The sequence below is a fragment of the Cajanus cajan genome, chromosome 4 (assembly GCF_000230855.2).
Source record: "Cajanus cajan strain Asha chromosome 4, NIPB_CcT2T_4, whole genome shotgun sequence".
Lineage (NCBI taxonomy): Eukaryota > Viridiplantae > Streptophyta > Magnoliopsida > Fabales > Fabaceae > Cajanus > Cajanus cajan.
Window position 1 is genome coordinate 51881934 of NC_138520.1, and position 72089 is coordinate 51954022.

Genomic DNA, 72089 nt, shown 5'->3' on the forward strand with positions numbered 1-72089 from the left:
CAAGTGTGAACACATCTAGGTGGGCGGCTCTTTGGACTTAATTTACTCCAACCGGTTTTGAAATTGATAATTTGATTTAGTTAGGTTCATCCAATGTGAATGGAACCTAGCTAAATCAAATCTATGAAAAATTAGGAGTAAAATGAGTCAAATATGAAAATTTTAGCCTAGGACCACCTTTGGCTAAATTTCTAGAAACACTCTCTAGCTTACTAGTGACACTCTCTAGTTTGCTAATGCCACTCCTACTAGAAAAACTAAGAAAAGAATGTATTTCTAGGTTAGGTTAAATGGAGTCAAAGTGTCCAAGTAACCTACCCTAGAAACAATATACAATAGCTACTAAAAAGGAAATAAAGTGCCTCACAAATACAAAGGCAAAAATACACCTATACAAGTATCTACTATATACAAGGTACAAGAAAACAACTATACAAGTATGTACAATGGAAACTTAAGAGACTAATAAGAGGAACTATAATCAATGCTCATGATGAGCAAAGGTCTTTGAGCACCTCCTCTTTAGAAGTCTCCTCTAGCTTCCTAACCATGGACCTAATTAAAGACCCAATGGTCTTCATGGGTGAGCCTTCTTGGATCATCCTTCACCTTTCTTGGTCTTACCTCTTCCAAATGGATCCTTGGGGATTAGATTTCCATCATGTAATGCGTCAAATTTGTTGTAACAAGTTATATGAACCAAACTTAGACTGATAAAACTTAAACACATAGTGTAATTGGTATAGAAAGCTATATGAACTAAAGACACTTGAAAAATGTTAGAGGTCTACCAATCACATTAAATCCTATAATTCTTGATGTTATCTCTGTTATGAGCTAATAGGCCATACACGTGTCCATTATTCATAAATGTTCCAAAGACCATACTAGGATCTCATACAAACGGCTCTATTTGACACTCTTAAGTGATTTCATCAAATGTATGCCACAAATCATACATCGCCTATGAAGGATATGAAAATCATTAAAAGTTCTATAAACTGTCAAGTTTTCTTGTAATCACATAAAGCTAAACTATAAAATTTATCTTCTCATTCATACAATTCCAACATTTTCTCACATCACAAGAATAAACTAAAATTAATAAAAATTGGTTGAAATCAATTTAATATTAGTAGAACTAAAAAGTAACTTATTCTCACCCATATGAAGTTATGAACCTTGTTCATGAGATCTCTAATTACAAAGGTTCAATTACTATCCGTTGTTTGTTTTTAAGTGGCTTAATAAAATTTTGTTCTCCTCCATGTTTAATATAGCACTATCTTTCCTAGGAGTTTAAGTCAGAGGATAGGCAGAATCCCTCATTGAATGCACATATCCAATAAATTTTAATCTTAAGTTATTACTTTACAACATTATTTTCAATTTTATATTCCTAATGGAATATTTTCTAAGAAAATTTTCAACCACTCAACCTCATAGTCAACCATCTCAAAAAAAAATTCTAACCCAACAATTTGGTTGATCTCAAATAATTGCACTATGTACAACCAATTGTAATGACACAACTACGGGTGGATTTTGTGTCATTTTAATCAAAGATCCAAATATAATTATCATTGTATTTATAATACAGTAGAAAATCCACCACATTGAATACCATTTGTGGTATCCTTATAACATCTCATGTTATGTAAAACTTTTGAAATATGGAGAACTTTACATTGACTCAAATAAAAATAATTTGGAAATTTTCTAATATTTCGCACACTCCCTAACATTTCATCTCATAAATGACAAATGCTTTCAAAATTCAAACTTAGAAAACTTACATCTCCAAGAGACAGTAGAGGTATTGTCTCACATTAAGAACTAAAATTTACTCCATCAAGAAGTCAACAAAAGTATACAACTTGTAGATACTATTATCAATCCTCCTTTTATCTATGTCTAATAAGTCTCACTTTTCTTTTTCCACTTATTTTCATTCCAAAAATCATTTTCTCTAGAAAAATTGTACCAAATTCCTACACCATAGTAAGATACATTTTATAATATAACATCAACTTTTAAACTCATATTCCTTACATCACATCATATTTCAACTTAAAAAGTTCACCAAAATTGTAAGTCTAGTTCAATATAATAGAACTATGTATAAGAAATGAATTTAAATCTCACTAGCCATCCACTTTATTTAAAAGCCTAATAGTGTGTTTGGATGAGAAATTTTACAAATTCAAGGAATTTTAAATTTTTGGTATTTGAATTACTTTGATTTCAATTTCTACCATTCTTAAAATATTTTGTTTGGATAAGTCAATTCAAATTTCTCAAATTTAAATTGTTGGATTGGATATGATAATTTGATTCCACCATGGTAAAATTAATTTTAAAAATATATTTATATGTTGAGATTTTTAAATTAAATTTTATAAAAATAAATATTAGCTAATTTTTAAATATTTAATAATTTTAAAAATTAATATTAGATAATATTTAATAATTTTAAAAATATTTTTGAATATTCAATAATTAAAAATATGAAGATATAAGAGATAAGATAAAATATATAAGTAAAATAAGAAAAAAATGAAAAATTTCAAATTCTTACTTTTTTGGGAGAATTTGAAATTGTACTTATACTATCCGCATCGAGCACCGAGCTTGAGCTCGGTATCCAAGCACCGCACCGCACGACATCGGATAGGCGCTACATCAGCCAAAGCAAGGGCCCACTGTCTATTGGGTCGCGGCCAATCTCAGGCCCAAACTAACCTTCTCTTCACCCAAGAGAAAAATCCTAATTTACATCAAGGTACGTGCACTATATATATATGAGATGCCTACACTATTAAATACTAACTTTAGCATCGAAGTCTCTTTTGCAGGTACCCACCCCATCTCGGAGCAGCTGACGTACCAAGCAAAGGAGGTTCACCAATCTTGCCTAGCAGATCATCCCCTCAACCGATCTCAGGTAAGAACATTTGGCACCCACCGTGGGGTCGATCAAGAATTCTCTTATTGGCCACGCTTATGATTTTCACCCGAAGCCATAGTAGAAGAGCAACAGGCGAAGCAGAACAACAAGCATCCAGCATGGAAGGAGAAGCGACCCTACGAAGGCTGATCGAGCAGGTTGAATAGATGCAGTAGTGGCACACCCCCGATTTGGAGAACATGTGCACTCAGCATGAGGCCAATCTGGAGGCGTTACGAGCGGAGAAAGAGCACATTCGGGCTCAACTCCATCAACACCCCTCACACGCACCTCCTCAACCAAGCAATCACCACGAGGAGGAACACCAATTGGTCTCTCCACCACTGACAGCACCCAAAATAACCACCCACTGGTCGGCGACACATCAGTCGCATGCACTGACGCAAAGATCAGATCATGAAGTTAGCAACGCACCGACCTTGGCTCAGTCACAACGGGCCAATGTCTACCGCCACCCCTTCGTGGACGGCATCATGGAGACACCTCTCCCCTTTGGATGAAAGCCCCTGAACATCGACAGATATGACGGCTGCACCGATCTTGATGAGCACATCAACCTCTACATCACCCAACTGAACCTTTACACTAACGATGATGCCATCCTGTGTCGGGTCTTCCTGACCTCACTAAAAGGATCGGCACTCGCCTGGTATACCCAACTGCCGCTAGGGTTGATCAACAACTTTGACACCTTGGTCAAGTGATTTACGACATAGTATGCAACGAGCCGACCCCACCACGTGACCTCGGCTACCTTAGCCAACCTCCAGCAAGGCGACGACGAGCCGCTGCACAAATTCATGGAGCGATTCGCCAATATCGCCATCAAGATCCGCAACCTGGACCCTGAGGTCTCCCTACATGCCATGCTCATGGCACTCAAGCCGGGTCCCTTTATCGACAGTCTTTGTGGTGACCTCCCCGGACATGGACGAGCTCCGTGCCCGAGCCGCCGGATACATCCAGATGGAGGAGCACACGGCGTTCTGTGACCAAGTCCGTGGAAAGCCACAAGGAAAGCAAGACCACAGTCACAAAGATAAGATGAGAGTCTTCAACGACAGCCAATTCAAAAAGCCTCGGCAGAACAAAGTTAGGAAGTACCACTTCTACACCCCCTTGAATGCGCCCCGAGTCCACATACTAGAAGAGGCCAATAATACTGACCTAATTACCCTGCCACCACCTAGGCACAACCCCAATAGTGGTGAAAAATCCAAGTATTGCCGATACCATAGAAATTATGGTCACACAACTGAGGAATACCGAACACTCAGGGACCGCATTAAGGAACTCGTCCAAGGGGGGCACCTCAGACAATACGTCCAACAATCACAATCTCATAGGTGGGGCTACCATGGACACAGCTGCGAACGAGGACGAGGTCGGGGCTCCAACTCCCGGATAGACTAACCCTCCAAATCCCAGCAAAACATCAGCGAGGCAGTATAGGTCGAGGTAAGTCATGACACAGGTACGACTCCCTTACGCGGAGTCATCAATACAATTGTAGGTGGCTTCGCAAGGGGTGGCTCAAGTAGCTCAGCACGCAAGAGACACTTACGAAGCATCAACAACATCCATGCGAACACCTCGGCTCCGCAATGCAACACACTGCCCATCACCTTCACGGATGATGACTATGTCAGTATCTGCCCAAATCAGGACGACCCCATGGTCATTGCGGTGGAGGTAGCTAACTGGGAGGTTCACAAGACACTAATTGACCAAGGAAGCTTAGTAGACATCTTGTACTAGCCAACATTTTTAAGGTTAGACATCCCCCATTCTCTCATCTAACCTCACACAGAATCCCTAGTCGAATTTATAGATGAATGAGTCCACACTCGGGGATACATAGAGCTGCTAACAACCTTTGGGACCCCTCCCAACTCAAAAAGAACCATAGTCAAATACCTCCTCGTCGATGCCAACACATCTTACAACATCATCATAGGCAGACCAACGTTAAACCAACTTGGAGCTGTGGTGTCCACCCCGCATCTAACGATGAAATTCCTAGGAGGTAACAGTCAGATAATCTCGGTCAAGGCAAACCAAAGAACAACTCAGCAATGCTATGCTGAAAGCTTAAAAGCATCGTCACCAGTAGAGGAGCAACGCCGAGGTGACTCTCCCACTGTAGCTCACATAACTCAGGCCGACATCACTGACCTGGATCCGAGATCGGAGTCCCACGACAACTGACCAAGCCCAATTGACGAGCTAGCCGATCTTTAAATTGGTAAACTCCCCGGCTAGTGCACGAAGATAAGTCAGCAGCTAAGTCCAGAGTTGCGACAACAACTCATAGCTGAGATCTCCAAGAATGCTGATCTTTTTGCATGGTCAAGCGTCGACATGCCAGGTATAGACCCTAGCCTCATTTGTCACAAATTAGCAATTTACAAAGAAGTCAAACCAGTGGCTCAAAGAAAATGAAAAGTCGGAGGAGAAAGAAGAGAGGCCATTATAACCGAGACACAAAAGTTGATGAGAGCAGGTTTCATCCGAGAAGTCAGATACACCACGTGGCTGGCCAATGTGGTGCTTGTCAAAAAAAGCTCGGGGAAGTGGCGCATGTGCATCGACTATACCGACCTCAATAAAGCCTTCCCTAAGGACGCATATCTCCTTCCGAGCATTGACAGGTTGGTCGACAGAGCCCCCAGCCATGCCCTCCTCAAATTCCTGGACGCATATTCGAGCTACAATCAAATCATGATGTACCTGCCAGACGAGGAGAACACAACCTTCATCATAGATCAAGCCAACTTTTACTACCGCGTGATGTTATTCGGCCTAAAAAACGCGAGAGCTACTTATCAGAGGTTGATGGACAAGATTTTCCACCAGCAGATCGGGAGGAACATGGAAGTCTATGTAGACGACATGGTCGTGAAAACCACATCGGTTGAAGCCCACACTGCTGACCTGGCCGAAGTGTTCAACCAGATATGAAAACACAACATGCGCCTAAACCCTGAAAAGTGCATCTTTGGGGTCCAGGGAGGTAAGTTCCTCGGCTTCATGATCACTCATAGGGGTATTGAGGCCAACCTAGAAAAGTGTAGGGCCATCATACAAATGCATACCCCCAAAATGTCAAAGACGTCCAACGATTGGCAGGCAGGTTAGTCTCTCTCTCTCATTTCATACCCAGGTTGGCAGAGAAAGCAGGACCTATCTTCAATCTGCTGCGGAAACCTAAGCACTTCGAGTGGACCGACCAATGTGAAGAAGCCTTCAAAAGCTTCAAAAGCTTCCTCGCCACCCCCGCCAATCCTGCAAAGGTCGAACCATCATGCCGACCTCCTCATTTACTTGGCTGTGGTAGAGGACACAATCAGTGCAGTAATAGTACAAGAGCACCACAGGGAGAAAATTCCCATGTACTTCATCAGTTGAGTCCTCCAAGACACAGAAAAGCGGTACCAAATAATTGAAAAACTAGCGTTGGCATTCATCACGACAGCTTGGGGCCTCCGACCGTATTTCTAGAGTCACTAGGTTGTCGTCAAGATTGACTATCTGATCAGGAAAATATTGAGAAAACCAGAGCTTGCAGGGCGCATGATCACGTGGTTGGTAGAGTTGTCTGAATTTGGCATTAGATACGAAGCCCGAGGACCTCTAAAAGCCCAATGCCTAGTAGACTTTGTGGCCAAGCTCACCCGGACCTCGCCACAGGAAAGTCCAACCTGGACCTTACACGTCGACGGGTCCTCCAACACTAAGGGCAGGGGCACAAGAATCATACTTGAAGGCCCCAACCAGGTCGTCATCGAGCAATTCCTCAAGTTTAGGTTCAAAATCACCAACAATCAAGTAGAATACGAAGCACTACTAGCAAGATTAATGTTGGCACGGGACATCGGAGCATAATGGGTGAGTTGCAACAGCAACTCAAAACTCATGGTAGAACAGCTCAGCGAAACCTACCAGACCAAGGATGCCCTACTATAGAGATACTATCAAGCAGTGTCCAAATGGACCGCATTTTTTAAGGATTTCACCATACATCATGTGCCCCGGGAGCAGAATTTCAAGGCTGATCTCCTATCCAAGCTTGCCAGCACAAAACACCCCGGGCAGCATCGGACCATCCAAGAAACCCTCAACTCTCCTAGCCTAGAAGACAAAGTCGTCAACACCAACGACACCGAAGACAAGGGATGGATGATAGACATATGGAACTACTTAAAAGAGGGGATACTGCTTGAGGATAAAGGCAAAGCTCAGAAGATGAGGGTAAGATCATCTAAAATTATCATCATTGCAGGTGAACTTTTCAAAAGAGGCATCTCGGATCCTCTGCTAAAATGCCTAACCACGTCCCAAGTCACCTATGTCATCGAGGAGATCCACCGAGGTATATGCGGCATGCACTCCGGTGCACGCTCGATGGCGACCAGGGTGATCTGAGCTAGATATTACTGGCCCACGTTGAAGTTAGACTGCAAAGACTATGTACAAAGGTGCAAGGAATGCCAACAATTTGGCAACGCACATCGGAAGCCACCTGAAGTCCTCCACCAAATGGTATCCCCATGGCCCTTTGCCCAGTGGGAAATGGACATCCTCAGACCATTCCCCCCTACGAAAGGCCAACTAAAATTTCTGCTCGTCGTTGTCGATTACTTCACTAAGTGGATTGAAGCTTGCCCGCTCGCCAACATCACCACTGAGAACGTGCAAAAATTCACATGGAAAAACATTATTTGTCGACTCAATATCCTGCATTCTCTCATCACCGACAACGGGAAACAATTCATTGCGCACAATTTTGAAAGCTTCCTCCAAGAACTCGGCATCAAGCACCTCGCCACCTCGGTCAAACACCCTTAAACCAACGGTCAAGCCGAAGCTGCCACCAAGGTTATACTCCGAGAACTCAAAAAATGATTGGGAAATGCCAAGGGACAATGGGCTGATGAGCTATCGATCATCCTCTAGGCATACCATTGCACCCACAGTCGACAATCCAAGAAACACCTTACAGGATGACCTATGGTGCAGATGCCATGATCCCATTCGAAGTTAGCGAAACTTCCCATCGGTGACACACTTTCAACAATGAGCAAAACACTTAGAAAATAGCAGCCGATCTCGACTTGATAGACGAGATCAGGGAGGAAGCTCATATCAGAGAAGAAGCATGCAAACTCCGTGCCTCTAGACGCTACAACACTAAGGTTCGACCACGGGCCTTCCGAGCAGGAGACCTTGTCTGGCGACTACGGGGAGAAGCAAGAATAGACCCATCTAAAGGCAAATTGGCGGAAAATTGGGAAGGACCGTTTCGCATTATCGAGAACCTCGACAACGACGCATACAGGTTGGAAGAGCTCGGTGGCAAAGCCTTCCGAAGAACATGGAACGCCACCCACCTCAAATTTTACTTTTCTTAAAATTTTAAATTAAGGTGCTGTACTCTTTTTCCTTCTTGGTCTTTTTTCCAAAGAAAAACAAAAAAAAGGTTTTGCCCGAGGAAGGTTTTAACGAGGCACACTTTCAAGTCAATAATACACTCATTATTCCTTACATATTCCTACTCTCGCGTGATTTACATTCTCAGCACACTCACAATCTCACGCTACCAAAAAATAGCTCATTTTAAGCCAAGGTCGAGTTCGAACCTTGGTATACTTCGTTTTAAGCCAAGGTCGAGTTTGAACCTTGGTATATTTTGTTTTAAGTCAAGGTCGAGTTTGAACCTTGGTATACTTCATTTTAAGCCAAGGTCGAGTTCGAACCTTGGTATATTTCGTTTTAAGAAAGGTCGAGTTCGAACCTTGGTATACTTCGTTTTAAGCCAAGGTCGAGTTCAAACCTTGGTATACTTCGTTTTAAGCCGAGGTCGAGTTTGAACCTTGGTATATTTCGTTTTAAGCCAAGGTTGAGTTCGACCCTTGGTATATTTCGTTTTAAGCCATGGTCGAGTTCGAACCTTGGTATATTTCGTTTTAAGCCAAGGTCGAGTTCGAACCTTGGTATACTTCGTTTTAAGCAGAGGTCGAGTTCAAACCTTGACATATTTCATTTTAAGCCAAGGTCGATTTCCAACCTTGGTATAGTTTGTTTTAAGCTAAGGTCAAACTCAAGACCAAGGGCCTAACTCGGACCCCAAAAATCACATAAGTCAAGCTTATACAAGAAGACAAGTCTAAGTAAGGTCGAAAACAAGCAATGTGCAGCAAATGGATTCATTCAAAAGGCAAATCGAGTCCAACATAAGAATATTACAAAACAAGTACAAAATCAAAACAAAATAAAACAAAGTGCCTATGCAGGGCAATTGTGACCCTCCTAAGCAGCTGTATTCTCGCTTTAACTCTCGGACATATCATCTTCATTGATCAGCTGCCCATCTCAAACATCCTTCTCCACGTGCATTGCAAAAAAATCTACCTCAGGCGCAATCGCCTTGGCTTGACGAGTTTCTTTGGAAAATCCTTTCTTATGCTCGACGACGATGACACGTTTAGTCGCATACAACTTCCTCTCCACATCCTTTTTTTTGCAAAAGTTAGCACCTCAAGATCCATCTTCAAGACACTAACCTCCTCGCCCTTGCCAACAAGAAGTACCTCATCATAGAGATGCTTCTGCTCGGCCGCTCGTAGTTTGGCCTTCAAATCGGCATTATCTTCTTTCAGCACCCGGGCCCGTCCCTAGGCAACCTCCACCTCATCCTTTGAGGACTTGATAACTTCCAGCAACTCACCAACCTTAGCGGTGTATGCCTCGTTGGCCTTCACAGCAACCTCCAAAGACTTCTAAGTCTTGGAGAGATCTCTCCTCAAACTTGGGAGCTCGGCCACGACTTTCTGCACTTTCTCCAGCTCGACCTCATGCTTTTGCCAGCGCTGCCTCCAATGATCTACTATGGCAAGGGACCTCTGCATAAAAACCTCGGTCGAATCTAGACCCTCAACCGGCCCCACTTTCTCTATCATGGCCTTGTCGGCCATAAACGCCGGGTCCTCCTTGTAGAAACCCTCGATGATCAGATTGGCATTCCACAATGATGTCACATTGGGTGACTTGCTAACATGGTCCAACCTCGCCAAGGGTCGGTTGACGTCGAAGCGCTGGAAGATGCACCTCGACCTCGGCGCTGAGGATGAATTGGGGTTAGTCGAAGTCATGGTCAGAGGGGCCGACATCAAAATGGCAGTAGAGCTTGAAGCTTCCTCGCCAATCCCAACTGAGGTTGATGTCGGAACCACCTATGACAATAACATAAATTTCAACATTTTTTCTCCTAAGTTACATAATATACGTGTAATAAATAAAGAGAAAAACACGAATCGAGTACTTGTCGATCCTGGTTAGTCTATGGCACGGGCTCCCCCAAAGGTGTCTCGGCCCCGGGACTTGTAATAAGGTCAATCGGGGAAACAAGATCAGCGGCCCTCGAAGACACCTCCTCCAAAGTAGGAGCGCCGGAACCCTCACCAACCACCTTGGGATCCCTTTTTCTCTTCCGGTTGGTCTTCAAGGAGGCGACCTCCTCCTCGCCAGGCTCGGGCACATCCGGGTCCTCGGTGTTGAACCTCACCTTTAGTTCATTCCATTTGCTTTTCCCCATCAAGTCTGCAAAACACCCAACACAAAAAGAATGGTTAAGATGACAACGCCACTTGACAAATATCACGAGCAAAGCAAATGATACTCACTCTCTAGACCTTTTTCCTTGTTCGTCATAACAGTAAGAGCCAGGACAAGCTTGTTGTCTAACGGGCGAGGTAACTCCACCAAGTCGGTGATGTCGTCCTCATCCGAGTTCGACAAGCAAATGCAGCTCAACCCGTTAAACTTTACCGGGCTCTACTGCCAAAAAAAGGGAAACATCGGCTCCCCTCCGCGATGAAAAACCTCCTTGGTCTTCAGGTCATTATTGATAGGGCAAACCCGGAAGAATTCATTCTTAAAATTCTTATACGATTGGGAGTAAAGTTGGAACAACCCCCCAACCTTACTCCCACTAAGGGATACCCAACCTAGAGGCAGCTCGCCCAATTTAAGTTGATAGAAATGTAAGAAAATAGACAACGACGCTCTCATCCCCAAGGTCGAGCATAGAACCTAAAAGACCCGCAAAAACCCCCAACTAATTGGGGTGTAGCTGACAAGGAACCACATTAACTAACTTAAGAAAGCCACATTCAAACTCGATGAAAGGCAAGCAAACACCGAGGTCCCTAAAGAGGCAACGATACATGTAAAAGAACAGAGTATTTATAGTACTGGCCATATATACACGCTCACCAGGTTGGCAGGGCTCAACCCGAATAAGCTTGGAAACGGCCGACTTGCAGATCGTCAATGATTTCCATAGGGCATTCACATCGAGAAAGGTTCTAAACCTACTCTCGAACTCACCGACATCCCCCCTGACCCACTTGTAACCCGGAATAGAAATGGTGGGATGCGAATCTTTGGAGTTGTTTCCTCCCTTTTTCTTCCCCTTACCATCGCCCGCGGCGGCCACTTCCCTAGCAACCTCCGCTGACTTCCCACACACCGGGGCCTTCCCCTTGGTTTTCCCCGGGGCACCCTCTCAGAGGGGACTGAACTTCGCTCCCCCTCACCAGCCATCACTCACAGAGCAACTACGAAAAGAGAAAGATGAAAATGGGGGGAAAATGAAGTACCTGGTACTCCTAAACTGACAATAGAAGTCTTGAATGTGGCAACGGACAATGACGAGTATATTGCCGGAGAACACAATGAAGAAGACAAACGAGTCGAAGACACTTAACTAGCAGATGAAAATGCAAATGTGCAACTAAGAGATAAAAAGGGGGCATAGCATTTAAAAACAAAAAACGACAAATGGGTGACGCATTAAATAGGGGGTCATAATAACGGGGTGTGTCCCATCATTATGAGTCGTAACTCTTTATTACAAGCCGCCCCGTTTCGCGAAACGAGGCGACTCCTTAATGACACATGATGTCCGACCTATAAGGAAAAAATGAAAGGTCACGACCCTTACCAAACTCAGTATTAACTCTTCGACCCGAGATCCTTAAAGCTCGAGGGGCTAGTGTAATATCCGCATCGGGCACCGAGCTTAAGCTCGGTATCCAAGCACCGCACCGCACGACATCGGATAGGCGCTACATGACATCGGCCAAAGCAAGGGCCCACTGTCTATTGGGCTGCGGCCAATCTCAGGCCCAAACCAACCTTCTCTTCGCCCAAGAGGAAAACCCTAATTTACATCAAGGTACGTGCACTATATATATGAGATGCCTACACTATCAAATACTAACTTTAGTAACGGAGTCTCTTTTGCAAGTACCCACCCCATCTCGGAGCAACCGACGTACCAAGCAAAGGAATCTTGCCCAGCAGATCGTCCCCTCGACCGATCTCAAGTAAGAACAATATTATTTCAAGAAATTTCACAAATGCTTGAATTTCAAATTTCTTATAAATTTTTCATCCAAACAAGGTATTTCACCTCAAAGAATTTGAAATTCTTCAAATAAATGAATTATTCCATTTAAATTCTCCATTTAAACACACTATAATACTTCCATAACTTTTTTTTTTTTTTTCTAAAAAAAACTTTAACACCATAAATTCAATAACATTACTTCTAAATATCCCTCACAGAAGCTTCCAAATTAAAATCTTAAAAATTAATAATAAAACAACAAATAAACTGATGAACTAAAAAATAAATTTTTGTTCTTAAAAAACGTAATTGGTGCTAAATGAAACAATTTGATTGCTAAATAAATTAGTGACTGAAGAAAGATATTCGCAAAACCAATTAGTGACCAATTTTAATTTGGTTGATGTGTAACGATTGAAACGGTCACCGACATGAATGGATATGATGATAAGGTTTTAGTACTTCAATTAACGGGATCAAAAATGGCAACATATATTTTCAGTTGCAAATTCTATCTCTTAATTTAAAAAATAAAAGGATATCGTTGCATATATGATATAACCCAATTTGGTGACTATTTCGATTATTTATTTAATACTATTTAATATAATTTTTGAATATTTTATTTTTTGGCATAGATTCATTCGCTAAATTTAAAAGATAAAAAAGTAATTTAATTCCATATAAACAATTTTGGATTGTTAGTTTAATAATTTTTAATTAATTTATTTAAAAATTTGTTTGTTTAAATATTCTTTTATATTTTAGAAACCATGCTTATTTTATTAATAGAGAATAAACTTATTAATGTAGAACATTTTTAAAATTAATTCACAATACACAACAAGAATATATGAAATTGCTATTATTTTTTACTACTAATAAATTTACTAGCGATTTCGAAGCCAATCTATTACCCGTTAACTTCTAATTATTTTTTCGCAATGAAGATTGAACCTAAGTCTTCATGTTTCTAACTACCACAACTCCTCCCCACCCAACCACTAGGCTAAGTAATTTTCCAAGCTAAATTTAGATAGACTAATTAGAAAAAATTCACTTATACCACACACCTCGATAATGACAATTTTAATTTGGTGTAAGCATAATTTCTATTTATAGATAATTAGTATAGGTAAAGGCTTTTAGTTCCAATTTTTGTTTTTTCTTTCTTTTTAATTTCGTTAAAAATCTTGCACTCTCTAACTCCCATATCTGTCTTATATGTTGCTTCCAAAATACCAATACTGTCTACGTCGCAACCAACACCCTCTACGGCTCTACCTCATCAATGTTACCATCGGCCACTACCTCTTGTACGACGAGCTCATTCACCATGTTGAAAGCCTAATTTCTAACCTAACCTTTATTCGCAAATCTCCAATGGTGAAATCACACTCGATCTCTACCCCAACCTCCTATGCATTCATAGAAGAAGAACATCAAGTAATAAGCCACATCATTAATTATGTGACATATAATGTGCCTACCGATGAATTAACTAACAAATCTAACATTTCGTATATGACAAAGACCAATTTGAATGGTAGAAAAGTTGATGATTCATGTTTTATTTTTCTTAACTTAGAGACTACTATGTTACTATCCCACAAAGTCGAGGATCAAAATAATATTTTATTGTATTTTGTGTGATAACGTATCCAGATACACACAAATAACAATTAATAACAAATTAAAAGTAGGAACAATTATACCAAAAAAGTTAAAAAAAAGAAGAAGATGGAATAATTGTTACAACTTTTTTGGACATAGATTGATTTGGATTGAATTTGTGTTGTTTTATTTTATTCAAATTGATTAAATTTAATTGGATTGGTTTTAATTAAATTCTTTTTTTTGTTTGCAATCTAAATTGAACCAACCTTAGTAGTAGTAGTAGTAAAGAAAAAAAAAAAGAATAACTGTTACATTCTTTTTTGGGCATGGATTGATTTGAATTGAATGAGTTGTTGTTGTTGTTTTTTTTTTTTTATCTAATTCAATTAAATTTAATTGGATAGATTTCAATTAAAAAAAATTCAATACAAATCAAATCAATCATAACAAATTAGTAGTAGTAGTCTCACTTAAACTTAGGGAAATAAAAGTATACAACTATAAAAGTGTGTGTGGATTATGGAGTGTTGATCGAAGGGCTTAAAATTAAGAATGAGTTGAGAATTTAGTTGGACTTTTGCCCAAACTCAACTTTTTTTTTTTTTTTAGTGATAGATTGTAAATCTTTCTAAAAATATAGAAAAACAATAACATATAAATAATTGATTGGTTAGATTAGATTAAATTGAATTTTCAACATTAGATCTGTAATTTGATTCAACTCATTGATTTTTTAATTTTTTATCCAATCCAAGCAACTGATTTTAAACATTTTGATTGTTTCAATTTGAATTAATTTAGATTCATCAATTTTTTAGATTGAACTGGATCCGTGACTACCTTTACTTTTTTTTTTTAATGTTATTTAAGGGTAAAATATCTTAAAAGAGTAGAGACATTTTTATTCTCATCTGCTATAAAAAAAGAGTAGAGACAAAATCACATATAAAATAAAACCAAATATTCTCTTTATGGATATCAAATAGAAGTTAAGACAAAAATAATATTATTTTTATTTATTGAAAAACTACATATTTTACAACCAAATAAATTTATAATCTAATGATAAAATAACTTTTTTACTTATAAAATAAAATAATTTTATACCATCAACCAATAAATATCATTATTAGTATGACTTTTTTACTTATAATTAACCTATCATAAATAATAATTTATAATTTAATAAAATTACAAAACTATTTTATACTATCAACACATTACCCATTTTCTCATAAGCCTATTAAATAAGTTGCCAACATAGAAAAACTATAGGTTAAATATCTCTTTTGGTCCCTTACAATATTTTTTGTTTTAATTTAGTCTCACTTTAATTTTTGGTCTCAATTTGGTCCTCAATAATTTAAATCGTTCCAATTTGGGACTTCTGTCTAAATGATTTAAACGGAGTTAACTGGTGGCCACGTGGATGCCAGGTGGATGCCACGTAGATGCCACGTAGGTGGATCAAAAAATACTTGAATACACCTGGAACCAGAACGGCCCGTTCTGGTTACATTATTGGTGTGTAAAATTTGCACCTGGAACGGGCCGTTCCAGGTCCAAATTTAACACATCAACAGTGTAACCAGAACGGGCCGTTCTGGTCCAGAATTTCATGGAAAAAAACTAAAATACAAAGCATTTTTTTTAGGGAAAATACAAAGCATTTCAAACACTAGATTTAGTAATATTGTTAATGAGGATTAATAACTTCAATCGCTAAACATTTGGGCTATACAGTATATTATTAAGGATGATGCAATGTATCACTAAGGACAATGATAACAAGTTTTATTTCATTGTTAGTCAAACTAGAGTGAACCACTTACTACCAAATTGACACTATACAGTCAAGGATAAAACAAAACAGTGTTTTTTCTTAAAGTCATTGACGATGTACCCCAACAATAACAACTTGTTCTTGAGGAGGTACCTCTAAACCCTGAATTTTATTTTTAATTTTTGAAATACATTGCGGCATTTTAGTCAAGATTTTGAACTGGATAAATTCAAATAAAAGAAATATTTTGGAAGGTCTTATCTTATTTGATTTTTTTTTAGTTTTATTCATAAATGAATATTAATTTATTATATTTTTTATTTATTATATATTTATTAATATAGATATAATAAAATAAATATAATAAAAAGCATGACGTTCTAGAATGGGTCGTTCTGAATTCAGAACGGCCCGTTCTAAAAGCAGAACGACCCGTTCTAATATGGTTTCAGAACAGGCCGTTCTGATTTCCGGTTTTTTTTCAAAAATTTTGGCGTCCACTTGCGCATCCACGTAGATGCCACGTGACCAACAGTTAACTCCGTCTAAATCATTTAGACGGAAGTCCCAAATTGCACTAATTTAAGTTATTGGGGACCAAATTGAGACCAAAAATTAAAATAGGACTAAATTGAAACAAAAAAATATTGTAAGGGATCAAAAGAGGTATTTAACCAAATCTATATTTTAAAAAAAAATGTTTATTTGTAAAGAAAAAGAAAATGATTATTGAGTATTGATTCTTCATTTCCAGCAACACATGCCTACTTTTTGCGCGATTTGCAGTGTGTCCACGTAGTCGCGTACGTGTATTCAAACACAGCATATCACAGATTCACAGCCCCTTCTATGGTTTCGAATCGAATGCCCTATACACCAAACCCTTCGTTCTCGAAGCATTTCTAAGCTATCAGCACCTTCTTCACTTTCCCTCTGCACACAATGAACAGGTATATTTATATATACGCTTTTCCACTTTCGAACGATTTTCAATCCCATAGCTTCAAGATAAGAATGTGGTTCTCTATCTTTCTATTGTGTTTCCCATTTTGAAAACTGTTCTTGGCTCTGACTGTGTAATTGATATAACAGAGTGATAAAAAAGACTGTTTTAAATGTCGGTGCCCTCAAAATTCCGAGGAAGTATTTCAGTGATGAGGCCGTGAAAGTTGCTGGTTCCACTGTTGGAGAGGTTTCCAATGTAAGCAAACAATGTTTCATAGCAATAATTCTATTTCTATTATTTTTTATTTGTTTGTTTATTTTGTGGGGGTGTTACGTTTTTGCATCCCTCGGTTTTTCCTCAGAATTACTCCTCCCTATGGATTGAAAGTTCGAAATGGATTCGTTTAGTCAATGTTTGAGCAAGTTGGGGGTAGTTATTCTTGCAATAGGTTTTTTGGAAACTTCAAATTTTAGGAATGTAATTTTATCAAACGGGTGTGATTGTTGTGTTTTATAATCGACCATTTGACGTGGATATACTTGAAGGTTGTAACCCTGTTCTGTTGATACAGCTCTTCAAGTTTCTTCTTTGGCAGATTAGGATTTGTACATTTTAATTTAAATGAAAGATGTAAACCTATTTCCTTTAATTCTTATAGGAAACAATCACGAATTGCAGGTTAGACTTACTTAAGTCTTTCTATGGTGATAATCAGCTTATAAATTGACCATTACTATGTTCTTGTTGCTCCTACATTTATGGTGACTGTGTGTGTAAACTGTGACTTTTTTATTTATCATGAATTTCTTTAGTTTTGTTTTTTGAGTTATCTGTGTTGTATAAGTTATTTAGTTTGTATTTAATATTTTAAAATTGGTCATCCCACTATCACGCAGTGTTTCCAGAGTTGCTCACAGTGTGCTATTATCCGAGATTGATAATTAACCACATAAAGACATAACACCCCAAGAAAATTTACAAGTAGAAAGACAGTATATAACATTTCTTAATATTTCTCCCACCCATGCTGCAAGCTCTTTGTTCAACTAGCAAATTTACAATCAGAAAGGAAAGAACTCCAAGCTATAAAACAACTCTACCCATCTCAACAAACCATCTTAGGAAACTAGTACTCTGCCTGACTCAGAAGACCTTTTGATGCTGACGTTTCAAGCACTTGACAGTTGACAGTTGACATAGCTTCACATGTCTTTGACTATTCTCATGATTGGTCACCTCAGCTCTCAAGATGGTCTTCAAACACTGAACTAGCCAGTAACCCAAACAAAGATCCTCTATTAGTGCTTGAAGTATTCAAATCACAGCTCCATTGACAGAAAAGCAAGATCACCAAACCAAAACTCATAGCAACGACACCAACCAACTCCAGGCATGTTTAATTAGTTGTTGGTAGCATTGATTTTAAAAAGTTTAAATAACCTTTTAGTCCCTATAATTTCATGAACTTTACCATTTAGGCCCTATAGTTAAAAACATTCCATTTTGGTCTCTATATGTAATTATGTATAATTTTTGTTTCCTTTTAGTCCTTGTTGTCCATTGTTATAAGAACTAAATGGTAAAATTTATGAAAATATAGGGACTAAAAGGAAACAAAATGGTATGTATGGGGACTAAAATAAAATGTTTTTAACTATAGGGGCTAAAAGGAAAAATTTATGAAACTCTATGGACCAAAAGGATATTTAAACCTTTTAAAATAAAAATTGATGTGGAAAGAGTTGGTGTTGAGATAATTGGCACTAAAAAAGTTTATATGAATTTGGGAATGATAAACACTTACCCAAACACAAACAAATTAGTTTCACTATAGGGGTATAAATATAGATAATTAGATATATTTTGTGGATCCTGCACCTAGAATCAATTCTCTCCAACATAATTGCTAAAAGTATTTGCTCCTCAGAAATTTGCTCACGGTAGAATTTATTTTGAGAATTCCAAATAATGAAACACCAAAGTTGGACAACTTGCTGTTACTCCTCCAAGTGGGTTGCTTTATGCATTAACTCAGGCCCCAATCATTTTTAACTTGGGAAACTAGCCCTCACTTCTGTGATCAAACTCTAATTTAACACAAACTGAAATCATTATTGAGTTTGAAACTTGCTCTCACTTCCTTAAACAACAAGCTCTACGAGCCACAGCCAAGGGAAAACTATGACATGATTATACACTCCTTTTCTTTTACTGATTTGAGGTGGAATGTATGCTTGGAGCATCATATTTTTTTATTTCTGGTTTTTACTTGTATTTTTTCTTTTAGTATTTTATTCATGTTACGTTGATTAAAGGGATGATTGTGATTACTCAGTTATTTTCATCATTTCTCCCATACTCCTTGCAACTTTGAGCATTTTCTTCTTCTTATTATGTTATTTTATATTGAAATACATTGATTTCCCAATGGAATAACAAATGAATGTTGCATAATTAATGTTCTTGAAAATCTGCAGGAGCATGAGAAGAAGCAGATTATTAGCAAAATTATTCCACAACATGATATTGCTATTGTTGGAGGAGGCATGGTTGGCATGGCCCTAGCTTGTTTCTTGGGTAGGTAATAATCTACATGGAGATAGGTCATGGGTGTGTCTGAGTCATTTTTTCTTGACTTCAATACATTGGATCATGTGTCTTCTATAATGCATGGGGAAATTTGCAGTTAGTAGAATGGTAGATAAGCTTTCACAAACAGCTAATCATGTCTTCAATAGAGTTTAATCTTTTATGGGTGTGTCTGAGTCATTTTTTCTTGACTTCAATACATTGGATCATGTGTCTTCTATAATGCATGGGGAAATTTGCAGTTAGTAGAATGGTAGATAAGCTTTCACAAACAGCTAATCATGTCTTCAATAGAGTTTAATCTTTTATTGATTTGCACCCATTTAACCACTTATCCCACGTCAATAAACCGAATAAAGGTTCACTTTTTCTTTTTCTATTTAAATATCTAAATTTGTAGGCAGTTAGTCACTAATCAAATGATTTATGATCCAGATCCATAAAATATTTGAGAATCTGTTATACTGATAGATCCTAACAGTCAAGATTCAGAATTGAAATAGAAGAGAGATGAGAGAAGGAAGAGAATTAGAGAGAAAATCTATTATTCTGCTCTGCCAAGGGAAGAAAGACCCACTGTAAAACCAGTTTATTATCAATTATAAAAACGAATCCTCCCTAATTCTATGTACAAGACTACAAGGGTATTTATAAGTTTCACATAGTTCAAGTTAAAGTGAGCCCTCCATTATTCTAACTACCACCGCCTAGAATAGACCTTTAATGTTAGAATCTCTTGGTTCTTAACATGTAATATTATTAGTTAATACATGGTTTAATTTGAATTCTTGGATCTTTCCTTAGTCATTTGTTATAGTCTTCTTACTTGTCAGTTTGGCTGTGTTCCAAACCATATCATAGGATGGCTGTGACTATACTTTATCCATAAAATCATACCAAGCAGTCAGCTGTAACCATTCATTATAAGAATTTGTTCAAGTATTTTCGGTTGCTATCTCCACTTTTAATTCATGATTGCATTTATTCTAGAAAGGTTCCTGGTGAAATTAATAAAATGAGTGGTTAGGCTTGAGGATTGTATTTCAAGGCATTTTAATTAGCCTAAAAATTTAGGTATTTGATAACTTCAGTTTTTATCAAATAGGATATTAGAGATTGTATTTATTTGATAATCGATTTATTTGTGATCATTTTGAAAGAGTATAGTTTAACCTTGTTCACTTGTCATTCACAAGGTTGCCTATCAAAATTTGGAAGTTGCATTTATAATTTGCTTATATTTTTGACAAATTGTGTTTTTGTTCTAACACTTCAATGTATCCTTGTTCAGTTATTTATGTCACTACTTTATATTCTGTAATTTGTAATGATGCCAGATAAGAATGATAATGGTGATGAAGGGAAGTATTACAAACTGAGAAAGAGAGAGATGGAGAGAGAGAGGTGAATATAGTAAAAGGATGATGTGATGTTTGTAACACTTTTTCTGGAAAATAATTTTTTTTTCTTTTCTCAAAAGCTCTTTATAGAAGCTGTCAAGAAAAGTGATTATTTCCTTAAAATAAGCTTTTAACCAAGCATGCATTAAAACAAGCATACAATGAAAATAATTAATTACCTTAATTTTGACGATAATGCTGGAGAGTAATATGTTATAACCTCAAATCTGAATAATTATTTTTTTCTTCCAGCAAGCATGTCAATGACAAAGCAGTTGAGTGTTGCAATTATTGATAGCAATCCAGCTCTAGGTGGTAGCTTGCACAACAGGAAGGAAGATCCCCCTGATCCAAGAGTCAGTACAGTAACTCCTGCTTCTATATCTTTTCTCCAAGGTATCAAGTCTTTTAAGGTTTGTTAGTCATTAATCAATATCATTGTGGCTTCAATGCCAAATTCTCTCTTTTTGGGTCTTCATAAAAGAAAAGGGAAAACTTTTATTGGAAAGAAAAGGAGGGAAATACAACTGTGTTAAGAATGAGATATTATCCAAAACAGAATAAACAAGGTACTGCAAGAATATAAATTAAAAATCAAGAATATAACATGGCTGCTCAGTCCTTCTATATGCCAGAAATGGCAACGGCAACTCCTCTAAAGCAGCAATAAACAGAACTTTAATGATAAACAACAATCATTATCCTTTTATTGGAATAAGGATATTGTCAAATATGAGGCCATTCCACTAGCCAAATATAAATCCACCGAAGAATTGTATAAACTGAACATATTCAAAAAAATGTTTTCCTTTCTTGTAAAACCTATTTTTATATCGTGACTCTGAATACCTTTTCTATTTTCAGATGCTGGTGCTTGGAAATATGTTGAGCAAAATAGACATGCTTATTTTAATATAATGCAGGTAACTTTTACTTCTCTATCCTGTTCACTATAGTTATTAATTTTCTTTTCATGTGTAGCTCAATAATGGAAATGAGTTCTCAAAGTGCAGAGTTTTTAGGAGCTTATTGAGGAAATTGACCTGAATGTTGTATACATACATGCTTTCTTTTATGTGTTTGTCTACTGCATTAAATTAGGATCACTTATATGCTTATTTTTCTACCATATTACGAGACCATATGTTAGGACTTTGGAAGGGTGAGTTAGTTAGGATTTTAGTTTGTTATACTTATAGTTAGTTAGTGACATAAATAAATAGGAGGACTGAAGGGGGGAAATTCATTCATATTTGTTCATTTGTAAATTGAGCATTAGCTCTTTGTGAAAGGAGAAATCCTTTGTGAAGGGTAAACCCTTGAGGAAGTTACCTCTCCTATTATTTGTTTCTTTGCAATCAAGAAATAAAATCCTTTACTTGTATTTTGAAAAATGATGATGAAGTCTTGCAATTTACTTACCCTACTTAATCCATGGATGACATGCTAGATGCGTAATTACGTCCAAAATAAAAGAAATGGAATAGTGCATTTTAAAATTTAATTATTTGATTCATTTTCTACCATTGGTGTCAAATGCACCAAAGATGCTAATGCATAGTGTAATAGAGTATTAGAGAGAACTCTTCTCTTTCTGTTGTAAGATTTAAGATTTAAGATTATTGCAAATGGGATGATATTAGGGTCAATAGTCTTATGGTTAGTTGGACTTCGTTTGTTGTCTTTTCCCTTTCCCTGGTGGTTAGTGGCAAGGCTGTCAAAGCTCTACTCTCAATATCTAAACCTATCCAACTATTAACTGTCCAGTCAATTCTTGCAACATCTTGCTCCACATTACCAGATTTTCATGGATTTCTTCTCACAAAAAAAGTGGGTCCAGGGTGACACAATCCAAAATCATTCACATTGATCTCATTTGCCCTGAACTGTTCCAGTAGCTGACTTTTTGCATTGTCCCCATTTCCAAATCTGTTCTTTTTTCTCTTTAAATAACCCATCCAGCACAAACCCTTTCCTTCACTGGACTTTCAGTCTTTTTTCCATTCATCATAAAAATGCTATACAATGAAAAAGTTGCTCCCACTAACACTCCATGTTCCATCAACAGATCTGGTGGTGAGAGCTATGTGGATTGAATATGAAATACTTTATGCTACTTGCTACTCAAGTATACTTAAGTAAACTCAAGCTAAAAGGGGAATGTGATAAGATATGAGGGTTATTACTTATTCTTAGCCTTATCGTTGCCTGGCTTGACCTAAGTATATTTTAGTCTACTAGATTAAGGTATTATAAAGTGTTTCATTCATCAATAATATTTTAAGTCTACTGTTAGCCGTCTTTTCCTTTTTCCATGCCTAACATTTATCAATTAAGAATATTAGTAATATGAAATAAAAATATTTAATAACACAATTCTTTTTATATTTATTTGTTTTTGTGCCATAAGATTCCTAGATTAACATGGAAAAAGGAACAATCTTCCATAACACATGCTAAATTTTTAGATGTTTGAAAATATTATCAAGATCTCAAATTATGGTACAATAAATTTTGATCTGGGTTCTTTAGATGATATTTGATTAGAGCAATGAATGGTTGCTTAGAAAATATTTGTTATAGAAGGTTTGCTGGAAAGTTAAATTACCTCGCTATAACAAGCATATATCTCGCTTGCTGTGAGCTGGGTAAGCCAGTTCCACAACTCTGTAAATCTCACTAGGATGCTGATATTAGACTACTGCAAATCTGCAATACTCAAATGAGCACTTAGGAGAGAGAGGCTTACTATATGAAGATAATGGGCATGTGGAGATTTCTGGTTGTACAAATGCTGATTGTGTAACCTCTCTTGGATAGGCACTCTACTTCGTAATACTAGGTTCTTTTGGGGAGAAATGTGATTTTGTGGAAAAGCAAGAAGCAAACTGGGGATGCTAGATTAAGTGCAAAGGCTGAATATTGACTGATGGGAACTACAACTTGTGAACTCTTTTGGTCATTATTATAATTTTTTTATGAGCATTTGATTTAAATAATTGCTCACAGATTTGAACATTTGTGAGTCATAGTCAATGAACTCATGTAACAATCAGGCTTCACTGCACATATTTTCAAATCCTATCTTTCATGGAAGGACTAAAAACATTGAGATTGATTGCCATTTTGTTTGGGAGAAAATTGTCTGCAAAGATTGCAACAAGGGGTAATGTTAGAATATGTTTGGTATTTATGGTAGGATTTAAATTTCAAGTATATATTGTAAAATCATCTTGGAACCAATTTAGGATTGTGTATGAGATTGAATCTTTGTAATTAACTCCAGTGCTAATATATAGACAGACTATGTGTAGAGTATTACAGACACACAATTTCATCCAATCAGTTTTATTCTTTAAATTCAAGTATGCAACTGATGGAAGTAACCAACTCCAAATTGTGGGATAAGGTTTTGGCTGTTGATGGTCATTGAATGTAATATTTTATTCACTTTCCTATTTAAGCACCTAACTTCATCTAACCATTTATGTTTTGCTTCTTGCCTTGATGCAGTACATTCTCCCTGTTCCTTAAGGATGTATTTTTATTGACATCACCTTTCATTCCATTATTCATCTCATGAATTGTTCTGCATCTCTTTGTAGGTCTGGGATTATACTGGTTTGGGATATGCTAGATACAGTGCAAGGGATGTAAATAAAGACTTCTTAGGGTAAGTGTGGACATGTCATCACCTCTTTGCAAAGCAGCTATCACCTATCACATTTCTAATTGGAAAACTTGATCACTCAGGTGTGTGGCAGAGAATAAAGTGCTCCATAATGCATTATTGTCATGTGTAAAGGTATGGATTTGCATTTTCTGTCTGTGATACTCATGTATGTAATTACTTGGCTAGAAATTTATGATAAGCATTTAGCTGCTTGGATAATAATCCAAATTTGAGTTTCTTTACATCATTCATAATTGATACTGTTAGGATTCCTCAATCATGCTCCTGTTCTTTAGTTCTCTTCTCTCCTGATATTATTCTTTTGTACAAAATGACATTTTTTCATTAAGATGCCTTGGCTGGGAATATTACCAAAAATACTCATTGTAAGACTTGGACAATCCTCTTGATCTAGTTCTGGGTTGAAGTAGGCTCAATTCATTTATAACTGATAGGGACTTCATCAGCCCAAGTTCTCATATTCTGCCTTTACGGGTCTTTCAATATAATAAAATGTGCTCTGATAGTAAGCTTGCTAATACTAGTGTTAAATATCAATGAGATGAAATACTTTCATATTCTTGGTTGTTCTAAATATTTTATGCAGTTCTGCTACTTCAGATAAATGTTTCGATGTTCTGAGGACCATTAAGAATCTGTTTGGATAAAAGTTGAAAGTGTTTTTGAGAGTTTTTCTATTGGAAATAAAGAGTATTTTTTAGAAGAGGAACTCTTAAAATCATTTTTAAGGTTGTATCCAAACAAGATCTAAGTCACTGAATCTAGCTATGTTTTGGCTGCTTCCATTTTTCTTCCAATTTAGAACTTTGCTTATCTCATTATATACAAGTAAAATTTGACATTCTGGGGCATATACATACATTGAGAACTACGAACTTGACAGGATTCTGATTTCAAGACAACAATCTATCCTTCAAGGTTAAGTTCATTGACTTTGAATTCAAGCTCTATGTCTATGGTGGAGAATACAACATCCAAAGAGCCACCATCTGCTCAAGGTCATGGTGCAAAGCTGCAACTTAGTGATGGCAGTAGCATATATGCAAAGTTGGTGGTAATTTAAGCGTGATATGTCGCATTGCTATAAACAGTAACAAAATTTTGCTTAACTACATTTTGGAGGCTAATTAGCTACCCTCTGATTGTCATAATTTAATGTCTATTTTACAAGGATGCTTGTTTTGAAGGTTGGCGCTGATGGAGGAAAATCACATGTTAGGGAATTAGCGGGAATCAAAACAACTGGATGGAATTACTCTCAGAATGCAATAATCTGCACAGTAGAGCATACTTCTGAAAATGTATGTGCATGGCAACGTTTTCTACCGACAGGTCCAATTGCTCTTTTACCCATGGGAGATAAGTTTAGCAATATTGTTTGGACCATGAGCCCAGCAGAGTCTACCAACCGCAAATCAATTACTGAGGAAGAATTTTTAAAGGATGTGAATTATGCTTTAGATTATGGATATGGGCCTCATCCTACATCAACCTTATCAGGAACTCGAGACATGTTCTCTTGGTTTAAAACGGATGCAACAATATCTACTAATGATTTCTTTGAAATTCCTCCAAAAGTAACGAGGTTGGCATCTGAAAGGATGGTGTTTCCTTTGTCTTTAAGGCATGCCAATTCCTATGCATCAAAACGTGTGGTTCTTATTGGAGATGCAGCCCACACTGTCCATCCTCTTGCTGGTCAAGGAGTTAATTTGGGTTTTGGAGATGCATTTTCTCTTTCGAGAATTATTGCAGAGGGGATTACTTTAGGCACTGATATTGGAGAGGTATGTTGTGTCATATGTGCATTGGTGTGTGTTCCTGGGTGGTGTTATCATTTGCTTGTTTGGAATTCAAAAGGTTTCCTAGTTATCTCATGTGTGTGTATATGGGATATGGTATCAAACTTTGCAAATATACACTTTTATTAACTTTGTAAAGTTAAAATTTTTTCACACAAAAGCTAAATTGAGACTTTCAAACCACTTTATTTTAATGTGTATGTTATTTAAAAAATTAGTAAATCTCTACTATTGATTTATATATCTATGAATGTCCAAGTTATCTAAAATTTGGTATATAAGATAGTTGTACACAATTCAACGATTATATCGATAGAATCTAATATTTTTAAAGAAGTTTTTGAAGATGTAAATTCAAATTTGACTGTTATTAACTGATCATATATTATGTGTGTGTATATATATATCACCAGATGAATGTGGTGAACTTTTGGACTAGAAAACTGTACATACATATAAATGTGATATGGTTATTGTCTTTTTTCTTTGTTTACGCTGCTTTGCAGGTAAATTTGTTAAAGAAGTATGAAGCAGAGAGGAAATCAGCAAATATTATGATGATGGCGATCCTTGATGGCTTCCAAAAGGCGTATTCTATTGATTTTGGACCATTTAATCTTCTGCGAGCTGCAGCATTCCATGGGACAAACTATATATCACCACTCAAAAGAAGTATCATTTCCTATGCTTCAGGGGAGCAAAAATTCCCCATTTTCTTGTAAATACAGAAATGTCGTTTAGGTAAAATCATTGCTTTGACTGACTGCATTTTGCACATGGTCAATCCTTTCGTATGTTACTGGCCTACGTGGATCAAACTATGTTTTAGCCCATGGTTCAACGCCCCGAATGATTTCTTTTGTTTTTTTTTTTTTTCCTGGGGTTACGGATGCAATCAGAATAAGTTAGCCGCCATGGTTATTCTCTTTACCCTTCTGATTCTTTTTTTTCTGTAGAGCTTTATCCTTCTAAAGTTGTTGTAGGTTGGTCTTGCTTCTTACCCTGCTTAAATTCGGTGGTCAATTTACTGTCATTTTTCTTCGGGTACAGTTTATGTTGACTTGAGCAAACAGAAAAGGTCACGCCAAACCCACTTATTTTTCTTGGTCAACGTATGATAGGGAAATAAAAACCATTCTAGTGTTGGGGTATTAACCATTTAGAAATTGGTGGGGCTACATGATCGAAAGGTAGGGTGGAAATGGGTTCAATTAAGTTAAATAAGTTCGATTCATTTCCTAAATTCAAGGGTAGAACTTGTTTTTTTTTTTTTTGTAAGAGATGGGAAGGTGGGCTATGGCTTGCTTGAGTTGGGCCATCATTAATTGGCTAACTATGAGTTGGTCATGAATTGAGTCAATCCAACTTAATTCACTTTTTGGTAAGTAAAGTAATAATTGATCTGTTTTGAGCCACTGTTACATGGGTTGACTCAAACAATAAAGGGGAAGAACAAACACAAAGATTGATTCCACGTGACTTACCAAAAATAAAATAAAAATTGGATGCTTAAAAATTGAAGAATCAACAAAGTTCTTTAAATCAAAGTAACTATTTAACATATTAATCTCAGTCCAAAGTTTAATGCAATTGCTAGCACGAGAAATATCAACTTATAAGACAAAAATCATATAATTGCCCTCACTATTCTTCAAGTAGATCCGAGGTATTTTTATTGAAGCTAAAAGAAGTGACTACTTGATAAATTTCAAGTACCATTTTTCAAGAGACCTAATTTAATCTATAGATGGGTTTCTTCAACTTGCAAACATAATGTTCTTTCTCAATTTCAACAAAGCCATCAGGTTGAGTCATATAAGTATACTCAGCTAAATTTCCATTTAGAAAAAATGTATTAACATTCATGTAGTACAAGTTTAAATCAAAATGAGTCACCAAAGTCATAAACTTGCAAAGCATCCTGACTAGATACCAGTAAGAAAGTCTCCTTGTAAATAATGTCATTCCTTTGATTATAGTCTTCTGTTATCAATCGAGCTTTATTTCTCGTAATCACATTATTTGAATTTTTGCGTAGTCTTTTCCATAAAATTGGTTTGCAATGAACTAGTAATTCAACTAGATCCCAAAATTATGATGTATGGAAGTCAATTCATCATTTTCACTTGGACAATGTCTAATTCAAGAAAAATGTTATACAATACAATATGTTGTGGTTTCACGTGGTTGTTCTTGAAAACTATATGGAATGACGTCAATGATGTACTGGATTTAGCCAGAAACTACTACTATATAATTATTCGTAAATAAGTTTCATTATTATAATCAAATATATACGATGAAAATACTGGAGTGTTTCATAGTTAGATACGGTCCGTACATTTGATTATTTTTAGGACTTTCAAATTTTAACTTTATTTGAATAAGATGGGGCCAATATTTTCATATTTGCTTTGATGTTCTGTTATAGAAGCCTAAGGCCACCAAGATCTAAAAAAGAATCAAGAAATCATTTGATAGATCATTAAAAAATGGGTGATGATAAACACACCTCCACTCTCGTATAAATACACACTTTTTTAAAAAAATAAAATAAAATGTCTAAATTACCCTTTAAAAAAATGAAATTCTTAAATTTACACCTCCCTTCCCCACACAGAACGGCACCAGAACGGGTGGTGCCGTTCTGCAAGTAGAACGGCCCGTTCTGATTACAGAACGCCCCGTACTGCTTGCAGAACGGCCCGTTCTGCAAGCAGTACAGGCTGTTTTGCTGTCAGTACGGGCCGTTCTGCTGGCAATACGGGCCGTACTGAAAGCAGTACGGGCCGTTCTGCTTGAAGAACAGGCCGTTCTGGGGTCGTTCTGTTGCAGTTCAGGCCACCGCGTCACTATTAAAATGGCTACCTTATGACTGATTTTAAAACTCCGATTTTAAAAGTCATTTTTGTACTAGTGTGTCTTTCCATAGAACAAGTAAGAGTCTTTCTCTTACAAGACCACCTGCTGACATTGCGCACCCCTCTTCTTTCTCTTTCTGGCACACCTCTTCTTCTTTTTTTTTTTTTTCCCGCACCTCGCACACCCCTCTTCTTTCTCTTTCTGGCACTCATCTTCTTCTTCTTCTTACTGTTACGGAAAGTTCTTTCCGGAATTATATAAAAATGTTCCGGAAAATACTTTCCATAATATTAAATTCTTATTCCGGAAAGTATTTTCCGGAAATGTTTTGTTACATAATTCCGGAAAGTACTTTCCATAATACTAAAGTTACTATTACGGAAAGTTCTTTCCGGAATTATATGAACAATAATTTTACTATTCCGGAAAGTACTTTCCGGAATGCTAACGACTGTAAAAGTACTTTCCGGAATGCTAATGACTGTAAAAAAACCTTTCTTATGCTGGTTATGGTGGGGCTAATCTTTTTTTTCTATTCAGAATGACTGTAAAAGTATATTGCTTAATGATATTGAGCGGAAAAAAGCTTTGAGAAGAAGAGGGGTGTGGAGTGTGGGGTGCGGGGAAAGGGGGTGCGGGGAAGGGAGGTGTAAATTTAGGAATTTCATTTTTTTTAAAAGGGTAATTTAGACATTTTATATGTTTTTTTTTAAAAAAGGGAGTGTATTTATACGAGAGTGGAGGTGTGTTTATCATCTACCTTAAAAAATTCATTTCAAGACCAATAGTCTGAAACCATTAACCTTAGGCCCAAATTTCACGTTCTCATTTATCCTTCACGTTATTAAAAAAAATGCTAAATGCTTGTGGCTCACATTATTCTCTTTATGGATATTAAATAGAAGTTAAGACAAAAATAATATTTTTAATTGAAAACTACATATTTTACAACTAAATAAGTTTAATCTAATGATAAAATAACTTTTTATTATCAATCATCATATGTAAAGAAAAAACTTAGATTTAATACTTGTCTTGTGATTATTGACATGATATCTGCATTTCCAGATCGATGGAACATTTGTTGTACCAGATGAGCCTAAAAACTGGGATCCAAAACTACCACGGGTTTGGCTTGATTTTTCTAAATTGGATAAAGCTATTTTCCAAGGCTCTGGAGTCATTGCATATCAATTGTCAATGCTACCTCTAATATCAAAATGAAGAAAATTTATTGTGGACCTGGACATGGAATCAGGTATCATCTAATCTTCATGACTCCAATTAATTTAAAATTATACCTTGTTTTTTGTTTGGTACATTAAAATCTGGGTATTATGGTTGTAACAAACTTCAAATACAGAATTGTCATATAATTTCTTAACTTATATTAAAAAGGTTTAAATAAGTTTCTAGTTGTTCAACATTTTAAGAATCCAATTTTTATTTCCTCTTAACTTGATTTTAATTTTTTTATTAATATTTTGTTATATAGATTAGTCTTTGAGATTAAATCTTTTTTTTAAAATAATAATGTGTGTTAATATATCATGTTATGATTGATTTAACTATTAATACTTATTTTACTATTTAACATATGTCAAATCTTATAACACATCTATTTATTTGCTGCCTCCACATCTAGGTTAATACTTTTGTGAGTCTGTTGTGATTGGCAGTGTGACTTGTGTCACACTTGAATATATTTCTGACCATTTCTTGATTCTCTTCACACAAGTGTTGTCAGAACTGGATTTTATATGAACTGCCCTCTCCAGTATATTATTCTTAATGCATTTTATTATGTGAGTGCTTAAGGTTTTAAAAGTAGCATAATTTATTGTTTGCATTACAACTTTTTACTAAATTCAGTTAAAACCTACTGAAATTGCAATTGTCAAACTAAAGATAAATAAAAATTAAGAATATGTTCAAAAAGCCTTAAGCTGATTGCAAATATTAGGTTTGACCGTTTGACCTTCATAATTCATCTTTTCCAGGTTTGACTTGTCGTTCTTGATTTTATTCCTGCCATGACAAATGAGTCAATTCTTTTGAGTTTCAACTGTTACTTTGAGCATTTAGGACGAAGTCAACCATGGAAACATGATTCATTATCAAAATTCATCTTTAGTAGACATTAAAATAAATTCATCTTTTTGATTTTATATCAAAATTAGTAAAATTGTTATTTAAGAGATACTTGAATTAAATAACAATATAATATAATTATTATTAATTTTAAATGATTAATATAATTAGTAATAATTTTAAACAATACTTTGATAAATACCTAAAATATATAAATTATTATTTCTCAATTTATAATATGAACATGCTTTTAAAATAATTTTTAATCTGTTTTTTAAAGTAATAAAAATGCGGAATGAAGTGCATTAGTTGACAGTTTAAAACTGTCAGAAAATGTGAGAAAAATAAAAAAAAAAAATGCAATTTTGTAGCGGCTTAAAATTGTCAGAAATATTAAACCATGAAAAATTTAGATGAATTTTGAGACGATTTTAAACCGTCAGAAACGGTAAAACAAGTAACATTAAAATGTATTTTGTGGCGGTCTAATATCACCACAAAGTAATTGAATTTTCTAACGTCCAAGACCAGCGTTTGCAAAATATACTCTACAAATCGTTTTTAGCGAAGCTGACGGTTATTATTGACGCTGATAATACGATTTGTGACGATTTTTAACTGTTAGAAACTGTCAAAATAACCGTCACACATTTTTTTGTGGTGACAGTAAATTTTTGTTTTGAATAAAGTAATCAAATCGTTATAAATCTTTTTCATATCGAGTTCAATTTCGATAAATATAAAATATTATTATGTAAAAAGAAACATTTATTTATTACCAATATACAACTTAGAACAAAACATATAAAAAACTCGAAAGGACAAAAAGTGAAAGTTGTAAAAAAAATGATAATAGCCGCTTTCTTTTGGCAGGATCTACGATGAGCCCACTAAATATGTGGTTCACTCGTGAAGTACTTTTAAATGTAGGGAAATAATGTGTTTCATGGGTAATGTTTATTTGTCGTTAGATATATTAATATTTTATTCAATGTTCATATTTTTTACTGGTTAAGTTTTGATGATTATAAAAAATATTAAATTAAAAATATGAATTTTTAGGGAAATGTCTCTTATAACCATGAGAATATAACTTTTATAATTAACAATAAGTGAGGAAAATATCTATTTTACCCTCAATCTATAACTTTTATGTATCTTTTCGTTTTGATCTTGTACAGGTAGGGGGGTTCGGCCACCACCCCATCGGCCGCCGAATGACAGAACCAGGAAGCCGAATGCCAATCGGCCACCAGGATCGGCCTACCATCATTTGGTACTCTTAATCAAAGATTAGGGGTTAATTAGTCGATTAAGGTGTATTACCTAATACGGTAAATATGTTGCAGGACCTATGGGGTCCAGGGCCCATAAATGTCAGTATAAATAGCTCAGGACAAAAGGTAACGTCACTGTTCATTAATTATCCTAGATATTCGTGCTTGTCCTGACTTGAGCGTTGGAGTGCCTTTTGCAGGTACCAATCCCTTCACCAGCGTATTGGATCGGAGCCTTCGTTCGGCCTTTGGACTACTAGAAGACTTAGTGTGCCCTTCAGACAGGTAGAGATCTAGTTTCATACGAGGGAATAGTATCGTTCTGGAAATGTAAGATGAAAAGGGTTTCGTTGTTTAGTGGAGAAGATGCAAAGGTGATGCAAGTAGCAAAATAAGGTGAAGAGATATGGCACTATGTCAATTAAGCAATTTGTTTGATAAGGGACGTGCGCAATTGTGTGGTATATGAATATTAACATGTTGGTTTCATTTTGAGGGATTATTTCATGGATAATGGTTATAATGTTTTGCATTTTTGATGTAGAGGTTCTTCTGCCAAGAGAAGTTGATGGTATCAAAGGGTGAAGAAGCTTCTTGTTTGAACCATTACTTTATCAATTAAGGTGAACTTGCTTTGCTAGCTTGGTTTTCATTTGTTTCATCATTTCAAACATGTATGTTGTTCAACCAAGCATTTAGCAGATGTTTATGAATATCTCGTACTCTCGGTGGCCAAAGGAAGGAGCATACTACTTCTTGCAATAAAGAAAAGCTTGTTTAAGTGAAGCCTTAATTTATTAACAACAAAAAAAGTTGTTGGTTGCGTTGTAGCAAGAATTTTAGTTTGAATTGTAAGTAGTATAAATGAGATAGATTATACGTTTCTGTATGATCAAGCATCTACCACCACCACCTAGACTTGAAAGGAAAAAAAGTCAGTAGTTGTTCGGTTGGACTCAACTGGCACTAATAAAACTGGGCCATTGATAAAGTATTTGTTTTTTTTGATAACTAAAATTGGGCCATTGGTATTATACTATGAAAATTTTAGGGGCCATGAAGTATGATGGAGGCCTATCATAAATTCAAGACTCATCATATATACATTTCCTTTTATAACTACACCTCCTTTTTTTTATTTAAAATAATTAAAATTTTAAAATATTTTTAATTTTTTTTTAATTATTTTTAATTTTTTAATTTTACACCCCAACGTTTAATTTAACACTTTTATTTCACACACCTCCTTTCCTTTTTTTCATATGTACTCTCTTACCTTTTTTTTTATCCCCACTTATTTTGGTAAATAATTTTAATTCTTTTAATTTTACGTTATTCTTTTCTTCCCTCCTCTTTAGTTTTTTTACTATTATCTTCTCTTTTCTCGCTTTAAGTTTTCACACGCATCTAGAATGTAGAACTAATTTTCAATAATATCATCGTAGGCGTACGTGATTTTCTCGACATTATTGAAAGTACCAAACTAAATGAACATATTTTCTTCGAGCACTTTTCTCATTTACATGTCTAATACACGACATCAAATAATTTTAGTGTTTCATAAAGTACTTTTTGGAATAATAATTTTATCGAAAGAAAGTTTCAAAATTGAGTTTTTAACATACTTCTAGAAAAGTACTTTCTAGAACACTAAATTTACTATTCTAGAAAATTCTTTCCAGAATTATGTAAAATAACACTCTTCCGGAAAGTACTTTCCGAAACATTAAAATTAATGTTCCAAAAAGTACTTTTCGAAACACAAAATTTATTGTTCCGGAAAGTATTTTTCAAAATTATGTAAAAAATACATTCCTAAGAAGTTATTTTCGGAACACTAATTTTGCTATCTCGCACAGTACTCTGGAATAGTGAAAATGTCTTTTTCATAATTGTAACAGCCCAAAATCGCTGGGCCAGAGGCCCAATTGATTGCCCAGAACGGGCCATTTCAAAAGTGAAACAGGCCGTTCCGGAATAAGAAAAATGCCTAAAATTGGAGAAGCAGAACGGGCCGTTCTGGTGGGAGAACGGGTCGTTCAACTGGGATTGAGAACGGGCCGTTCTGGTTTTGGAACAGGCCGTTGCAGTTGAGAATTTTGCGTAGTTTCGAAGGGTCCAGAACGGCCGTTCCACTTTTGGAACGGGCCGTTCCGGTAGGTGAGCCTGAAATCCTATAAATAGCGCCCCTCACTTGTCATTTTCACACATCTCTCATTCTCTCTTCCTATTATCTTTTGTTCTCTCTTCTTTCCCTCTTCTTCTTTCTGAAGACCAAGGGACATTTAGAGGAGGAGACCAAGACATTCCTGTTTTAGTTCAACTGCTATCTGTCCAGGTACGGGGGAAAATGGAATTATTTATATGTAGAGTTGGGTAGAGGAAGAACCCTAATTTTATAATTATTTCTATTTGGAGAATTCTTGGTTTTATGTGATTCTATATGAATTTAGGATTATGAATATATGATTTATTTGTAAAAATGATGCTCTGGCAGAGAGAACGAAATTATAGAAAAGTGTCTGTAAGCTAGGTTTTGGGAAAATTGGAATATTTCTGTTTGAGAAATTGATGATCCTAGTAGATTTTGTATGTGTTGAGGATTAGAAATACATATTTAATTTGTAAGAATGATGATCTGAGAGGGAGAACGAAACTGTAGAAAAGTGCCTGTGAGTTAGGTTTCGGAACAATTGGGGGTTTCACTGTTTGTGTTAAAATTATATTAAATTGATAATTCCATTGATTATTATATTAATTTATGAATGTTATTATTGTATTGATTGATAAGAATTGATGATCTAGATGTGAATTGCTTGAGGGGTGTGTAAACCCTTATTTTGTTGGACTTATCTGTTGAGTATGTGATATGGAATTGTGTATGTAATGTGGAATTGTGATATGAGATGAGATGTTGTGTGGATATGAATGTGATTACGATGTGTTTCCTCACACTAATGACTAGGGATGGCACGGCCCCTGGGTAGGTGGTGCTATAGGGAGGGCGTGACCCTAGCATGGTGTGGGATGAGTAAGATAGTTAACACACACCACTTATGTCGATTATGGCAGCCCTGACATAGGGTTAATTGCAAGAGATTGTGTGGATTGTGATGTGATTGTGGTTCCTCACATCAATGACTAGGGATGGCACGTCCCCTGGGTAAGTGATGCTACAGGGAGGGCGTGACCCTGGCATGGTGTGGGATGAGTGAGGCAATTAACTCGTATCACTTGTGTCATTTGTGGCGTGGCCTTGACATAGTGTTAATTGTATGATTAGTGTGGATTGTGATGGATTGAGATATGGATGTGAAATGAGATATGTGGAATGTGAATAAGATGCGAGTGTGAATTCTTGTACTGATAACCCGTATCACTTGTGTCAGATGTGGCGAGGTCTTGATATAGTGTTAATTGTAAGATTGACGTGAATTATGAATGTGGAAATGATATTGTTAATTGTAAGATTTATGTGGATTGTAATGGATTGATGTATTTGTGAATTGAGATGTGAAGATGAGGAATGATTGATAAATTATGATATTATATATATATATATGTGCTTGTAAATATTTTATTAAGTAATGAGTTATGATGAAATTATATTGTGGTGTGTTTGTGTGTACTTTGCATATAGATATTTTCTTTTCTCACCGTATAAATTGTGGATGTTTTAGGTGAGGAAGATCCGGCTATGAATGGTGTCTAGAATGCCAATAGTTGAATTGTGCGTATGCTCTGATAATATGACACCGGGGTAGAGAATTTTTAGAATACGAAATGTATTTGTATATGGAGTTGAATCTTGTCTTTTGAAAACAATTTGTAAACTCTTAAGCTTTACTTTCCAAGTTTTATTTTTAATCATTGTGGATATTGAAGAACATTTTGTGAAGATTTTTATGTGAACCCTTTTACCATTGTTGAAAAGAAAAAAAAAATTTTATTCGTTAATTTTATTATTATAATTTATGTGTTAGGGTAGTAAGGGTGTCACAATAATACTAAACTTAATGTTAAGGTTGTTTGAGGGATGAAAGGAAAGGAAGTGTTGGAAGAAAAAATGTATGTCTAGTTCGATAGAAACTGTCGAAGAAGTTGCACGTACCTACAATGTTGTCACGTACCAGTTCAATGATTTGGATGCTTATGAAAAAGTGAAAGAGGTAAGGAAATTAGATGATAATGCGAAAATTGAGAGAACTAAAACTATCCATTAAAATAGGTGAGGAATTGGAGGAAGATAAAAGGTGCATGTGAAAACTGAAAGAGAAAAGGAAGGAGGTGTGTGCTAAAAAAAAGTAATAAATTAAAAATTAAAGGTGTAACATTAAAAAAATTAAATAATAAAAAACTATGAATATTTAGAATTTTTTTTATAAAAAAAGTAAAAGAGATTTATTTATTAAAATATATATATATATATATATATATATATATAGAGAGAGAGAGAGAGAGAGAGAGAGAGAGAGAGAGAGAGAGAACATATCAAGTGAGAGGAAATTAATCTAAGGGTTATATTTTAACCCTCTCATCTCTCATAATAAATTTCCTCTCACTTGATATGCTCCTCTCTCTCTCTCTCTCTCTCTCTCTTTCTTTCTTTCTCTCTCTCTCTCTCTCTATATATATATATATATATATATCATTAGCCTAAATTCAATCGTATTATAATGTGTCCGTTTATGGAGGCCCATGCATTGAATAGACCTTCAAAACAAACTTTTTTAATTATAATAAAATGTTTATAAAATGCCTTGAAATCTGTTTATTGTTTTTCAATACAAACATTTTTAAATATATTAAAATGTTTATTAGTTTACTTGTCAAATTCTTAATATAATTAGTGTAACGACCCGCTTGGCCATCACACTACAGAACAATACCACACAGGAGTAGAATATACATACATATATTATATGTTACTGTCGAGTTAATGTCAAATAACTAAATGAAATATGTTAGGTCTATATACATTTCCTTTTCTTTATTTGAGTCTAAGACTAGGAGTTGCATGGTAATGGACAAGCATTGATTGTGTTTAGATATATGTAACTATTATTGCAACAAACTAAATGTAATACATGTTAGGTTTATATAAACTAATCTTTTAATTTTAATGTATTACATTATACATTATATTTTTGAATCAAATTTGGCTACATTGTTGATTGATTGTTATAGTTCTGTCTTGGGATTTATTTTTGCATGCATAGCAAAATCAACAAGTGTCAATGATGTAAAAAAATTATTAAAAAAAAAATTAAACATATAGATAGCGTTTATATAAGGAAGCGCTTTCTATTGGCTAGAATATAGAAAGCGCTTTTGCTACATGCAACATGCACTTTCTATAATATAAACCAAAGACAACGCTTTAACATAAAGTGCTATCTATACATTCAAAGATAGATAACACTTCTTTTTAAAAGCGTCATGTAGGTACTTAGACATAGATAGCGCACTTAAAAGGAAGTGCTTTCTATTTGCATATACATAGTTAGCGCACTTAAAAGGAAGTGCTTTCTATTTGCATATACATAGTTAGCGCACTTAAAAGGAAGTGCTTTCTATTTGCATATACATAGATAGCACTATCTATTAATAGACATCGTTCAAATAGAGAGCGCTTTTTAAGCGCTGTCTATCATTAAAATAAGCGCCATCTATTGATGTTTTTGAGGTAGTGATAAAAGAATATATATATATATATATATACATACATATATCCAACCTGAGGCTCAACAAGTCAAGTATCTAATACTAACAAAATGCTACACCAAGGTAGCCTACACAAAAGATCAGCTCCAGTCACCACCTGTGACACTACTGCTACTCTCCAGCCTATCCTTGCTCTGCTCCCATACATAGTATGATCATCACATTCCAAATTACATGGAAACATGCAAGGGTAAGCTAGTGAAAATAATCAACATATAGATATAAACAACTTACAACTTCAACAATAGAAACAACATTTTAATAGTTCATCATTCAACACATAACAACACCCAACTTAATCACAGCTTCACAACATCACAACTGATATGCAACTAAATCAACAAAAAATCAACACATCAACAACTTATGCGTTGTCACACATTTCAACTCGGAGATCTCCTACAACATGGGTGAGCAGTCTAAGTTGCTAGGTCTTACCGAACCGACAACATAGAACCTTTTTGGGCTTGCTAGTAAACAACAAATTTGGATACCAATCCACAACATGATAACGGTTTCTCAGACTTTGCCACTTAAACAAAGAAGTATAGTACTCTATCAAGATAGAACAACTAGGTTTAGGCCTACCACTACATTAGCTTGCTTAACTAAGCCACCTATGGGGTTAGCCTACCGACTATCCTCCAAATACTACAACCTTCCGATACTCGGTTAGGAACTAAGTTCCCAACATCGTACTTTACTCATATTGGCTGCTTGTAATCGGTATATATAGCTCGACGTGACCCTATACCGTGGTCGCTTCATACACGTGTGCCTCGACCTTGCCCACACATGGGATCAACTAAGTACTAGAGGAGAACAACACAATGTCCACTCCAAGGGACAACTTCCCAAGGAGGGTTTTTAAACAATTTGGGATCTTAGAGCACCACAACACTCTCAATCCACACAATGGGATGAGTAACTTCAAAAACATATCCCCTAGACCTAGTGATTAACAACTCGTCATCACAGCTTAATCAACACAAGTTTCATCTGATCATCTCAATTATTATCTCATTTCAACTTTAAACAACACAGTCAACTCAATAGCTTATTAGCACAACTCAGAATTTACAACTCAATCGTCATAAATAATCTTTTCAACACACGTCACAACATACAACTTTATAGCAACATACAACTCTCATCTAACAACTTAGCAACACAGTCTACTAATAACTTCTATATAACTCAACACATCTACACACTTCACATCATGCTTCTCACAACTCACAATTAGATCGTCTCATCATATTTCACAACATATAAATAGTCCACACATAACATATAGCAACTTTAACAACATATCACATATTCAACGCATTTTCTATTTGGCACAACTACTCATTTAGTTTACAACACTATACTCAACATGCATCTCTTCATTTCACTTTCTACTCATCATATATCTCAATGTAATTATACAACTCTATATAATTCAAAAATAACCTCAAATAACATGAAATCAACCATGCATCAAAATCATCAAAAAACCCATTTTTCCCAAAACCCCGAAAAATGAGAAATTCCTCAAATCAATCAATGATTCTTAACATTCTTACTACATATGAGTTCCTAAACTCACATATAACCAAAACAACATACAATCTAGCTTTCCTTACCTGAAAATTGGCTCAAAATAGCCAAGAAATGAGAAAACAAAAAAGTTTCCTCCAAAGCTCGACTCCTGAACTTCAATTCTCCATAAGTAAGCTTCCTAGCTGACCAGAGTCCTTCTCTCTAAACTTCTCTCCCTCCTCAATGTCTATTTATAGAGGTCAGGAGTGGCCAGAACGTCCCATTTTGAATCCAGAACGACCTGTTCTAGGCTCTTTCATCATGTGTAAAATTCACATGCAGAATGGCCCGTTCTGAAACCAAAACGGCCCATTCTAGCACGTCTAGAACGACCCGTTCTGAAACTAGAATGTTCCGTTCTAGAGTTGAATTTAACTCACAAAAACCATGTTTGGAACGACCCGTTCCAGTCTAGGATTTATAGGCCTATTTAGTAGTTTGGACTGGCCCGTTCCAGTTTGGGAACGACCCGTTCTAGGCTACTAAATCACCCTTGTTTTAGTAGTTTGGAACGGCTCGTTCCAATCTGGGAATGCCCCATTCCAGTCTACTAACTACATTACAATACCTCCCAACAAATAGGAATTTTTGTCCCCAAAAATAGACTTACTTGGGAATAAAGAAGGATACTGCTCTCTATACTGCTGCTCAACTTCCCAAGTAGCATCACCAGTAGTTGCATCCCAAAGAACCTTTACTAATCCAATGGACTTGCTCCTCAACTCTTTCAACTTGAAATCAATCACAGATACTGTTGTAGACCCCTAAAATTGTCCGGGTCGGAAATAAAGCTTGAAGACTCTTGAAGACTGAAGGAAAGTCAGCCAGAAGGACTCATGGAAGGCCTTAGGAGGATTCTCTGTAGGTCTAGAGGTCTTATAATAGCTCAAAATAAGGAAGTGGAGGGAATGAAGCCCAATACGGCCTCCCAAAAGTTCAGTACGGCCGTATTGAACATTTTGAACTACAATACGGCCGCACTGAACTCAATACGGCCGTATTGAAGTTTCTGAACTTCAATACGGCTGCACTGAACTCAAAACGGCCGTATTGAGGTTCTTTGAACTTCAATACGGCCGTACTGAATTCAATACGGCCGTATTGTAGTTCAAAACTTCAATACGGGCCGTATTGACTCCAGGGCCCGTATTGCGCCTGTTCCCTATAAATAAGACGTCATTTGGACGTCATTCTACACTTTTACACTGAGTTTTAACCCTCTTCTTGAGTATTCTGGGTTTTTTTGAGCAGTGCTCTGCCTAGAAATCACTCGGAGAGTTGATCCGACAAAGTTCTCGAGTTCTGAGCTTTTTGCTTGAGTCTCGAACTGAGTCGAAGGGAAATCCTCCGGATTTCCATAGTTAAAATTTTCTAGAAGGGAGCGAGCGGGCTTGTAGAGCGAGGGAACGCCAAAAAGCTTCCCAGTTTTACTTGAATATAAAAGCACGCTTCAAAGGTTTCTTCTTAAGTCCTTCCTTTTACTGCTTTCTGTGTGTATATTTAACTGTCATCATGTAGATAGTTAAGTTATAATTGTTTAGAATAAATAGGGGTAATTTAGTAATTTCGCACTATTATTTTTAGAAATAATCTGTCATAGGGAACCCGAAAGGGGCGCTGTGGGGTGCTAACACCTTCCCCACGCGTAACCGACTCCCTTACCCGACTCTGGTTGTCATGGCCGAAGTCGATTTTTGAATCGATTGCCTTAAACTTCTTTTTCCAATGTTTTGAGTAAAACATTGGTGGCGACTCCATGAACCCTTCCTTTTTATGAAAACCGCTAATCCATGGAGGGTCCCGCTTGGGATTAACATGGATTGGTGAGCCTTTTAATAAAATTGCTCGTTTGACAAGGTCTCAGTTTGAGAATAAGTCATTCTAGCAATCCATATTTTTAAACAAATAAAAGAGTCCAACCATCCTTCGCGAATGCCGAAAGCCCGTTTCGGGCCGGTGGCGACAACTGTAACAACCCGCCCTAGGCCGTCACATCAACAACTAATATGACAACTAAAATAAAATGATATATAATAAAGAAAAGGGAGCATAGGCCAGCTACACTAGAGTGAAAATATACAATAATGTATAAATTGTTTTCATCATATAAAACAATTTTATAAAATAGTCATCATCAGTAAGGTTATACATTCCTCCAAAAAGATAATATAATTACAACATCAAAATAAGACACCCTAGGTGCTGGTCAAGCTCTAAGTCTAGCCACTTCTCAAAGCCGCATCATGGAAATATAAGGGTTAGCACGTATAAAACCAACTATAGTATAACATACTGAAATATCATCAAAACTGATATTCATCAACAACATTTATCCATACCAAGGAAATGATAATATTATTACATGACTATCTCCATGACAATATAAACCAAATCCAAAATCCAATGTATACATATCCATACCAATGCATACATAATCTATAATAATGAATAATCCATAATTAATGTATACAATCCATACCATATGCATACATATTCCATATCCAAACGAACGTCACACCGTTGTATAATCCCATGAAGTAGCCAACACATCCAAACCAAATGTTGGCCTCAACACATCTAAACCAAGTGTTGAATTAGTGAACATGTCACCTGCCCATGTCACACACCTAACCTCTCATGGAAAATATACAGTTGGATTACATCGTCATGTAACCTTGGTGATCTTGGCCACTTCATCCATCGGTATGACTCGGCCTTGCCCTCATACCGGTAGTAAATAGGATGTTTAGAGGAGTACTTTAGAATCCACCTAACATCTGAAGTGGTTTATTATATAATCTTTGGAAAAGTTCCATATTGGAATCCTCACCATGGGACTCCCAAATTCTATATTTTCCCAAAGATTATATCAAGATCTCCCCAAGAGATCTCCCAATCCATACCATAACCTTACTCCTTTAAGTCCTATTAGCTTTCCAAACCAAACACACATAAGCACATTCCATAATTACATGCAATCTGTTCCATAACCATGCCACATTCCATACCAAGTATAAAACATCAAAGAAGACACAACTCAACATTTAAAAGTTTCATAAAAACTCAATTAAAAAAAGGTTTTCCTCAAATAGACCACACGCCTGGCGCATTCAAATCATGCCCGGTGCAAAACTCAAACAGAGACCTACAGAGGTCTCAGCACCCAGTGCATTTACCCTACGCCCGACGCAATTCCAGACAGAGATTGCCAGTGAGTCTCCACGCCTAGCGTATTTATCCTATGCCCAATGCAATTCCAAACAGAGACTCTTAATGAGTCTCCATGACCAGCGTGCTCAGATCACGCCCAGTGCCATATCAGCAACCAAAACACAAGGCCTCACGTCTGCTAGCACGCCTGACGTGGTTCCCTTCACGCCCTGCATGGTCCATCTAGAGACTTCCCACATCAAATCGCGCTTGGCTCAACTAGCCTCATGCTTGGCGTGATTTGACAATGGTGGTCCCTGATGAATGCACGCCCGGCGCCAAAAACTGTGCCCAGTGCATGTACAACCAGAAACCCCTGAAAACCTCGAAAATTCCTTCCCAACATGAACCCAATCCAAATTACATGAGTTCGAATCACTATAAAGCATAATCACTATCCAAAATCAACATACTAAGTGATAAAATTCAGTCTTAACCATTAATCTATGGAAATTATTGAGAAACCCAACCAAAACCCTTTCCACTCAATCCAGCCTTAATCATGCATAAATCATGGAATCAATGTGATATTTAAAACACATACATACTAGATTAAGTCTTATAAGTACTACCCTTACCTTAGAAACTTCAAAAATGCAAGATTTGGACAAAACCCTCAAATCCCAACTCAAACTTTAATCCCCCCTTTCAAGGCTTTAGAGGTTAAATCTCTTGAAACTCTAGTTGTGAAGATTGATCCTGGCTTGATAAGCTTCCTAAATGTGCCCTCAGTTTCCCTCCGGACCAGAGCCTCTCTCTCTACTTCCTCTCTCTAGAAACTATCATTGTCTGACAAATGAGACCCTCCGGTCCTAAGTCCCTATATTTAGCCATTTTCCAAAATTTCCAAATTTGACCCTTAGCACCTATTCACCTCAAATATCCTATTCCTTGCAGTATTTCAACTTCCTAAGCTCTAAAACAACCTCAAATTCACTCAGAAAGACCAGATGTATCTTAGGTCCCTATCTTTCAATCTCCTACCAATCCTATTCCTTTCTATTACAATACTCACAACTCACCATCATATGAAATGCAACATATATCAACACACAAACAAACATCATCTTTAGATACATATACTTGGAATAATGAGTTGTATGCCATAATACTTCACTTAACTAAGATGAGAAGGAAGGTGATCAGTCTTCTTCCCTCTTAGTACCGATTCAGTATAATGGTGTACAATGCATCATTCACCACATTCATGATACACATGCCTATAAAAACACATCAAAACAACGATATCTCATTCCATACTACAAAATCACTACCATGTCCAAACAACTAATCAAAACAACATAATTATACAACATGCGCAAAGATAAGTACATTTCAAATCCACACCTCCAAATCCAATCCAAATCCATATAAACAACATACACATATATATACACACACACACACACACACACACATATATATATATATATATATATGTATATACATAATGTATATCTACAAAATAGCTCGATATTTCCATGGCGTTACAGATACTAGTCTCTTCTCATAAGTCAAGTTCTCCTTGAATTGAATCTCATCCAACTCAACTACATGACTCAGGTCATGGACATACTTCCTCAACTGGGAAACATGAAGCACATTGTGTAGGTTGGAAAGAAACGGTGGCAAAGCCAACTGATATGCGACCGGACCTACACGATGGATGACCTGATAAGGACCAATGAATCTAGTGGTCAACTTCTTAGCCTTCATCGCCCTTCCCGCACCAGAGGTTGGCGTCACCTTCAAAAACACATGTTCCCCCTCAGCAACCTCCAAAGGCTTTCACCTTTTTATTAGCATATGATTTCTGCCTACTCTGGGCAGTCTTCATCCTCTCCTGAATCAACTTCACCTCCTTAATAGTTTGTAAAACTAACTCTAGCCCCGCGACTACCGACTCACCATCTTTGATACCAACATAGAGGAGTCCTACATTTCCTACCATACAATGCTTCAAATCCCAATACTAGCATGAAAGCTATTATTGTACGTGAACTCCACCAGTAGTAAGACTTCTTCCCAACTCCCCAAGTGGTCGGTCTAGCACACAAGCCCTCAGCAAATCCTTCAAGGACTGAATCGTCCTCTCTGACTGACCATCTGATGTGGATGATAAGCAGAACTCAATCTCAACCTCGTACCTAAGGCTTGGTGTAGACTCTACCAAAAATCTAGAAGTGAACCTCGGATCCCTATATGAAATAATATTGGAAGGCACCCCGTGCAACCGTACTATTTCCTTCACATACAATTGAGTCAACTTCTCTAAGTACCACTTGATATTGACAGGCAAGAAATGTGCACACTTGGTCAATCTGTCAACAATAACCCAAATAACATCACTATTCCTAGCTAACCTAGGCAACCCAAAAATTTTCACCAACTCAGGATCTTGCAACTGCTTCAACCCAACTTGCTTCAAGAACTCATTAGCTATGGTAGTCATTCCGCAACTAATGTGGTCTTGAGCTAACTCTACATAAAGTTTCAAATCTCTGAATTTCTCAACCAACTCCAACTCTTTCACCATCAAACTAGACATGTGGATGGATTTCCTACTAAGAGCATCTGCCACTACATTGGCCTTCCCTGGGTGATACATTTACTGAAAGTCATAATCTTTCAGAAATTCCATCCACCTCCTCTGCCTCATATTTAGCTCCTTTTGATCAAATAGATAATTCAAGCTATTGTGATCATTAAAGACGCTAAACCTAGCGCCATAAAGATAGTGCCTTCATATCTTCAGGGCAAAAACAACAACTACCAACTCCAAGTCATGAGTAGGATAATTCCTCTCATGGTTATTCAATTGCCTTGAAATATATGCCACTACCCTCTTGTTTTGCATCAACACACACCCCAACCCCTGGTGAGAAACATCATAATACACCTCAAAAGGCTCACTGGAATCAGGCAACACCAACACAAGAGAAGTAGTCAACCTCTTCTTTAATTTTTCAAAACTCTACTCACATGCATCTATCCAAATGAAAGGCTGATCCTTTCTAGTGAACTGGATTAGAGGCATTACTATTTTGGACAATCCCTCAATGAACCTCCTATAGTAACTCGCTAAACTCACAAAGCTCCGAATGTCCGTGACAGTTCTTGGGTGCTCCCACTACAACACTGACTCCACCTTAGCCAGATCAACTACAATCCCCTCTATTGAAATAACATGGCCCAAGAACTTCACCTCCTCCAACCAAAACTCACACTTCGACAACTTGGCATACAACTGTTTCTCTTTCAAAAATTCTGATACCAACCTCAAGTGCTATCCATGTTCCTCCGGGGTTCTTGAAAAGAAGGATGTCATCAATAAACACCACCACAAATTTATCCAAGAAAGGCCGGAAGATTCTGTTCATGAAACCCATGAACACTGTCGAGGCATTGGTCACCCCAAACGTCATCACAACGTACTCATAGTGATGATACCTAGTCCTGAAAGCAATCTTAGGTATGTCAACCTCCTTCACCCTGATCTAGTGATATCCTAACTTTAAGTCAATCTTCTAAAATACCGATGCTCCTTTCAATTGATCCATTAAGTCATCTATCCGGGAAAGTGGATATTTGTGCTTAATGGTCAATTTGTTCAACTATTGGTAATCAACACACAGTCGACTACCTCCATCATTCTTCTTCGCCAATAACACGGGAACACCCCATAGAGATACACTCGGCCTTACCAATTACTTTTCTAACAACTCCTCTAACTACCGCTTCAATTCAACCAACTCTACTGGAGCCATCCTCTAGGGAGCAACCGATACTGGTCCTCCATTAGGAATCAAATCAATGCTAAACTCAATCTCCCTAATAGGAGGTAACCCAGGCACCTCATCTGGAAACACCTCTGAAAAAATTCCCTTACAACTTCAATTTTAGCAATAATTTTCTCAGTCTCTACACTCATAGTAGTAAGCAGAATACAACACTCTACTCCATCTCTCAACATCACTTCAACTTGGCTGACTGAAATCAACAATTCATCATCCCCTTGAGGAAAAATAAACTCTCTATTGGCACAATCTATAAGAATATGATTGGAAGATAACCAATCCACCCCTAAGATTATGTCAATATCCACTAAAGGCAAATAGATCAAGTTCACCTTATACTTCCTATCACACATCTCCAAGGGACAACCAACACACATCTCTAAGGGACAACCAACACATATCTTAGAGGCAATAACAGAAATAGAAGCAGGCGTAGACACAAGCAATCTCAACCCCAAATTACATACAGAAAAACCTAACTTTTCAGCACATGCATATGAAATAAATGAATGGGAGGCCCCGAGTCAAATAATATCATCACATCCTTACCAGTAGCTTTTCCCTTCCCCTTCACTAGATCAGATGAAGTGGAAGCTTCGGCTTCGATCAAGGAAAACACCCTCCCAGCTACAGTAGATCTATCACCCCTCGGGGCACTCCTGGTTTGTCTGGCACCTGTAGGACAACTAGTCGACACATGACCCATCTAGCCACACCTAAAACACTTGCCCTCGGTGTAAGGGCAATCACGAATGAAGTGAGTTCCACCACATCTGTAACATATGAGAGTAGCAGCTTCACTCTGACCCCCACTCCTAGCTGTGTTAGTAGGTTTCCTTGTGAAAGGACCCCCTTGCTGTGATTGGGGCCTATCATAAGGCTTCCTCTAACCTCCACTCCTCTTGGACCCAACTGGTCCCTCAACAATCTTCGCCACTCGGTTGCCACCTTCCAACCGCTCAATAACTTTCGCCTTCTCAACTAAGGCCGAAACTCATTGATGGCCATAGGCACCACCACCCTCTTCAACTCATGCTTCAAACCTTCAACAAACTTTATGCACTTCCAGGCTTCAGAGATAGCCTGTGAATAAAAACGAGCCAAATGCTTGAACCTCATCGCATACTCAGAAATTGATAAGCTCCCCTGGTATAACCTCATAAACTTTGCCTCCTTGGCATGTCTCACACTCTCAGGGAAATACTTCTCGAGAAACACCCTCTTGAAGCATTCCCAATCAACAACCACTCCTCTGGCCTACAACATCTTACTAGTGCCCCTCTACCAATATTCAGCTTCCCCAACCAGCATATAAATGGCATAAGCGAACTTTCTCTCCTAAGAACATCACAACACTATAAAAATCTTCTCCAACTCATAGATCTAGTGGTCAGCCACCTCTGGGTTTGCATCGCCCATGAATTGTGGAGGATAGAACTTATGGAACTCGACCAAGTCTTGACTCTCCTGTGACCCAACTGGTCTTGCTGCACCTGTTGTAGCTCTCTCAGCATCCATCCTAGCAAAGTAGGAATTCTGCTATTGCATAGCCATAACCATCATCTCCATGACATGGGCTATCTGCTCATTTGCTATAAGCATCTTCTAGAAAATGAACAACTCATTCAACACTACATCTCAACTACTCAACACAAATTAGCACAAAATTCAACACAACACAAAGTTCAACACAACAAAAGCCTAAAGGGACCACCCCACAAAATGTCCACTAGACTCGAACTGCTTTAATACCATAAAAATGTAATGACCCGCCTGGCCGTCACACTACAGAACAACACCACGCAAGAGTAGAATATACATACATAAAAGAATATATATATATATATATATATATATATATATATATATATATATATATATATACACATATATCTAGCCTAAGGCTCAACAAGTCAAGTATCTAATACTAACAAAATGCTACACCAAGGTAGCCTACACAAAAGATCAGCTCCCGTCACCACCTGTGAAACTACTGCTACTCTCCAGCCTATCCCTGCTTTCCTCCCATACATAGTCTGATCATCGCAGTCCAAATCAGATGAAAACATGCAAGGGTAAGCTAGTGAAAATAATCAACATATAGATATAAACAACTTACAACTTCAACAACAAACACAACACTTTAATAGTTTAATGTTCAACACATAGCAACACCCAAGTTAATCATAGCTTCACAACATCACAATAGATATGCAACTAAATCAACACAGAGTCAACACATCAACAACTTATGCGTTGTCACGCATTTCAACTCAAAGATCTCCTACAACATGGGTGAGCAGTCTAAGTGGCTAGGTCCTACCGAACTGACAACATAGAACCGTTTTGGGCTTGCTAGGTAAACAACAAATTTGGATACCAATCCACAACATTATAACGGTTTCTCAGACTTTGCCACTTAAACAAAGAAGTATAGTACTTTGTTAGGATAGAACAACTGGGTTTAGGCCTACCACAACATTAGCTAGCTTAACTAAGCCACCTATGGGATTAGCCTATCGACTATCCTCCAAATACTACAACCTTCCGATTCTCGGTTAGGAACTAAGTTCCCGACTTTGTACTTTCCTCATATTGGACGCTTGTAATCGGTATAGCTCGGCCTGGCCCCTATACCGTGTCGCTTCATACACATGTGCCTTGACCTTGCCCACACACGAGATCAACTAAGTACTAGAGGAGAACAATACAACTTCCACTCCAAGGGACAACTTCCCAAGAAGGGTTTTTCAACAATTTGGGCTCTTAGATCACCACAACACTATCAATTCACACAATGGGATGAGTAACTTCGAAAACATCTCCCCTAGTCCTAGTGATCCACAACTCGTCATCACAGCTCAATCAACATAGGGTTCATCTCATCATCTCAATTATCAACTCATTTTAACTTTAAACAACACAGTCAACTCAACAACTTAGCTCAAATCAAAATTTACAACTCAATCATCATAAATAATCTTTTCAACACATGACAAAACATACAACTTTATAGCAACATACAACTCTCCTCTAACAACTTAGCAACACAGTCTACTAATAACTTCTATATAACTCAACACATCTACACACTTCACATCATGCTTCTCACAACTCACAATTAGATCGTCTCATCATATTTCACAACATATAAATAGTCTACATATCACATATTCAATGCATTTTCTATTTGGCACAACTACTCATTTAGTTTACAACACTGTACTCAACGTACATCTCTTCATTTCACTTTCTACTCATCACACATCTCAATGTAATTATACAACTCCATACAAATAAAAAATAACCTCAAATTCAACATGAAATCAACCATGCATGAAAATCATCAAAAAACCCATTTTTCCCAAAACCCCAAAAAATGAGAAACTCCTTAAATCAAACAATGATTATAAACATTCTTACTCCATATGAGTTCCTAAACTCACATATAACCAAACAACATACAATCTAGCTTCCCTTACTTGAAAATTGGCTCAAAATAGCCAAGAAATGAGAAGACGAAGAATTTTCCTCCAAAGCTCGACTCTCGGACTTCAATCCTCCAAAATTAAGCTTCTTAGCGGACCAGAGTCCTTCTCTCTAAACTTCGCTCCCTTCCTCCCTCTCTTTCTTTTCCTTTCTCTCCCTCCTCAACGTTTATTTATAGAGGTCAGGAGTGGCCAGAACGACCCGTTTCGAATCAAGAACGGCCCGTTCTGGGCTCTTTCGTCATGTGTAAAATTCACATGCAGAACGACCTATTCTAGCATGTCTAGAACGACCCGTTCTAAAACCAGAATATCCCATTCTAGAGTTGAATTTAACTCGTAACAACCATGTTTGGAACGACCCGTTCCAATCTAGGATTTATAGGCCTATTTAGTAGATTGGAACGACCTGTTCCAGTTTGGGAATGACCCGTTCTAGGCTACTAAATCACCCTTGTTTTAGTAGTTTGGAATGACCCGTTCCAATCTGGGAACGTCCCATTCCAGTCTACTAACTACGTTACAATAAGTATAATAACTAAAACAAATTTAAATACATTTTTCGTCTCGTGGACCTATTAAATTTAATTAAGATTTAAATTAGTTCATATATTACATACTTTAATTAAATTCTCAATATTTTGTTCTTTAATATATTATTATTATTATTGTTATTATTAAGAGCAACTCCAATGGGAGTTGCGTGTCCCATGAAGCAACTCAAGCCCCGGTTTCTTGCTATTGGAGGACTCTGACGTCGCAACATGAGTTGCTTGAAGAAGAGAGAGAATTGCTTCCTCAAGCAACCGTTCCTTACCAGATTTCAAGCAGATCTTATTTAACATATTTGGGAATATTTCGAAAATAATAATTATGAAAATTAATTTCTATAATGTTTATGTATTTATTATTTGATCCCATGGAGTTCTTCAAGACTGTGAGATATAAAATGAGAGGTTTCCCTTCGATAGGAGGCATGTGAATAATCAATTTTATCTAGACCCACAAAAGAAATGAGATGGACGTCTACTATGAAGCGGAGGAGCTCCCAAAGTTTGGAGGCAACACCATATGACAACAAGGAGGCTTGAAGCCCAAACAAGTTGGTTTTACTACCTCCTATTGTATATATTTTTCATTCTTGTCATACAATGATTTCCTTTGTAAACACATTTTTACTCTTTTGAATAACATTATCTTACCCCTTTGTTCCAATTCTTTTTGCATTTTATGATAATATATTGAAAGGAAATGCATTTTACATCTAAAAAAGAAAATTCAAGGCATTACAAATTATTTTTATGAGTTTTAAAAGCCATAATATGCTTGATAATGATAAATGTTGCAAAGCGCAACCAACAAGATAACGTTGTTTCAACTCATAAGTGCTTACAACAGCTTAAGGGTAACCCAAGGGAATAGCCAACTGTCATTCAAGTCAAAGAGGTTCTAAGGCCTCACTCATCCGTGATCCTTGGTCGTGTGTCACAATAAAGAATTTCTAACCTTAAAGAAAAGCAAGAGCAAAAAAGAAAAGGAAAAGAAACAAAAGTTTAAGTCTTGAAAATCGTGTCTCATAACATTTTACATCACATCGCCAGTGCATCACATTACATTTGCATCTCTTGCTTCCTAAAACTTATTATTAGGTTTTCTTAGGTCTTTAAAACCAATAGCATAGAGTCTTTAGGATAAGTGCTTGCTTAACACATAACTTTTTGTTTAAGTCCAGTACTTACCTGGCACAAGTTACATTTTTCTTTTGTATAAGCCCAGTATCTACTTGGTGCGACCCATCTACCAATTCAGCACAAGCATTCGGTCGATCCAATATCAACATTAGATCGATCTTGCACCAGTATTCAGTCGATCTAGCATAAGCATTCAATCAATCTAGCACTAGCATTTGATTGACTTAGCACCAACATTCGATTGATCCAGCACAAACATTCGACCACTCCACTACTAGCACTTAGCACCAGCATTCGGTCGATCCAGCACAAGCATTCGACCACTCCAGCACAAGCATTCAGCATTAGCATTCGGTCGATCCAGCGCAAGCATTTGACCACTCTAGCACAAGCATTCAGCATTAGCATTCGGTCGATCCATCACAAGCATTTGACCACTCCAGCATAAGCATTCATTCGATCAAGCAAAAGCATTTGGTCGATCCAGCACAAGCATTTGACTACTCCAACATAAACATTCATTCGATTAAGCAAAAGCATTCGGTCGATCCAGCACAAGCATTCGACCACTCCAGTACAAGCACTTAGCACCAACATTCAGTCAATCCAGCACAAGCATTCAACCACTCCAGCATAAGCATTCATTCGATCAAGAAAAAACATTCGGTCGATCCAGCACAAGCATTTGACCACTCCAGTACAAGCATTCAACATTATCATTCGGTCAATCTAGCACAAGCATTCGTCCACTCTAGTACAAACATTCAACATTAGCATTCGGTCGATCCAGTACAAGCATTCGACCACTCCAGCACAAGTATTCAACCTTAGCATTCAGTTGATCCAGCACTAGTACTTGACGATCCCAACACAAGAGCTATGTCTTGGGTAGCCGGATAAAATTAATTCACATCTTGATTCATTTCTTATCACAAATGATCTAAATTACCTTATTTAGATTATTTAATAAGAAATAAATAAAGAGAGGCAACTGTGAATGTCGCAACCTGAAAATTTCCGATCTTACGAGCTATGGTTTAGACATCTTTTTAAAAGTCTCATTAATTAAGGAATGCCCGGACACCAGACTAATCCTTAATTAATGGTTTTGAAAATAGGTTCATGGAGTCGCCACCAATATTTTACTCAAAATATTGGAAAAAGAAAAGGTTTTTTAAAGATCCAATAATGGCCTTGATAACCAGAATTGGGTTCGGGGGGTCGGTTACGTGTAAGGAAGGTATTAAGCACCCCTACAACGCCCTCAATCGGTACCCTATGATGAAGTTAACATGATAAGAGTTAATAAATTAAATATTAAATCCCCTTTATTAATATTTATTTACATATTGAAAAATTAAATTATACGACTAACCCTAAAATATATCTACATGATTGCATTTGTTATGACAAAAAAATAAGAAGTAAAAGAAAGAGAAGAAGATTAAATGAAATACCTCGTAGCAAGCTTTGTTAGATCTTCAAATATGAAAAATATAGGTGCTTTGTGGCAACCTTTCACACTACAATGCCTCACAAAATCTCAAGAAATACAAGAGAGAGAAAAAGAGAGAAAAAGAGAGAAATTTCGAGCTCTAAGGAGCTTTAGACGAATTTTTTGGGGTCCTCAGAACTGTGGCCGAGATTCCAATTTATAGGCATCAGATGTGGGCCGGAACGGCCCGTTCCGAATCCGAACATTGTGTGGAATTTTTGTACCCTAGAACGGCTCGTTCTGAAATCAGAACGGCCCGTTCCAGGGAACCAGAACGGCCTGTTCTGGAGTGAGAACGACCCGTTCCGAGGTAAAAATTTAGCCACTTTGATTGGTTCGGAACGGCCTGTTCTGGTCTAGAACGGCCCGTTCCAACCTATATTTTTTAGGCTTTTTAGAAGTCCAGAACGGCCTGTTCTGATTGAGAACGGCCCGTTCTGGACTTGGAACGGCTCGTTTTGGGCCACTAAAAAATTGGTTTGGGCCTTTGGGCCCTCTGATGTTCTATCTTGTTTTTTGTATGCCCCCGGACGAAATTGGGTGTCTACAGTGAATAATCAATTTTATCCGGACCCACAAAAGCAATGAGATGGACGTCTACTATGAAGCGGAGGAGCTTCCAAAGTTTGGAGGCAACACCATATGACAACAAGGAGGCTTGAAGCCTAAACAAGTTGGTTTTAGTAGCCCAGAATGGGCTGTTCCAAAATCGGAATGGGTCGTTCCCAAGTCGGAACGGGCCGTTCCAAGTTACTAAAAAGACCTAAAACCCTAATTGAGAATAGGCCAAAACGGGTCGTTCCAGTGCAGTTCGTTATGGGACACATTCAAATATGGAACGAGTCATTACGCCTTTAGAACGGGCCATTCCAGGTTCAAATTTAGCTCATAACTGAATGATCCAAAATGGGCCGTTCCAATCCGGAACGGGCCGTTCTGATCAGGTCTGACGTCTATTAATAGTAGACTTGGGCACTATTCTAGGGGCGGAATTTTTTTTTTGTCTCAAACTCCTTATAGCTTGAAAATACTCTCTCTTTCTCTCTCTTTGTATTTCTTGAGATCTGTGAGGCATTTGTGTAGTGTGAAAGGTAGCCAAAAAGCACCTAAAGACTTGAAGATTCAACACGATAACAAGTTTAACAATTTATTCGCATCACATTTGGTATCATATTCTTTTCTTAACCCCTTTTCCCTTTTTTTTATTTGTTAAAAATAATTGTATGTACAGAGTGAATGTGATTTGTTGTCTTCAAGACTATTGTTTAGAAAGTATTCAATATACAACAAATAATGTTAATTGAATAACACTTTTATCTTTATTGTTATTTGATTACGAGAGCTTAATGACTAGCCACTTGTTAGCTTGAATTCTTGTATAAAGATTATTTAAAAAACAATTAGTAACGTTAATTCTATCCTTAACGTTATTATGATCATTCAACGTTTATTTATTTGTTAACTTAAATTATTATGCAAGTTTCAAATAAAAATGCAAAAAAGGTTTTTTTTTTCTTCATCTATAAAGGTTCTATATAAAACATTACAAAATATATTTTTAGGATAAATTAAATATTTATAAATTTATGTAATTTTGCGCAATTAATTAAAGGTAATGTATTTTTACAGGCGTCGTAGGATGCTAATACCTTCCTTACACGTAATTGACTTCCGAACCCAATTTTGATTTTAAAGGTTATTTTTAAAGGGTTTTCCAATATTTTTCCATTATAATAAAATATTGGTGGCGACTCCATTAAAATAAATATTTTTGCATCACATCCCGTCGTGATCTCAGTTACGACAAGGCATCAATATTGATGGATTCGTGAGACATTGCTTAATCTTATCAAAAGTGATTTGACATTCCTCATTCCTCTGGCCTTATCTGGATCCACTTATATATGTAACGACCCGCCTGACCGTCACACTGCAGAATAACACCATGCAAAAGTAGAATATACATACATAAAGGAATATATAAATATATATACACATATCTCCCGCCTGAGGCTCAACAAGGCAAAGTATATCTAATACTAGCAATGTAACACCCCAGTTTTCATACCATTTATTGAGGGTAATTGAGTAATTTTCATAAATTTATAGGGGTGGTTTAGTAGCTCAGAAAGGGCTGTTCCCAAATTGGAACGACCCGTTCCAGTATACTAAAACAAGGGTAATTTAGTATCCTAGAACGGGCCGTTCCAAACTACTAAAAAGGCTTGTAATCCTAGTTCAGAATGGGGCGTTCCAAATATTTCTATTATGGGTTAAATGCAACCCCAAAACGAGCCGTTCTGGTTTGAGAACAAGCCTTTCTAGATGTGAATTTTACGCATAACGTAAGAGTCCAGAATGGGCCGTTCTGGATTCGAAATGGGCCGTTCCGGTGACGCTTGATGCCTATAAATAAAGAGCTCTAACACTCCCAAAAAGCACAATTTTTAGTTTTGACTTCTTTCAGTTTTGACTTATTTTCTTCTTTACTCTCTTCTCTTCTTCTGCACTCTCTGAAGACCGAGGAGAACCCAGCGGAGGAGACCAACCAGATCCTGCTTAGTTTCAGCTACTATTTATCAAGGTACGAGGGAAAAGGGAATTATTTGTATGTAGAGTTACATGAGGGAATTGGGTAGAGGAAGAATTCCTTAAGATTATAGGTAATTTTATAGTTATTTCTTTTTGAAGAATTAATGATCCCATTAGATTCTGTATGTGTTGAGGATTAGAAATATATATTTAATTTTTGAAAATGATGATTTGGGAGAGAGAACGAAATTGTAGAAAAGTGCCAGTGAGTTAGGCTTTAGAAAAATTGGGAGTTTTACCATTTGATTTAATATTGTATTAAATTGGTGAATTAATTGAGTTTTATATTATTGTTATATTATTGTTATAGATGAGTATTCACGTGAATTTCTTGATGGGTATGTGAACCATTGTATTGTGTGAACTTATCTGTATGTTGATAGAAAAGAATGGCACAATCCAAGAGGGGGGTGAATTGGATTTAATGACCCTTTAAAAATTTATCAGAGTTTTTGGATCTTAATTTCAATCAAAACTTTTCTATGACAGAATTTTCAAATAAAGCCCTCCTAAAGACTTGTTATGATGATATGAATGCAATGTGCTCACTTGATTCAACACAGTAAGGTTCAACAATAATATTCAATTACAGATTCAAACCATCAAGATTCACATGCACTTATTAATCAAGTTTTATCTTCTTTAAAGTTCCACCAATGAATTACACAATATAAGAGATAGGGTAGAAGAAGATTGCACAAGTCTTTTATACTGGTTCAGCCACTCCACATGTGACCTACATCCAGTCCTTAATCACCACCTGATTAAGATTTTTCCACTATCTTTAAGCAAGAAGGTTTACAAGCAAACACACATGCATATACTTCACTACTAAAAGATAACCACTTTCTTGACCCCAAGAAAGCAACCCTTGTAGATCCCACTACAAGAAACTTCACCACTTGAGAACCCCTTCTCAAGATTTTCCACAAAGATTCACAAAGAATTAAAATGGAACGAATTCACCTGGAATTCTTGAACAAATCTTTGTCTTCCTCTTTCAAGAGTATGATGATGATGATGATTTCCTCACAAGCTTTTCACAAACGTTTTTCTCTTGGATTTCACAAAGAAAACTCTCCAAGATGTCACACAGACTGTCTAAAACGTTTTCACAAGTTGATTATCAGTTCTTACTCAATTGTCTTAAGTTTCAAAAGAGTTCAAGTCCATTTATAAAAGTTCAAACCCAGATAATCGATTATTTTAAAGAATAATCGATTATTTTGTTCTTCAGATTTCTGGAAATCAACCAAGAACAATTTAATCGATTATTTAGCTGGATAATCGATTATTCCAGAGAGTTGTTTCTGAAATAATCGATTATTTTGGCAAATAATCGATTATTACAGCAAGGCATGCCACTTAGCCCATTTGCTGAAATAATCGATTATATTTAACAATAATCGATTATTTTGAGTTAGTTCTTAAAATTTCATTTTAAGCCTCAAAATAACTCTCCAATGTTTTTAACTCATCATCATCTACTCCCTACTTAATCCTAGACAAGATTTTCTCAATGCACAAAGCACACACAATTACAAAAATTCATTTCCTAAGTTCTATTACATAGTTCCAGTTCATAGCATTCTCTTTGACTCTTCTTTAACTTTGTTTTTGTGCTCTCCAAGTTGTTGCATGTTGTGATCATCAAAACTCTTTAAGCTTCAAGCTCTCCTAAGCTCAACATATGTAATATGGAATTTGAGTTATGAAATGAGATGTGTGGAATGTGAATGAGATGTGATTGTGGATTCTCGTACTGATGACCAGGGGTGAGCACAACCCTAGGCTGCTAAAAAGGGTAGCGTGACTTTGGGACAATGTTATGTCAGGGGTGAGCACGACCCTAGGCTGCTAAAAAGGGTAGCATGACCTTGGCACAGTGTTATGTTAGGGGTTAGCACGACCCTAGGCTGGAAAAGGGTAGCATGACCTTGACATAGTAAGATTTGTGTGAATTATGGATGTGAAAATGATAATGTTAATTGCAAGATTTGTGATGATTGGTGTGATTGCGAATTGTGACGTGATGATGCATGATTGATAGAGTTAGGATATATTGAAATGTTTATGAATATTTTATTAAGTATCGAGTTATAATGAGATGATATGTTGTGTTTTCCTTATGTGATTTACATATAGATGTTTTCTTTTCTCACCGTACAATTTGTGGATGTTTTAGGTGAGGAAGATCCAGTTATGAGTGGCATTTAGAATGCTAACAATTGAGTTATGGGTGTGCTCTAATAGTGTGACATCGGGGCAGAAGATCTTAGGATATAAATATTTAATTGGAGTTGTATCTTTCTTTTAAAAAATTGTAAACTCTTATGTTTTATTTTTTTTAAGTTTCAATTATCTTGAACATTGAGGAATAATTATGAAGGTTTTATGTGAACCCTTTTACCGATGTTGAAAATTTTATTTCCTTAGTTTATTTACATTATTACAATATATGTGTTGGGGTAGTAAGGGTGTCACATTTAGTGGTATCAGAGCAGGTCGATCTAATCGACCGTGAGTTATGAGTCTACCATGCTTGTTTGGTAGATGAATTGATTGTAGAACTTATTGATATGCTAGTGTAATGATGGATTAAGTTTGAGGTTTATTTAATTATAGTATAATTGTTAACTTTTTTGGGGATTAGAAGAGTAATGGCAGGAGGTAGAAATGATCGTGCAATCGCTGATGCTCTACAAGCGATGGCTCAGGCTCTGGGCACTTTGAACCAACGACTAGAGGTAGATTGGCTGGAGAGATTCTAGCGAAATAATCCACCAAGCTTCTATGGGGGTTATAATCTTGATGGAGCTGCTGACTGGATTTTTGAAGTTGAAAAGATATTCCAAGCTATGGGATGTCCTTTGGTAGTGTAGAAGGTGACTTTGGCTGCCTTCATGCTTTCTGGAGAGGCTGGGGTTTGGTGGCAAGGTGCTTTGCAAAGAATGATGGCTACAGGTACCCAAGTGAACTGGGAGAATTTCAAGCGGCTATTTTTGGAGAAATACTTTCCACGAGATGTGAGACATAGAAAATTGGTGGAATTCCTTGAGTTGAAGCAAGGAGAAGATTCAGTGGCTGAGCATGTGACTAAGTTTGAAGACTTAGTTAGATTCTGTCCCATGTATGATGGCGTGGGTAATGAAGAGGACAAGTGTGTGAAGTTTGTGACTGGTCTTCGCCCTAAGATCAAACAAGTTTTCAATTACCAAGGGATGACTCAATATCATGAACTGGTGAACAAGTGCCAAGTCTATGATGAGGACAACCGTGCTAGAGTAACTCATTATAAGAGTGGAGGACCCATGAAAAATGATAATAAGTTTGGGTCATCTAGTAAGGGTAAACCTTACACCAAGTCTGTCCGGGATTCGAGTTCTAAAGTGAATAATCAAGGTTCTGTGCAACAAAGGAGCCAAGCTCCAATGGCTAGCCAAACTTCTAGAGGGGGAAGTATGGGTTTTGTTCCATGCAACAACTGTTTCAACTATGGGAAGCTAAGTCATAGAGCATATGAGTGTTGGGTGCCAAGAGTAATAACATGTTACAACTGTCAAGAGAAGGGACACAAAGCTCAGGAGTGCCCCAAGAACGAGAAAGGAACAAGAAAGGTTGGAGGGAGCGCTAGCAAACCTAGAGCAACAGGAAGGGTGTTTGCCTTGAGTGGTGCTGAAGCTACTCAATCTGAAGACTTAATGCAGGGTATGTGTTTCATCAATGGAACTCCTCTAATTATTTTGTATGACTCTAGTGTGACTCACTCTTTCATATCACATGCGTGTGTGTCCAAATTAAAATTACCTATTTCTTCCTTGTCTTTTGAATTAATAGTAGAGACACCAACTAGTGGTCCAATTTCTACTTCTGATGTTTGTTTAAAGTGTCCTTTGAGTATTGATGGTAGAAATTTCATAGTTGACTTAATTTGTTTGCCTCTAAGTCAGCTAGATGTTATTCTGGGTATGGATTGGTTATCTTCCAATCATGTCCTTTTGAATTGTGCTGATAAATCTATTATTTTTGGCGAGCCTGTTGAAAAAATGAGTAAGGACTATTTGACTGCCAACCAAGTTAAGGTATCTTTACAAGAGGATGCCCAAGTGTACATGTTGTTAGCTTCTTTGAATTTTGAGAGTAATGTTTTGGTGAATGAACTGCCTGTTGTGTGTGACTTTTCAGATGTCTTCTATGATGATATGTCTAGCTTACCACCTACAAGAGAAGTAGAGTTTTTCATAGACTTAGTAGCAGGAACAGGACCTATTTCTATTGCACCTTATAGGATGTCACCTGTAGAGTTAATGGAGCTTAAGAAACAAATAGAAGACTTGTTAGAGAAGGGGTTTGTGAGACCTAGTGTATTACCTTGGGGAGCACCTGTACTCTTAGTTAGGAAGAAGGATGGTAGCATGAGATTGTGTGAAGATTACCACCAATTAAATAAGGTAACCATTAAGAATAAGTATCCATTGCCTAGGATAGATGACCTTATGGACCAGTTGGTGGGTACTAGTGTATTTAGTAAAATTGACCTTAAATCGGGGTACCATCAGATTAGAGTTAAGGGTGAGGATGTACCCAAGACAACATTTAGGACTCGATATGGTCATTATGAGTATCTAGTAATGCCTTTTGGTGTGACGAATGCTCCTGCAATTTTTATGGATTACATGAATCGAATTTTTCATTCGTACTTGGATAAATTTGTAGTTGTCTTCATAGATGACATACTAGTTTATTCCAAGACTAGAGAGGAACATAAGGAACACTTAAAGGTAGTACTTCAAACCCTCAGGGAGAGACAACTTTATGCCAAGTTGTCTAAGTGTGAATTTTGGCTAGAGGAGGTGAGTTTCTTAGGACATGTGATTTCTAGTGGGGGTATAGCAGTAGACCCATCTAAAGTTGAGGCGGTGCTTAAGTGGGAGGCACCTAAGTCAGTTAGTGAGATTAGGAGCTTCCTTGGATTGACTGGGTACTATAGAAGATTTATAGAGGGATTCTCTAAGTTAGCATTACCCTTGACAAGTTTAACTAGGAAAAGAGTTGTGTTTGTGTGGGATAGTAAATGTGAGAATAGTTTCCAAGCCCTTAAGGAGAAGTTGACTAGTGCACCTGTTTTAGTGTTGCCTGACCTTAGTAAGACTTTTGTGGTTTATTGTGACGCTTCTAAGATGGGTTTGGGTGGAGTGTTAATGCAAGAAGGAAAGGTTGTATCTTATGCATCTAGACAATTGAAAATACATGAGAAGAATTACCCCACCCATGATCTTGAATTAGCAGCTGTAGTATTCACACTTAAGATTTGGAGACATTATTTATATGGTTCAAAATTTGAGGTGTTTAGTGATCATAAGAGTCTTAGGTATTTATTTGATCAAAAGGAATTAAATATGAGGCAGAGAAGATGGTTAAAGTTTCTTAAGGACTATGATTTTGATCTTAGTTATCATCCGGGCAAAGCCAATGTGGTGGCTGATGCTTTAAGTAGGAAATCATTACATTTGTCTTCTCTTATGATTAGTGAGATGGACCTTTTGGCTCAATTTAGAGACTTGAGTTTGACTTGTGAGGTGACCCCTAGTAGTGTGAGACTAGGTATGACTCGGGTGACTAGTGAATTATTGAAGGAAATTGGAGAGGCACAATTAGTGGATTCATTTTTAGTTGCTAGACGTAATGCTATAGGACAAGGTATTGAAGGAGAATTTACTTTAGGTGTAGATGGAGTGTTAAGATTTGGAGACCGAGTGTGTGTGCCTAGTGACCCTACACTTAGATGGTTGATCCTAGAGGAAGGGCATAGGAGCAAGCTTAGTTTTCACCCAGGAGCAACTGAGATGTATCATGACCTTAGGAAGGTATTTTGGTGGCCTAGGATGAAGAAAGACATAGCTGAATTTATGAGTGTCTGTTTAGTGTGTCAAAAGGCTAAGATAGTGTTAAAAAAGAATGGCACAATCTAAGAAGGGGGGGGGTGAATTAGATTCTATGACCCTTTAAAAATTTCAGAGTATTTAGGATCTTTATTTCACTTAAACTTTTCTAAGACTGAATTTTCAATGAAGTTTCTTCAAAGACTTGTTTATAGAAGAATGAATACTATATGCTTTCTTGATTACAAAGTAATGAGGTTCAAATGAAATGCCTTAATTCAGTTTATACCATCAATATTCACACACACATGTTAATCAAGAATCATCTTCTTTAATGTACAATCAAGATATTACTCAAAGTAAAAGATAAGGGTAAGAAAGATTGCACATGTCTTTTATCCTGGTTCAGCCACTCCACATGTGACCTACATCCAGTCCTCAATCAACACCTGATCAAGATTTGTTCCACTATCTCAATGAAGAAGGTTTACAAGCATACCACACATGCATATACTTCAACACTAAAGATAACCACTTTCTTGACCCCAAGAAAGCACCCCTTGTAATAACCCACTACAAGAATCCTTACCACTTGAGAAACCCTTCTCAAGATTTTACAAATATTCACAAAGAATAAAGGAACGAATTCACCTGGAATTCAGAAGCAAATCTTAATCTTCCCCTTTCAAGAATATGATGATGATGATGATTCTTTCTCAGTTTTTCACAAACGTTTTTTTCTTGGATTCACAAAGAAAACTCTCCAAGATTGTCACAAAGACTCAACAAAAACGCTTTTCTAAATTTGATTCTCAGTTCTAACTTTGTTCTGAAGTTTCTAAAAGTTCAAACTATTTATACATGTTTTAGAACCAGATAATCGATTATTTTAAAGAATAATCGATTATTTTGTTCTTCAGGTTTTCTGGAAACCATCCAAGAACAATATAATCGATTATTTTGCTGGATAATCGATTATTCTAGAGAGTTATTTATGGGATAATCGATTATTTTGCAAATAATCGATTATTGCAGCAAGGCATCCCATTTTGCCTGTTGTTGGAATAATCGATTATATTTAACGATAATCGGTTATTTTGAGTTAGTTTTCAAAACTTCGTTTTAAGTCTCAAAATAATTTTTAGTTCTTTTAACTCATCATCATACACTCTCTAATTAGTTTAGATATAGATTTTTCTTATGCACACAGCACATACAACAAATAAAATCATTCAAAACAATTTATACACTAATTCCTATTACATAGCACTTTCTTTGACTTTGTTTTTGTCTTCTAAGTTGTTGTTGTTTGTTGTTGTCTTTGACACATATTTTGTGATCATCAAAACTCCTTTAAGATTCAGAGATAATCTTGACCTCATCAAGTTCAGGCTCCCCTAAGCTCAACAGATAGAACATCAGAAACCTTCAGGACTACTTTAGCATTTTAGTATACCTGAGTGGAAGTGGGATAGCATTTCTATGGACTTTGTAGTTGCTTTGCCTAGGACTGTGAGAGGGCATGATTCTATTTGGGTTATAGTTGATAGGTTGACTAAGAGCGCACATTTCTTACCTATTAACATTAGGTATTCTCTAGAGAGATTGGCTAGACTGTATATTGATGAGATTGTGAGATTTCATGGGATACCATCTAGCATGAGACCCTAGATTCACCTCTAGGTTTTGGGAGAGCCTACAAAGAGCTTTAGGGACCCAACTTAGACTTAGTTCAGCTTACCACCCTCAAACTGACGGTCAGACTGAGAGGATTATCCAATCCTTATAGGATTTGCTTAGAGCCTATGTGTTGGATCAATGAGGTAGTTGGGATAGTCTTTTACCTTTAATAGAGTTTACCTATAATAATAGTTACCACTCTAGTATAGGTATGGCACCTTATGAAGCCTTTTATGGTATGAGGTGGAGGACCCCTTTGTGTTGGTGTGAGCCGGGTGATAAGGTTATCTTAGGACCTGAGATTGCGCAATAAACCACCGATAAGGTTAGGATGATACAAGAGAAGATGAGAGCATCTTAGAGTAGACAGAAAAGTTATGCTGATAAGAGGAGGAAGAACTTGGAATTTCAAGAACGTGACCATGTGTTCTTGAAAGTCACTCCGTGGATTGGGGTTGGCAGGGCATTAAAATCCAGAAAACTTACTCCTCAATTTATTAGTCCTTTCCAAATTCTGAAAATAGTCGGTAGCGTTGCCTACCAAATTGCTTTGCCTCCTAATCTGTCAAATCTTCATGATGTTTTTCACACCTCTCAACTCCGGAAATACATCCATGATCCTTCACATGTGATCGAGTCGGATCATCTTGAGGTTAAGGAGAACCTGACAATGGAAACTACTCCGGTGAGAGTTAAGGACCGAATGGTGAAGTAACTTAGAGGTAAGGAAATCCCTTTGGTGAAGGTAATTTGGGGAAGATTTACACCTGAAAGTGCTACTTGGGAGCTAGAGGAGAAGATGAAAGCGTCATATCCATTATTATTTGCTTCAGGCAATTTTGGGGACGAAATTTCTAAAAGGAGGGGAGAATTGTTACACCCCAGTTTTCATACCATTTATTGAGGGTAATTGAGTAATTTTTATAAATTTACAGGGGTGGTTTAGTAGCTCAGAACGGGCCGTTCCCAAATTGGAACGGGTTGTTCCAGTCTACTAAAACAAGGGTAATTTAGTAGCCCAGAATGGGCCGTTCAAAACTACTAAAAAGGCTTGTAATCCTAGTTCAAAACGGGGCGTTCCAAATATTGCTGTTATGGGTTAAATGCAACCCTAGAATGGGCCGTTCTGGTTCGAGAACAGGCCGTTCTAGATGTAAATTTTACACATAACGTAAAAGTCCAGAACAGGCCGTTCCGGATTCGAAACAGGCCATTTCGGCGATGCCTGATGCCTATAAATAAAGACCTCTGCCACTCTCGAAAGGCACACTTTTCAGTTATGACTTCTTTCAGTTCTGACTTCTTTTCTTCTTTACTCTCTTCTCTTCTTCTGCACTCTCTAAAGACCGATGGGAACTCAGCGAAGAAGACCAACCAGATCCTACTTAGTTTCAACTACTATTTATCAAGGTATGGGGGAAAAGGGAATTATTTGTATGTAGAGTTACATGAGGGAATTGGGTAGAGGAAGAATTCCTTAGGATTATAGGTAATTTTATAATTATTTCTATTTGAAGAATTAATGATCCCATTAGATTCTGTATGTGTTGAGGATTAGAAATATATATTTAATTTGTGAAAATGATGATTTGGGAGAGAGAATGAAATTGTAGAAAAGTGCTTGTGAGTTAGGTATTAGAAAAATTGGGAGTTTTACTATTTGATTTAATATTGTATTAAATTGGTGAATTAATTGAGTTTTATATTATTGTTATATTATTGTTATAAATGAGTATTCACGGTGAATTGCTTGATGGGTATGTGAACCATTGTATTGTGTGAACTTATCTGTATGTAATATGGAATTTGAGTTATGAAATGAGATGTGTGGAATGTGAATGAGATGTGATTGTGGATTTTCGTACTGATGACCAGGGGTGAGCATGGCCCTAGGCTGCTAAAAAGGGTAGCGTGGCCTTGGCATAGTGTTATGTCAGGGGTGAGCACAATCCTAGGCTGCTAAAAAGGGTAGCGTGACCTTGGCATAGTGTTATGTCAGGGGTGAGCACGACCCTAGGCTGGAAAAGGGTAGTGTGACCTTGACATAGTAAGATTTGTGTTAATTATGGATGTGAAAATGATAATGTTAATTGCAAAATTTGTGATGATTGGTGTGATTGCGAATTGTGACGTGATGATGCATGATTGATAGAGTTAGGATATATTGAAATGGTTATGAATATTTTATTAAGTATCGAGTTGTAATGAGATGATATGTTGTGTTTTCCTTTTGTGCTTTACATATAGATGTTTTCTTTTCTCACCGTACAATTTGTGGATGTTTTAGGTTGGGAAGATCCGGCTATGAGTGACATCTAGAATGCTAACAGTTGAGTTGTGGGTGTGCTCTGATAGTGTGACATCGGGGCAGAGGAGCTTAGGATATAAATATTTAATTGGAGTTGTATCTTTCTTTAAAAAAAAAAAACAAATTGTAAACTCTTATGTTTTATTTTTTTTAAGTTTCAATTATCTTGAACATTGAGGAATAATTATGAAGGTTTTATGTGAACCCTTTTACCGATGTTGAAAATTTTATTTCCTTAGTTTATTTAAATTATTACAATATATGTATTGGGTTAGTAAGGGTGTTACAAGCAAAACGCTACATCTAGGTAGCCTACACAAAAGATCAGCTCTAGTCACCACCTGTGACTCTACTGCTACTCTCCAACCTATCCCTGCTCTGCTCCTATACATAGTATGATCATCGTAGTCTAAATCACATGGAAACATGCAAGGTAAGCTACTGAAAATAATCAACATATAGATATAAACGACTTACAACTTCAACAATAGAAACAACATTTTCAGTAGTTCAACGTTCAACACATAACAACATCCAACTGAATCACAGCTTCACAACATCACAACAGATATGCAACTAAATCAACACAAGATCAACACAGCAAAAACTTATGCGTCATCATGCATTTCAACTCGGAGATCTCCTACAACATGGGTGAGTAGTCTAAGTGGCTAGGCCCAACCGAACCGATAACAAAGAACCTTTTTGGGCTTGCTAGGTAAACAACAAATTTGGATACCAATCCACAACACGATAACGATTTCTCGTATTTTGCCACTTAAACAAGGAAGTATAGTACTATGTCAGGATATAACAACTGGGTTTAGACCTACCACGACATTAGCTAGCTTAAATAAGCCACCTATGGGATTAACCTACCGACTATCCTCCAAATACTACAACCCTCCGATATTCGGTTAGGAACTAAGTTCCCAACTTCGTACTTTACTCAAATTGGTCACTTGTAATCGGTATAGCTCGACCTAGCCCCTATACCATGGTCGCTTCATACACATGTTCCTTGACCTTGCCCACACACAGGATCAACTAAGTCCTAGAGCAAAACAACACAACGTCCACTCCAAGGGACAACTTCCCAAGGAGGGTTTTTCAACAAATTGGGCTCTCAGAGCACCACAACACTCTCAATCCACACAATGGGATGAGCAACTTTGAAAAATTCTCCCCTAGTCCTAGTGATCAATAACTCATCATCACATCACAAACAACTTACAACTCACAGCACAGTTCAACTCAATAACTTAAACGACACACAACTTTTCAACTCATCATCTCAATCAACTTTCAACTTGAACAACACAGCCAACTCACAACTTTAACAATATCGTTATCATCTCATCAGCTCAATCAAAAACTTTAAATTTACAACGCAATCATCATAAATAATATCTTTTCAACATACGACACAACATATAACTTTATAGCAACATACAACTCTCCTCTAACAACTTAGCAACACAGTCTACTAATAACTTCTATATAACTCAACACATCTACACACTTCACATCATGCTTCTCACAACTCACAATTAGGTCGTCTCATCATACTTCAAAACATATAAATAGTCCACACATAACATATAGTAACTTTAACAACATATCACATATTCAACGCATTTTCTATTTGGCACAACTACTCATTTAGTTTACAACACTATACTCAACATGCATCTCTTCATTTCACTTTCTACTCATCATACATCTCAATGTAATTATACAACTCCATACAACTCAAAAATAACCTCAAATTCAACATGAAATCAACCATGCATCAAAATCATCAAAAACCCCATTTTTCCCAAAACCCCAAAAAATGAGAAATTCCTCAAATCAATCAATGATACTTAACATTCTTACTTCATATGAGTTCCTAAACTCACATATAACCAAGAAACATACAATCTAGCTTCATTTACCTGAAAATTGGCTCAAAATAGCCAAGAAATGAGAAGACGAAGAAGTTTCCTCCAAAGCTCGACTCCCGGACTTCAATCCTCCAAAAGTAAGTTTCCTAGCAGACCAGAGTCCTTCTCTCTAAACTTCTCTCCCTTCCTCTCTCTCTTTGTTTCCCTTTCTCTCCTTCCTCAACGCCTATTTATAGAGGTCAGGAGTGGCCAGAAAGGCCCGTTTCGAATCCGAAACTGCCCGTTCTGGGCTCCTTCATCATGCAGAACGGCCCGTTCTGAAACCAGAACGGCCCATTCTAGCACATCTAGAATGGCCCATTCTTAAACCAGAATGACCCGTTCTAGAGTTGAATTTAACTCACAACAACCATGTTTGGAAAAGCCCGTTCCAATTTGGGAACGACCCGTTCTGTAACACCCCAATTTTCATGCTTTTTAATGAGGGTAATTTAGTAATTTTTAGTGTGACTTAGTAGCCCAGAACGGGCCGTTCCCAAATTGGAACGGGCCATTCCAAACTACTAAGGAAAGCGTGATTCAGTAGCCGTGAACGGGTCGTTCCCAAACTGGAACGGGCCGTTCTAAACTACTAAAATGGCCTACAATTTCTAGATGGGAACGGGCGTTCCAAACCACCCAAAAGGTTTGTAACCCTAGTTGAGAACGAACCATTTTAGTTTAGAAAGGGCTGTTCCAAACATGCCGTTGTGAGTTAAAGTGCAACTTTAGAACAGGTCATTTTGGTTTTAGAATGGGTCGTTCCAGATGAGAATTTAACACACGATGAAAGGATTCAGAATGGGCCGTTTCAGATTCAAAACGGGTCGTTTTGGCCACTCTTGAAATCTATAAATACAACATTTTGGCAGTGTTTCTAGACACACTCTCTAGAGACCAAGGAAAACCAAGAGAAGGAGATCGACCAGATTTTGTCCTAGTTTCATCCTCTGCTCATCCAGGTAAGGGGGAGTGAGAAACCTCGCTCGGGTGTGGGAATAATTATTGGGTAGTAGGATTGGCCCCCAATCCCTTGCCTGCATGCATGCTTCTAGGAACAGGCAACATATGAACGTTTTATGTTTTGCCTCCTTATTGTTCTTTTGGGCTTCTTGTTAGATGTGATGTGTAGATATGTGATTGATTTTGAGATTGATCATGTTTTGATATGTATTAGAGTGCTCTATGGGTTCCTACGGGAAACCCTATGAGAAACAGGCAAAATAGGAATGTTTTCTGTTTTGCTTTCTGATTCTTTAGTTGTGTTCCTTATTGAATGTGATGTATGAATATGTGATTGATTTTGAAAATGAATATGTTTTGATATGAATTATAGTGCTCTTTGGGTTCCTGTGCGAAACCCTATAAGGAACAATTATGAATAAGATTGTGTGAAATATGAACAAATGACATGAGACATGATGTGAATGAGAATGTGCTAATGTGAACACTATGACTATGGGGATGTGAAATGTGATGAGATGAGATAAGCTATGACCAATGTGAAATGTGATAAGACATGAAATTACATGACAAGTGAAGTGATGAGTCCATGAGTTTGTGAACGTGTGACATGCATCATGTGCATATATGAGCTAACAAGGTGTACTTTAGGGTCACTAGTGATGTGACATGCTAACAAGGTGTACCTTAGGGTCACTAGTGATGTAACATACTAACAAGGTGTACCTTAGGGTCACTGGTGATGTAACATGCTAACAAGGTGTACCTTAGGGTCACTGGTGATGTAACAAGCTAATAAGGTGTACCTTAGGATCACTGGTGATGTAACATGCTAACAAGGTGTACCTTAGGGGCACCCACGACGTAACATGCTAACAAGGTATACCTTAGGGTCACTAGTGATGTAACATGCTAACAAGGTGTACCTTAGGGTCACCCACGATGTAACATGATGATATGATGAGAAATGTGATCATGAGATACGTGACTGGCGCCACATGCATACATTTATGAGTCGAGTTCATGACATCCTTGCATAATGAATGACTGTGTATGTATTATATGTAAAAATTGAATTTGCATCTGATTAATGAGTAGCTATGTTTGTGATTATATGATTTATGTGTGTGTTACCTAACTATTATTTCTACATCTAGAACCGAGTGAGATGTTTCTCATTCCCTTGTTGTTCTTTGTATGTGTTTAAATTGTGTTGCCGGTGATCATCAACATGAGGGTGTTGGTAATGAGGCTTAGGCTTCAGTTGGGCATGCTTTGATAGGATATGTGACATCGGGGCATAGCTAGGCTTAGTTTAGGATGCTATTTCCATTAAACTATTTGAAAAGTCAGTTTTATTTTATTGTAATTTCACTGACATGTTATTTGGATTAAGTTTATGAATATGAACTCTTTACCTTATGTGGTTGGAAATTTGGTTTTTAATGATGAAGAATTTTATTTTTTTTATAATTTTTTTATATGTATGTTGGGGTAAAGGGTGTCACACGTTCTAGGCTACTAAATAACCCATGGCCTTCTAAAATACTTACTACGTTACAATATTGCTTGATCCTATCAAAAGTGATTTGACATTCCTTATTCCACTCTATTGGTTGATTTTTTTGAAGTAGTTTGAAGATGAGAGTACATGTATCGGTCAGTTGAGATATGGAACAAGCTGTGTAATTCACCCTTCCAAGAAATCCGCTAACCTCCCTTTTCTGTCTTTTGGGGGTGACATCTCTATGATGACTCTGGCCTTATCTAGATCCACTTCTATACCCTTTTGTTGACGATGAATCTATGGAGCTTTCCTGATTGGACTCCAAATGTGACACCTCTACCCCAACATATATATATATATATAATAATAAAAAGAAATATCTTATTGGATAAAAAAACATATTTAAAAAATGAAATGACAATTCCAATAATCATGTGAGTAGAGAATTCACATTCATGTACTTAATCCAAATAGCAAATAAAATTACAAAGAATAAAAATTGAACTTTCCAAAATAATACTTTAATAAAACATAAACAACATCATATTCTAATTCTATCTATGTCCCGATGTCACATGCCCTATCAGAGCAAAATCCCACATAGAAGCCTAAGCTCCATCATCCACATACTCAGACTCATGCTACTGATGGTCTCCTGTATATCAAACAAGAGAAACAACACAAAAGAAGGGAGTGAGAAACATCTCACTCTGGCTCACGGTGTAGGAACGTACACCGGATAGCCAAACACAAACAATACAGTTACCTCATAGATTAATCAACAACAATAACTTATCCAATCATCCAAGTCATACAAATAGTAATTTATCATCATTTAATAATAAGAATGCACATGTATGGACATGAACATCAAAATATCATGCATGTGGTGCCAGTAAAACATCACATGGCATATTGCCGCTAGCAATACACGAAGAGTAGTCTAGGAGTACATGCCGGGTCACACCCTCTGCGCACTCTCACTAGAAAGATATAATACCAGAGTCTCGTTAGGATAGCTAAGCCACGCAAGATACATCCCATGCACACAATGGGCGAGACTGGGACTTCCAAACCGAGCTATCCCCAAGGACTAATCCCCAAAGCTTTTACACTAGGGGGCCTTCTCTGGTAGTGTATTCCATACCGTACCCTTAAAACATTTATGCAAATGATGCATGTCAATCAAGACTCTATGCATTCTCATATCACATTATCATTTCCCATGGTCATATCGCATCATCACATTTCGTCATCACATTTCATCATCACATTTCATTATCACATTTCATTCACAATCTTCACAGAGCACTTTATTCCGTATTAAAAATCATCTATTTCCATTATTAAATACACATTTATACATCTTATACAACAAGGAGTACAACAGAACAATCAGAAGGTAAAACATAAATATTCCTATTTTGCCTACTACTCATAGGGTTCTGTCAAGAACCCATAGAGCGTTCCAATTTATGCAATAAACATTTAAAATAAGACAATTCACGTATATAATTATTATCACAATTAATTTTACTCATACAAGCACTAATGCACTCCCTTAGGGTTTCCCATAGGAGCACCAAATTCCACAATCATAGCCTAAACAAATTTTCTATTCATACACGCATATTAATTAAGTAATTGGAACATACAAGAAAATTATGACATGCAACAAACACAGGATTGGGGGGCAATCCCATTACCCAGCATACAATCCCACACCCAGAGCGAGGTTTCTCACTCCCCCTTACCTCGATATACAGGGGTTGAAACTGAAGCAGGATCTTCTCCTACGGGTT

General features: G+C 36.9%; 2 protein-coding genes across 2 annotated transcripts; one reads left to right on the plus strand and one right to left on the minus strand.

Annotated features, from left to right (window-relative positions):
- Positions 1 to 16531: 16531 nt before the first annotated feature.
- On the plus strand, positions 16532 to 27141 carry LOC109811030 (FAD/NAD(P)-binding oxidoreductase family protein). Its single transcript, XM_020374662.3, has 10 exons — positions 16532 to 16730; positions 16873 to 16981; positions 19204 to 19303; positions 20968 to 21111; positions 21580 to 21638; positions 24321 to 24388; positions 24469 to 24520; positions 25293 to 25463; positions 25597 to 26196; positions 26718 to 27141. Exons 1-10 carry the CDS (start codon positions 16723 to 16725, stop codon positions 26931 to 26933), a joined length of 1527 nt encoding a protein of 508 aa, XP_020230251.1. The 5' UTR covers positions 16532 to 16722; the 3' UTR covers positions 26934 to 27141.
- Positions 27142 to 44417: 17276 nt separating this feature from the next.
- LOC145957355 (uncharacterized) lies at positions 44418 to 47462 on the minus strand. Its single transcript, XM_083073595.1, has 8 exons — positions 47306 to 47462; positions 46748 to 46830; positions 46238 to 46456; positions 45942 to 46089; positions 45215 to 45554; positions 44956 to 45065; positions 44752 to 44903; positions 44418 to 44705 (listed from the first exon to the last, which is right to left on the minus strand). The coding sequence occupies exons 1-8, from the start codon at positions 47460 to 47462 to the stop codon at positions 44418 to 44420; spliced, it is 1497 nt and encodes a 498-aa protein (XP_082929721.1).
- Positions 47463 to 72089: the final 24627 nt, after the last annotated feature.

What these genes read in the sequence shown, in the direction of transcription:
- LOC109811030 (XM_020374662.3), top strand. An exon ending in TTCTATATCTTTTCTCCAAG is followed by an intron (nt 21,112 to 21,579) that starts GTATCAAGTCTT and finishes TTCTATTTTCAG; the next exon opens with ATGCTGGTGCTTGGAAATAT. An exon ending in CTTATTTTAATATAATGCAG is followed by an intron (nt 21,639 to 24,320) that starts GTAACTTTTACT and finishes ATCTCTTTGTAG; the next exon opens with GTCTGGGATTATACTGGTTT.
- LOC145957355 (XM_083073595.1), bottom strand. Translation starts at nt 47,462, where the DNA reads ATGGGTCATGTGTCGACTAGTTGTCCTACAGGTGCCAGACAAACCAGG. An exon ending in GAACATGGATAGCACTTGAG is followed by an intron (nt 46,090 to 46,237) that starts GTTGGTATCAGA and finishes TCAGTGTTGTAG; the next exon opens with TGGGAGCACCCAAGAACTGT. An exon ending in TTACTACTGGTGGAGTTCAC is followed by an intron (nt 44,904 to 44,955) that starts GTACAATAATAG and finishes ATTGTATGGTAG; the next exon opens with GAAATGTAGGACTCCTCTAT.